Here is a 72,089-nt window from a genome sequence, read left to right on the forward strand (position 1 = left end):
ATCCCCCCAAGCACTACACTAGCCAGCACCTTGGTCTGTCCACTGATGGGTGGCTGTGTCCCCTTTGGGTACCTGGGGTCCCCCTTCATGTGACCCACCTGATCACATGCATAACACTTGCACGGGGCAGTCTCAGCAGGCTTCCCTTTCGAGACCCCTTTCTTCTTATCACCTGGGGCTGGGAACCTTTACCCTGGGTACTAGTTTGGGGCCCTTTCGAGAACTCCTGACTTTTACCCTTGTCCCCCTACTCTTCTGCTGGGGACCCTGACCACCTTTGGCTGAGTCTCCCCCAAACAGTTTCTTGTGGACCCTGATACTCACCCAGCGGTCCGCTTCCATTGTAAGCTTCCTGGGGTCAGTTAGCTTACTGTCCACTAGGTGCTGGCGCAGATCTGCAAAACATAGACTAGACAAGTGCTCCCATGAAATCAAATTGTAGAAACACTGAAAATCAGTTACATTACTGCCCTTCACCCAGCCATCCAGCGACCTACAGAACATATCCACACATTCCAACCAAGTGTTGGTCTCAGACTTGTTGCTGGACCTAAACTGATCCCTGTACTTTTCAGGAGTGAACCCATACCTGATGAGGAGAGCATCCTTCATGTCAGCATAGGTGAGGTTCTGCCACTTACCCAAAACTATCAGGGTATCCCTAGCTTCCTCAGGAAAGAGAGGCCACAACCCTGCTCCCTAGTTCCTCTCAGGGACCCCATTCACATGAATAGGTGACTCGTACCCTTGAAATCACCATTGAATGTCATCCCCCTTCTTGTACTCTTTACCTACATTCTTGGGGATGTGTACAATCCTGTATGTGTGTGCTGAAGAGTTGCTGCCACCATCTGAGCCATTTCTACTCTTTAGCTCAAGCTCCTTGATCATTCTCTCATGATCAAGTATCATCTTCCTTCCCTCCATGGCTATTCTTTTCTCTTCCCCCTCACATCCTATTCTGAGTTTCTCCAATTCAAACTTCCTTGCTTCATGCATGTCCTCCAGCTTCTCTGGGGACAAGCTACTACTGCCTGGCCTGAAGGTATCCCATCCTCCCAAAAGCACATCTTCCCTTTGGCCAAGCTCATCCACCTCTCCACTGAGGTTACCAGATTGCCCACTGGCATTTCTGGCTACTACCCAGGCCCTCAGTGCATTTTGTAGCTCATTCTTCCTGGTGAGGGCTCTGACCTGGACTTTCAGGTTCTTGCAAATTGATTTCAACTCTTTCACATTGTAGACTTCCAATTGATCCTTCTCAAAAGCAATGTCTACTGATGCAACAGATGATGCAGTGGATTCCGGCTTGTTGAAGTAGCAAGTTCAAAACTGGTAAGATCAAAAATAGGCCAAAAAGAAAAAGAACCTGTACGTGGTACATAATGGTCTGTGATGTGGTAGTAGTGCACACCAATCACTGTAAGTCAAGTGCAAACACAAGTCCTATCCTCACCGCTGACAACGAATGTTAACAATGGGATTTCGGGTTGTCTAAGGTTTGCACTGAAGTCAGGCCGGAACCACCACTCTAGTTAAGATAAGGGAGTTACACTCCTAAAATAAACCCTGATCACCCCCTTGGTAGCTTGGCATGAGCAGTCAGGCTTATCTTAGAGGCAGTGTCTAAAGTATTTGCACATAACCAACAGTAACACAGTGTAAGCACCACAAACGGACAACACACGAGTTTAGAAAAATATCCAATATTTTTATATACTCAAACAAGACCAATTACGATAAGAATCCACAGAACAGTACTTTTCAAAATAGTTGCATTGCAAGATGTCTTGAAAACACAGTTATTTGATGTTGATAGCTCCGTCCGGGCTATCTCGGTGTCGTGAACAAGCAAGTCCAAACAGTTCTGGCTGGCCGCGGCGTCGCAGGTCAGCTGCGGTGTTAAGAAGACCCGCCAAAAGTACCTTTCAGTGATGCAGCTCGTCAATGACCTCTCGTTGTAGCTCCCATTGCAGGTCATGCTCCTCCTCTCTGATGGAATCAGGAGCGCTGGCATTGGCAGGCATTGGGTGCTGCGGTGCAAAGTGCAGCGGTGCGGCGTGCGGTGCCTTCAGGTCACGGTGCGAGCAGTGGCTCGGTGGCGCCAACAGATGGCGTCGTCGGTGAGACCAGGGTCAAGTTTGAGATGAAGGCGGTGCTCTTCACGGTGCTGGCAGGTCACGGTGCAGCAGCGGCATCGCTGAAGCGCTGTCGTCGGCTGACAACTGGAGTCGGTGATACCGGCGCCGGTAGGCCAAGGCTGCGGTGTGGAATGAGGGCGGTGCGTCGTATAGCGTTATGAGCGGTGTCAGCATCACAGTGCAATCGGGGATACCAAGGCATCGTCGTGAAGAGAGACGGTACAGAGTGCGGTGCCCACATGTTGCGGTGCGAGTAGCAGTTCGGTGGCCGTGTTAACAGGTAACAGGTGTCGTCAGTGAGACCAGGGTCGTGGTGCAGCATTGCGGTGGTTCTCTCTGCGTTGCCTTCAGGACAAAGTGTCGGCAGCGGCGTCGCAGATGGCATCGGGCTTGAAGTCTTTGGTGTTCCTGAGACTTCGTGAACAGGGGTCAAGCTCTACCTCAAGCCATTGGAGATACTCAGTACACGTAGAGAAAGTTCAATCAAGTCCTTTCACTGCCCAAGGCAGAAGCAGCAACTGCAGGCCAACCCAACAAAGCAACAACTCAGCAAAGGGGCAGTATTCCTCCTGGCATCTCTTCCAGCTCTTCTTCTTGGCAGGCTCCTTGAGTTAGAAGTAATCTAAAGTCTTGGGGTCGGGCCCCAATATTTATACCAGCAAATCCTTTGTCCTCTGAAAGTAGAGGGGCCTGGACCTAGTTCAAACCAGTAAGGGGTGCATTCTGCCAGGGTGCACCTTCTTCCTTTGTCAATGTAGGCCAGGGTCCTCAGACGCACCACAGGAGGTGGAGCCAGTATTGTGAAAGGTGAGCTCAGCCCTATTCAGACCTAGGCGCTATTCCTCCCACCCATCTAGGTGTATGTTAATTTATGTTACCAGGTCTTGTATAGCGCGCAGCTGCCCCAGCAAAGGGGCGTCCCGGCGCTTCCAGCATCAGTAAAGCGGGCCAAACACCATAACAGAACAACACCAAAAGAATACCACAGAGAATAAGTTAATGGAAAGAGAAAGGTTTTGATGGCTTTCCTAAAGACCAACAGACACTCCATACTGCGCATCTGCACAGGCAGGGAGTTTCATAACTTAGCGGCCAGGCAGTGAAATGAACGGCCCACCGCGTGACAGAGCTTCACCCGGGGAACACTGACCAACGGAGCACAACTGGCGGAGGGGAACATAGAGGGTAAGCAAATTACCCAACAGGCTAGGCCTGGCAAGCTTCAGTATCTTAGAAGAAAGACACAACGTTTTAAATTGAATGCGCTTCTCCATAGGAAGCCAGTGAAGTTTCCGAATGACGCCAGCAACAGGGCAGAACCGCGGGAGCCCCACCAAGGCTCTGGTAGCAGGGTTTTGAACACACTGCAGCCTAATTATTTCAGCCCTATTTGCCCCCAGCAGGAGGGAACTGGCATAGTCCAGACGAGATAGGATAGTCGACTGAACAATCAACGGGCGTGTCGGTGGTTCAAAGAACTTCAAAAGGGGCTTAAGACCCCGCAGAAGGCCGAAACACGTTCCAGCAACTTTTCTGGTATGGACCTAAAACTAAGAGAGGAGTCCATCCATATCCCCAGATTTTTTATCACTTCCTTTGAATTAGGAGTCTTACCCAGTGCACTCGGCCACCAGCGCTCGCTCCACAAGCTCGCATTCTTCCCGACTAACAAAACCTCAGTTTTGTTGGCATTCAGCTGCAAACAATTGGTAGCCATCCATTCAGCCATGGCCACCAGCCCATCTCTAAACCTGGAGGCATTCGGAGAGGAACCTTCAGCCAAGGTCACCACAAGCTGCGTGTCATCCGCATACGAGAGTATAGTAAGATCCCACTGCCTGGCGAACGCTGCCAGAGGTTGAACATACAGATTGAATAACGAGGGACTCAACGCCAAGCCCTGGTGCACCGCCTGGTTGATGGAGTGGGCCTGAGACAGAAACGGGGGGCAGATACTCGGAAAGATCTTTCGGTCAGAAAGGATCTGCACTATTCCAGAGCCAAACCAGTCACCCCTGCCTCCTCTAGCCGCTGTAGCAGAATACCATGCAAGACCGTGTTAAAGGGGGCACTAAGATCCAACAGGATCAGTGCCACTGTCTGAACGGAATGGAGGATGGTCCGCAGATATTCATTCGTGACCAGGAGAGCAGTCTCAGTACTGTGGCCCTGGCGGAAACCGTTTTGTGATGGATCCAAGAGGCTATTGGAGTTCAAAAACAGTGTAAGTGCGTTATTAACATGCGCCTCTGCTATCTTGGTCACCTAGGGGAGAAGAGATATAGGTCTGAAGTTTTCAAGCTTGGCCGTGTCAAGCGATGGTTTCTTGAGAGTGGGAGATACCCATGCCTGTTTCCACAGCGCTGGAACAGTTGCTGTGGGGAAGGAGGAGTTAAATATCTGGCAAAGCGGGCCAAGAAAAGAGAGAGTGACTCCCTAAACTGAGCCTGCTTCAAAGGGTCAGATGGAGAGCCAGATTTAATATTCCTGCTCAGCCGAGTGAGCTCATCCTGTGAAATGCAAGGAATGGCTGTTAAAGTCGGCCGTGGCCAGACTCTAAGAGACGTAGTGGTAAGAGGAATGATCGCTTGTGGAAAGACTTATAAATAGCACAGACTTTCTCCACAAAAAAAGGTGGCTAGATCCTCACACTGCTGTGCGGATGAAATAACGGGAACCATGGTTTTCCTAGTTCTAAAATCTTCATGAATCTTAAAAATAAATTTGGCTGGATTAGGACTAATCTTGATTTCATTAGCATATCTGCACAAATTTTGCAGATGGCTCTATGATGATGTTTAATCTCGGCGTGTAGATGTGCCTATTCAGCCCGGCTGAATCACCCTGTCTCCCCCCACCTCCTGTCACTCACAAACCAGAGAGACAATACACACGCTAGCAGAGGCAGGCTGGATGGTTAGGTCAGAAAATACCTACTTTCTAAAAGTGGTATTTCCAAACACAGAACGTTAAAACTAACTTCACTAAAAGATTTCTACCATGTTCTCTGAGTCAGGATCATAGGACGTAATGACCGAACTGCCCATTCTGGCCTACGGAGAACAGGTAGCATTGCAATAGTGAAAAACAAAGTACGGTGTGATTCATTATCAGGACATGCCACACACATCAGGGCATGTCCTGCTTTTCACATACAATGCACCCTTCCCATGGGGGTACCTTGGGCCTACCTTAGGGGCAACTCACATGCAGCAAAGGGAAGGTTTAGGGACTTGCAAGTGTGTGCACTCGCCAAATCGGCAAAGCTGCCCTAGGCTGCACACAGGCTTTGCGATGGCAGGCCAGAGTTACACTTTACGGGCTGTTTACGTGGATGGCACAATCCAGTGCTGCAGCCCACCAACAGCATTCGATTTATAGGCCCTGGCACCCGCAGTGCACTTTAGTGGGGACTGACACATAAATCAAATATACCAATCATGGAAACACCAATCGATACCACATGTTATACAGGAGCACTTGCACTTTACCACTGGACCCTAGTGAGGAAAGTGCGCAGAATCATTACACCAGCAAAAACAGAGTCAAAACCGGGAGGTCAGAAAGCAAAAAGATGCCAAGTGTAACACCTCCCAAAATAAATCAAGGTTTTTGAGATGTAACCAGCAGTAATGAATGTGGCTGCTATTCAAATGCAGCGTGGCTTGTTGGGATTGCTGCTCATCACCAATTTCACCAATACCAGATCTTAGCAGAACAGAACCTGGCAGTCTCCAATGGGGATGCGCGGATGGGTTCTACCTGCTCTAAGTATCTTGTGTTTCCTCGACTAATAGGGAAGCTTCAACACAAGCAGCCAGGAAACCACTTTGTTGGTCATCATTTACACTCGTTCTGTTCCTGTCACTATGGGGTCCTCCAGAGACAGCATAATCTTAAAAAGGGAAAGCACACAAATTATATATGCACTTTCCGCCATTTCTTTCAAGAGCCTAACACTTCTCCATAGGGGTCTGGACTTTGGCCTCCAGTGAAACAATCAATGCGGTCATGACCTGACCCTTAACTGACATGGATTGAAAACATTCATATCTCTTTTCATTTCAGCAATGTTCTCTGATCGATGGGAGCGCAGCTCGGACATGCCTTCCTTCAGAGTTTTGTCTTGGGCTTTCTTAAGACCAGCTACATGTCTGCATGTCCTCTTTTTGGTTGGTATGTTGCCTTCACGCTGGCTACATGCCTGCCTTTCCATGGGCAGCTGGCTTCATCTTTACAAAGAAAAGGGGAATGGATTTTACTTTGTACATGAGGTTTAGTGGCTTGTGGCATGGATCAATACATTAGTGGGAACACAGCAGCTCGGCCCCCCATATATCCCTCCCTGTGACCACCAGCCTTCCTGTGCAGCCCTGTGTTGCAGGCCCTAGCCTCTGCCCTCCATCGTCTGTTTCACAGGTGGTCTTAGTCAGCTTCCCATTGAATTCCTTTTGCCTAGTGAATCATCAAGCTAGCATCCCCTTCTTTTTTTATTTATAAATTTTTTATTGAGCAGAGCAGAGAGCCAAAAAATAACATAGCATTGGTCATCAGGGAGGAATAATACTCACATTTCCACAAATAGCGCACATACATCATATATCATACATACATAACACCTATACCCGATGTACAGTTAAAAGCTGAGACCCGCCAAACCAAGATATATTACATCTTTAAAAGAAATGAAGAAATGAAGCGAAACAAAGAGTTATCAAAACAGCAATTAATTACCTCTTCACATCGAAAAACTACCTTAAGTGACTAGTGCCGGATAATCATCAAGAATACAAGTAAATCAGTTGTTCAATGGTTCCTTTTTCCATTTGACAGATCTTGGCATTATTACTACAGTACAAAACCTTTATTTGCAATTAAAAGTGCTGTGCATTAAAGTGCTTAATTTTCAAAAGTGCAAACGTGCTAAAGTGCTAAAGATCTTGTGGTACAGTCAAGTTGTCAAAAAACTTCCAAACCCCTGCAAACCTTTTTGTTGCCCCAACCTGTTTAGCATATGCTTCCTCAAATCTCCTTATTATTGCCATTTTATTTACCCATTTAAGATAAGATGGAGCCTCCCCCAACTTCCAATTTTGGAAGATTAATGAGTGTGCTACTGTAGAGCAAATTGATATATACATCTCTTCAGTTCTGGTCAGTTCTGACCTAGCTTTGGTAAGTCCAAACAGAGCCACCTCTGTTTCGGGGTTGATGTTTTTTTAAATTGACTGGCTCATTGCTAAAAAAATATTTTCCCAAAAGGTCTCAAGCTTCAGGCATGTAAAAAACGTATGGAGCCAATCTCCCTCACCTTGGGAGAGGCATCGAAAGCATTTATTGTCTACTTCTGGATAACATTTATTTAATTTTTCCGGAGTATAGTAAGCCAGCTATCACAACAGGAAGGCCATCCTTTTAAAATTAGCCGCTCTTAGGGCCTTACTTCCTAATTGGGCTATTGCCTGCCATTCCTGATGAGAGAAAACGCAATTTGTTTCCCGTGTTATTTTTCCCAAAAATTCATCCACCAAGGGAAGTGCCTTATGTTTCATAAGTAAAGAATACCAATTTCCCACTCCCTTCAAGTTTACTTTGAATAATGCATTAGCTATGGGAGTTGGAGCCCCACTTTCCGGGATTATATATTTTTTAATAAAATGTGTAATCTGTATATATTCAAAAACCCTGGATTCATTCGGCTCCCTACCCTACCTATTACTCCTTCCCAGGGGATCAATTTATTACCGATAATAAACTGGCCGAAATACTCAAGTCCAATATCTTTCCATATCTTAATTTTGGCTTGCATGAATATGCAGTCCAAACCCCTTACATTCATCTAATTTCAGAAAGGAAAGCCTGGAAACATTAGCTTGTGTAAGCAACAATTGAAGTCGATTAGAATAATCACGCACGGTCTTATAGCGCAACTTTTTCGGTAGTTTAGATGTTTTTAGAAACGCGGGTATCTTTGTGCCGGACTCAGCAATCATCTTCTTGAAAAAATATGTGTCCATCTGATCATTTGGTTCCAACAATCATGCGGTAAGATCTAATAACGCGGCTTCTTAGTATGTGTGGATGTTTGGTACGGCTAAACCCCCTGATTAGTCTCTAATTGTAGTATAGGCAGGTTGACCCTAGCCGTCTTTTTACTCCAGACAAATTCCCTGAACATAGTGTCAATTTCCTTAAAATATTTTGCATTAATTTTTAAGGGTAATAAACAAAAATATTAATAAAGGAAGTATTGACATTTTTAGGAGTGCAACACGCCCAATCAGTGTCAAGGGCAAAAGAGACCAAGGGCAATATGTATCAAGCAAATTTGCATTCGCAAAGGCGAATTTGCTCAATGGTATGTATGAATGCAAAAAGAATTGGATTTAAGGAATCGCAAAAAATGCGATTCCTTATCTTGCGAATTTGGCCAATCTGCGATTAATCTGCGAGTTCCTACATTTGCGAGTTTTCAGTTTGCGAAATTCGCAAACGGAAAATCGCTAATGTAGGGAATCGCTGATTAATCGCATATTGGCCAAATTCGCAAGATACGGAATCGCAATGATATGTATGAAAAAATCGTAATTAGCGAATTTCATAAATTCGCAATTTACAGAATCGCAATTACCACCAAGTAGGAGCAGGTGGTAACCAGGTGCAATCTATTTAAGCAGCAACTGAATTCCACAAACTGTTTACCACAATGGCGGGGCTTTACCTCATAGCTAGGAGGATGCATCTGAGAGCTGCTGCACAGAGGAGGCTACGCCAGGAGAGGATATTCCGTTTGCGCATCAGCATCTCCCAGCGCCTTGAGGAGGAGCTCTACACCCATTACATGCTTGAGGAAGATAGCATTAATGATTTAATTGCAGAACTCAGACCCTACCTTGAACACCCCACACGCAGGACAAATGCCATCTCCACTTAAATACAGGTCCTGTGTTCATTACACCTGTTGGGCTCTGGAATTTTTCAGGGGGTGATTGCTTCAGCAGGAGGGGTGTCACAAAGTGCCCTTTCGCTATTCTTCCATGCCTTCCTAGATGCCATGGTTCAGAGGATGTCACATCATATTTACTTCCTCAGCACACCACAGGCAATAGCACAGACAAAGCAGGACTTTTATCAAATCTCGCATTTCCCACACGTGATAGGATGCATAGATGGCACACATGTTGCTATATCCCCCCCTCAAGCAATGAATACATCTTTAGGAACCGGAAATGCTACCACACACTGAACATTCAGGTGGTGTGTGATGCCAAACACATCATTACTGACATTGTAGCAAAGTACCCTGGCAGCACACATGACGCATTCATCTTCCGTCACAGTGGGATATACCGTAGATTCTCAAGAGGGGAGTTTGGCGAGGGATACCTACTCGGTAAATACCTTCAGACAGAGGGATAATTTGTAACAATTACCATGTGCATTTCACTGATTAACCTTTTATTTCAAACCCACAGGTGACAGTGCTTATGCAGTACGGGATTTCATCTTGACTCCCTACCTCAATCCCACCAATGCTAGTGAATCTAGGTACAACAGGGCACACATTGCAACCAGAGGCACCATCGAACGGACATTTGGGATCCTTAAAAGCAGATTTCGGTGCCTCCATAAAAGTGGAGGTGCACTTCAATACAGCCCCAATACGTGTTGCAAAATAGTGGTGGCTTGTGCTATGCTGCATAATATTGCCACAAGAAAAGGGACACCAGTGGAGCTGAGTGACTCAGGATCCTCTGACGTTGAGGTGCCTGGACCTGGACGTATGGTAGGTGATAGAGCTGTTGCAGTGGCTGGCCACCAGAGGCGTGATGAGATTACGCGCAACTATTTCTAGGTAAAAAAAAAAGACACAATGCCAAATCATGTACTTGTGAATGTGGATTTTTAATCCTTACTTGCAGGATCAATATTAACAGAAAAACGTTCAGGCATAGCAGTCATACTACATATGTGTGGCACATATTTCAGTCACAGTGCTCAGATGAATAAAGGAGTGACTTAAGAGTGAGATGATGCACTGCCTGATGCTAATTTGAAGGAGAATGCCTATTGGTCCTGCCACTACGGCGCCTCTCTAAGGTGGGTGGTGGGGTGGTGCTGCTCCGACCTGACTGCATATCCTCTTCACTTGGAGTTAGTACTCCATGCCCTGTTGTGCATACTTGGCGCAACTCATTCATAGCAGTTGTTAATGCAAAGGTGCATTTGCAATGTCCTGTGCAGCATGTGTGAATTGCCGCTGCATCTCAATGCTGCGCCTGGCCTGGATGCTTGTTGTAGCCGCCAAGCCGTTGATGGCCCGGGTATACCTATCTTGGCGTTGCAAAGCTCTGCGCCTAGCAGAACCCTCTGTGCGCAATTCCTCACATACCGCCTGTAGGCCATCACTCAGGTCATTCCTAAGTCCCCTGAAGCCTTCCCTCACCTCCCTTTGTAATAATTTTATGTTTTTGGCTTGCAGGCGCTGCACCTGCAACATATTGAGTTCCAGGCCAGCAAAAACAAAATCCTCGCCTCGCCCTTCAACATTGTTGATCGTGCGCCGTCTGCACCTGGCTGCACTTCGTGGGACATGCTGGTCTGTTGCAGGTCCCTCTTGCTGTGGCTGTGTGTCCTCATTGGTAACATTTTCAACACTTGCATCTGCTTCATCCTGTATTGGTGCAAGTGGTCTTGCAATGTGTCTCCTCTTTTGCCTGTGTGTGGTCACAGGGCTGTCCTCCCCATCAGTGTTCACATCTTGGCCGGCATCTGCTGAGTCAAAACTCTCACCGACTGTCCCACTGCCTGATGGCTGTGTTGATGATGGTGCTGTGGACAGAACAGCACACATTAATTGACTGTACTAACTTGCACTGTATAAATACATTTTTCACACCTATTTAATTTACATTGGCGTATTGTTACCCTGTCATGACCTGCAGAATATATGTTGGACTATTTTAATACCAATTTTTGCACTTTGATTTACATGTGACTACATCTCCCATGAAGCATTGCTATGTCTGCCTGTGTGCTTGCTCTGGACTACCTATCTTGTTTCCTGATCCTTGGTCACTGCTGGGGGGTATGGGGGGGAGTAAGGGGTGTGAGGGCATGCTTCTTACCTTTTCCAGATTCCGGCTGATCAGAGCTGTCAAGATCAGCCACTCGTCCCACACTCTCTGGTTGCAGGGTCCCCTCCACCAGTTCCTGAAGGGGTGTGGAGTCAGAAACAGATGAGGTCCCACGACCTGTTATCCTGGACTGCTCCAGCCTGGCAGCAAGTTTTTCTTTGGAGCGCAGGCACAGGTCATACCAGCGCTTTCTGAGGTCCTCCACACTCCGGGGTGTCACACCCACAGCATTCACCTTATGCTGGATTTCTTCCCAAATTCTCCTTTTGCGGCTCTCTGGCACCTCCCTGGATTTTTTCCCAAATAATAATTCATGGTTTAACACCATTTCATGAATCAAAGCCTCCAGTTCTGCCTCAGAAAATGTTTGCTTTCTTTTCCTGGAGCTTTCACTATCCGGCTGCTGGGAATCCTGCCTGGGCGTGTCTCCACTTTCAGCCATGTTTCTCCAGGAACACAGTACACTCTCACAAACACACCTTCACTCTGCCTCTGAATCAGGAACTCAGGTGCAGCATGGGTAGTCAATCACTTCCTGGTTGTGATGTCATCATGCTGCACCAGAGTCCCTGATCGGCTTCATTGCGAAATTCGCAAAATTGCGATTTTTCGCAAAAATTTCGATTTTTCTGAGCCATTTTGCAATTTTGGCGATTCCTTAACGTTAAGGAATCGCACTAGGGAAAATCACAAATAAATAGCAATTTCTAAGGAATCGTTAAATATTTGCGATTTCTTTCATACATACCGATTTGCGAATCTGAATGTGCGATTCGGTAAAAATGGCAAAAAAAAAAATCGCAAATCGGTACTTTCATACATATGGCCCCAATTATCTAGTAAAGGTTTAATTTTAATTCGCCCAGCTGAATAGTTTAGGTTGAATATTTGGTCTATATGGCATGAGACATTAATGCCCAGGTATCTGATTGGCTCATCTTTCTGAGCCTGGGTTCTTAAAATCGTGGGAAGACAGTCACAATTTGAGTTAAGTACTAACACCTCCGTTTTCTTTTGGTTTATCTTGTAGCCTCCTATATGTTCAAATTTGCTAAATTCTAAAAGGGCTTCTTCCACGTTCTGTTTTTCCAGGGAGAGGTACAAGATTATATCGTCCGCAAATAATTTTACTTTTGATATCCCTTCGCATGGAGCTCTAATAAGGGCGTTTCCACAAATTCTTACCGCAAGGGGTTCAATGAAAAAAGTAAATAAAAGAGGGGACATCGGGCACCCTTGTCTAGTGCCGCGATTTATTTCCACGGTCCCTACTGAATCTCGATTGACTATTACCCGAGCTTGAACACCTTGATAGATATTTTTTAACATATTCAGCACTTCAGCCGGAAAACCAATTTTATCTAAACCAAAAAAAAGTGTTACCCAATTAACAAGGTTGAATGCTTTTTCAGCATCGACCATAGTAATGAGAATAGGTATTTTATTATTTGTTGCATAATCAAGTGCTTGAATTAAAAATCGAGTATTTGTAGACATGTACCTCCCTGCAACGAACCCAGTTTGATCACAGTGAATAAGCTCCTGGTCAATCGGCATAAAGCGTTGTGCCCAGATTTTCATTAATATTTTAAAATCAGCATTGAGGAGACTAATAGGCCTATATGAATTTACATCTTTTCCATTTTTACCCTTTCATACAAAATTAACCAATATAGATTCCATGAAGTTTGAGGGAACACATCCTCCTTGGGTGATGTCATTGAAAAGATAAACCAAGAACGGGGTCAGCTCTTTGGAGAAAGTTTTAAAAAACTCTATAGGAAAACCATTAGCTCTGCAGGCTTTTGCTCCAGAAATAGACTTAATAATCCTTAGAATCTCTTCTTCGGAGATATCTAGCAAAAGCTGTTCCGCCCTGGACCCAGAGAGAGAGGGAAGCTCGACTCCGTCGTAGTAATTGCTAATTTGGCTTGCTCCAGCCTTATATTTAGTTGTATATAGCTGGGAGTAATGATCTATGAAAACTTGAGCTATCTCCTCTTTACCTGTTACAGACACACTCGTTTTGGGATCTATAATTTCTATGATAGTGGATGCCTCCTGTTTAGTTTTCAGGGACCCGGCGAGCAGCTTACCAATCATCTGACTCTCCTCATATACCCGCTGTAGGAATTTTCTCGGGGTAGCAATCTCTTCCAGAGTAAAGAACTCTTTTAACTCAAGTTTGGCGCTGTCTAACTTTACTTTAGCATCCCCCCGACCTGCGGACTGTCTATATCTGTTTTTTGTTGCTTCTGCTAGGTCCTGCTGGAGTTAAAAAAAATCTCTTTTCTAATTTTACCGAGAGGCAGACAATGCAATCATTCGCCCACAAAGGGTAGCCTTGAACGCTCCACAAACAGAAAAAAATTCTGCCGTATTCAGATTAATCTTAAAATATTCAACGATCCATTCTTTGGTATCTTTCACCCATTGATGATCCTGTAGAAGGAGCCAATCCATCTGCCACCTGGATGTTGGCCTCTTGTTCTCCCCAATTTCTATACTAAGTTTCATAAGAGAATGGTCAGAAAATTGATTATTTTCCATTTTAGAGGTTGTACAACCCAAAGATTGTGAAAATAAAAGAAAATCAATTCGAGAGGCCGTATGAAACTGACTGCAGTAGCATGAGAATTCCGCTTTTCATGGGTTGGTGATTCGCATGGGGTCAATCAATATATGTTCCAATTTTAAGGCCTGAAACATCTTTTTAGTTTTTGGTTTAAGCTCTTTTTTACTTTTGTTCGAGGTATCTTTTTCAGGTCCTGAATAAAATTAAAGTCCCCTCCCATAATCAATTTCCCAGGTATCCCTCTTACTAATTCACTAATTTTACACAGGGCAGTCATGTCATCCACAATAGGGCCATAATAATTAATGAAATGCAGACTGGTACCATTCAATTTAGTCTCAACCCATATCCATCTCCCCTGAGGATCTCGCTTCACCTGACCAAACTCCCAAGGGAGATCCCTACAAAAATAAATCGCTACTCCTCGCTTTGTCAGACCCGCAGAAGTGAAGATAGCGTGAGAATACATTCTTGGAAGACATATTGTAGGAAAATTCGTTTTTAAGTGTGTCTCCTGTAAAAAACAGTACTTGAGGTGCAAACGAGGCTAGCCATCTGACAAGGGTTCCATATTTTTGTTTGTTCAAAATTCCATTCACGCTGAGTGAAAGATTATTACATGTACTCATCGTTGATAAACCTATTTCTATAAGCCCTGACAACTACAAAAGAACTTTGCTTGCTCCTGCCTCTTATTCCATTCCAAGCCCTGCTACTGCTCATTTTACAACTGCTTACTCCCCCTACACCCTTCCCACCCCAAAAAAGAAAAAACCTGCCCCCTGAAATGTGGAAAAAACCCTACAATCCACGCTATCCACTTTTCACCCCTCCCATCTATCTTCCTGGCTTGAATACTAATAAAGCATGCGAGCAAGCATATTTTGAAGGTGTGCAGTCCAAATTATAGTCAAATAACCAATTAACAAACATTGCTGCGAACGAAGCAAGACAAGGAAACTCTCCCACCTAACCCCCCAATTCATACCAAGGAAACAGACGATGACCAATACGGTATATCTGGCAAAATCCTTTCTAAGCCTTTGAACTCTGTGAGTCCTACCCCCACCCCACCAGCAATCCTCAATTTTGTTGAATATTGAAAAAGCATGCAAGTACACGTGCGTTCGTTCTAAGGGTATAGCCCCAATTATGATAGAATAGTAATTCAGCAAACAACTCGACTTTCCATAGAAAGAAGCAAGGGGACCGTCCAAATTATGAAATTATAACTATAACAGTGGCCAACATATTATCTAGAAACCAAAATACATTCTTCTAAGCCCCGGAGCCCCGCAAGATCTCTTTTAACAATTCCTGGACTTCATCCAGATCATAGAACATGAATAATATGCCCTTAACCAAGACTTTCAATTTAGACTGCTGGGCGATGGAAGCCTGCGCCCCATTAGCTTTGAACAAGTGGAGGATCTTCACAAATTCCTTTCTCTTTTGAGCCGTCACAGTAGTCATATCAGAAAAAATACGACATTTTACAGAGTCATTCACAACAAACTGTCTCTTTTGAATAGCTTTAGTCAGTATTCTCTATTTTACTTGGAAGTCGGCAAAATTTAACAAAATTGTTCATGGCAACGTAGAATTGGGAAACGGGCAAGCAGGAACACGATGAGCCCGTGTGATAGTAAGATCGCCCTCAAACTCTAGGATGACCCTTTGTTTAATGAATGAGTTGACCCATTGCAATGTCTGGGAGCCCTCGATACCTTCCGGAATTCCAACGATCCGGAGGTTAGATCTCCGGGAATTATTTTCTACTCCCTCCAGTTTACTCTTGAGGAGGTTCTTGCTTTTGGCCATCGCTCTAGAATCTTCCAGTACAGTCGTCATCTGGTCCTCCAGGACCGAGATCCTAGATTAAGCCTCATGGAGTCCGATTGGGAAGCTTGACATTGTCTCTTTGAATTGTCGTTGATTCAGAGCGGCAAGTTCAGCCTTCTGAGTTCTCTTCATCTCACAGACTTCCTCCAAGATTAGATTCAACATATCTTTAATATTCATCTGGAATTTACCAGTTGGCTCCCTATTTGGACTGGAGAAAACAAGGGGAATGTCCGCGGTGGGAGAGATATTCCCTGCCATAATCCCTTCAGGAGACCTCGGGCTGGTCAATGGAACCAATACTTGTGAGGGGTCCCGAAGCTGTGTCGAAGTCTCAGCTTGGGCCGAATCTCGGGAGGGATTGAGCCCGGGCATCGTCTTCCCCTCTGCCCATAGGAAGAATTAAAGTATGTGGGGTGCTACCAAGGCATGTACTTAAATTGAATTTGGCTCCTGCTGAACTTACAGACAAACTATTTCAAGATTTTGATGCATCGCTTCCTGATCTTCAATAGCTTCAGAGGCTTGTGACCCTGGTGGAGCCTGTCCTGACTCTAGCCTAATGGTGTTGGGGGTGTTGCGAGGTTTTTCAGCAGAGCCAGAGACTGATGAGGAGGATTGTGGGAGTAGAGTTTGCGAGACAGTCTTCTTTATAAACAATGGAAATTCCTTTATCCCTTTTAGTCTCTTACTCGGGACCTCTTGCAGGCCATCTTGCAGAGGGCTGGTCGGCGCAGTTGAAACAGCAACAGCATCTACTCGTTCTGATGTGGCCACAATCTAATCAGAATAGGGGGTGGTGATGAACAGAGTGCCTGAATTAAGCAGACCACTCTTACCCAGTCCAAAGATCAGGGCTTGATCCATCACCGTTTTTTAGCTCACTGCACCATCCCAGCTCAGAACTTGGCTATATGCAAATTAGTCTGTTCCTGTCCCAGTGCATGATGGGAACAGGGCAAACCAAACTACCAAGCCAATTCTTGTACTGGGAAGGAAACAAGCTTCCGGGGACCGGTTTCTGCCATTTCAGGCGTCGTCGGCCCGGCTTGCTTGAATCCTGATGGTGCAATGAGCAAGGGACTCACATCTGAGTATACCCTTCCACGCTTATGGTGGACAAAATGATTCAGAAAAGGGGGTGGTGATGAACAGAGTGCCTGAATTAAGCAGACCACTCTTACCCAGTCCAAAGATCAGGGCTTGATCCATCACCGTTTTTTAGCTCACTGCACAATCCCAGCTCAGAACTTGGCTATATGCAAATTAGTCTGTTCCTGTCCCAGTGCATGATGGGAACAGGGCAAACCAAACTACCAAGCCAATTCTTGTACTGGGAAGCAAACAAGCTTCCGGGGACCGGTTTCTGCCATTTCAGGCGTCGTCGGCCCAGCTTGCTTGAATCCTGATGGTGCAATGAGCAAGGGACTCACATCTGAGTATACCCTTCCACGCTTATGGTGGACAAAATGATTCAGAAAAGGGGGTGGTGATGAACAGAGTGCCTGAATTAAGCAGACCACTCTTACCCAGTCCAAAGATCAGGGCTTGATCCATCACCGTTTTTTAGCTCACTGCACCATCCCAGCTCAGAACTTGGCTATATGCAAATTAGTCTGTTCCTGTCCCAGTGCATGATGGGAACAGGGCAAACCAAACTACCAAGCCAATTCTTGTACTGGGAAGGAAACAAGCTTCCGGGGACCGGTTTCTGCCATTTCAGGCGTCGTCGGCCCGGCTTGCTTGAATCCTGATGGTGCAATGAGCAAGGGACTCACATCTGAGTATACCCTTCCACGCTTATGGTGGACAAAATGATTCAGAAAAGGGGGTGGTGATGAACAGAGTGCCTGAATTAAGCAGACCACTCTTACCCAGTCCAAAGATCAGGGCTTGATCCATCACCGTTTTTTAGCTCACGGCACCATCCCAGCTCAGAACTTGGCTATATGCAAATTAGTCTGTTCCTGTCCCAGTGCATGATGGGAACAGGGCAAACCAAACTACCAAGCCAATTCTTGTACTGGGAAGGAAACAAGCTTCCGGGGACCGGTTTCTGCCATATCAGGCGTCGTCGGCCCGGCTTGCTTGAATCCTGATGGTGCAATGAGCAAGGGACTCACATCTGAGTATACCCTTCCACGCTTATGGTGGACAAAATGATTCAGAAAAGGGGGTGGTGATGAACAGAGTGCCTGAATTAAGCAGACCACTCTTACCCAGTCCAAAGATCAGGGCTTGATCCATCCAGCCACCAACATTGCTGCCACCGATTGCCCCTCGCCCCGTGGAGAGATGGTGATGATGGCGGTAGGGGAGAGCACCTCGTCCTCTGAACTCTCAGAGGTGCTATTGTGGCCCGGGGAAGTAGAATTGGTTTCCTTATCCTTGTCCTTTTAGCCATGGCTTAGCGAATTTTTGCTTTAAGGCGAGCATAAACCTCTGCCTTACTGGGTTTGCTCGCAGTGTTTAAGTCTTTCTGGGGTTTTCCCATTTTTCCCCCTCTTCAATTTCAATCTCAATATATAGTGCAGCTTTCTCTCCACCACTTCACACTCCAATTTATATTCCAGCTCAGGCTTGTAGCTTATGAAAATAGCACCACCACAGTCTCAGACAATCACAATTCTCCTAGCTCCTCCTCACCTCCACTCCTGTCTCCTTTGCTCCGGCACTGACCCTTCTCAAAAGCAGCCTCACCTCCAGGTGGTCGCCCAGGTTTAAGGTCGAGGTCGCTGGAACTTAGGGACTGGCAGCGACCAACTTTTATACAGTCAAAAAAAAGGAGTCCCAGCTACTGCGACAGGTGGAAAAGAGCAGAGGGATCCAGACACAATGCTGCCCTAGGCGCAAACCGAAACACAGAAGCAGGAAGAGAGCGCCCGGCATAGAACGCCCTACACCTCCGGGCTAATCATGCCGATAAATAGGTGCGTAGTATTCTTCTCCCTCTATCGCCCGCTGTTTCCCGCTGTCTCCCGATGTCTCCGCTGTCTCCGCCAAAAGAACACCACTTAAACCTGTGGAAACGCCAAACGACGCGCTCGCAGCTACTGCCATTGCTGCGGGGTGGGATCACCCATCACCTGGCTACATGGAGTCATGGTTCTCCATAGCCTCAGGCCCAAAAAAGAAAACTCCTCCCAAGCTTCCCCTTCTTTTGGTGTGTCTTTGGGCCGGCAGCTGCCTCTATCATAATTCTTCATACTCAAGTTCCTTTCAAACAGTCCTGCATAGTCAGCTCCTCATTGCAGTATTGTGCTGTGTAGAAGTGCTGGTTACTTCCAGGCTAGGGCCAGTCTATCTCTCTGTCATGTGTGCCATCTACCTACTTCTACGTGTCTTTGCACTAACCTTTTCTCTTCATCATTATTTCCATACACCAGCATGGTATCTTCCTCCGTGGGCCTTCCCTGTGCTTCTGCCGTTCCCTTGGAGGCTGATGTGCTAATTGCTGTTTTCTATCAGTCTTTCTCCGAGCCTACTCACTGGATCCTTGCAGACTAGTCTTCCTTGATCCCAATCACCTGTTGTGAGCCTGCCACTCTGTGGTATCTTCCACTTTAGGGAGTAGCGCCTGTCACCAGAGCCACCCCGTTCCCTTCAACACCTTGGAACGCGCTGTGGTGACATCATTCAGAATGTCACCATGGACAGCGTTCTAAGGCGAGCGCCCGAGCGATAGCGCGGTGGCTGGGGTCGTTGTTATATTACTGCCAACCTTGTTCAATAAAGACTTTACACAAGATTACACAACCAGTGTCTCCCTCTAGTTATTGATTACTACACTGGCGACGAGGACCTAGGGAAAGGAAAACCCTGTGACCCCAACGCGCTAAAAGAGAAAGGACTGACAGAGTAAGTATGAAACCCCGGCATGGAAAGGAAAACAAAGCGTTAATTTAAGACACTCACCAGGTGAGGGAGGAAGAATGCCGGAGAGAGAAAATCGGCTGCGTGATAAGTGAAGCAGACATTTACAAAGCTGGGAGAAGGAGCTGCTTGCAGGCGAGGACACAGCATTCATTATTTCAAGCAACAACAGTGACGGACGGGTCATGGCAGGGTGAAGAGACAGGCAGAGCGCGCACTTCCTGGTGAGTGGGGCATAACGAGGTTAAGGCTGGATCTGCATCAGCGGACTGGAGTGCAGGGGAACATAGAAAGCAGCAAAAGTGAAAATACTCGAACAGGTGGCGGTGAGGTACTGAACCGGCAGTTTGGGTCACAGTGAGGAGCGTGACAGCGGAGGTTGGCTGCTGTGGTGTGCTAGCGAGAGTGAGGATACAGCTCTCGTCAGTTAGCGCCCGGAGGCATAGAGACTGTTGTGAGATCGGTGTACAGAGCTGAGTGGGCTCAGGTTAACAGGATGCCTGACGGTAGTCCTTAGAGAGCACCACTGATAGCAGGGAAGCGCAGTTGCCTCCAGCGGACCTGAGGAAGGTGAACAGTGCCCTCATCGCCTTCCAGTGGTCCCAGGCGCCTGACAGGAAAATAAACTGCAAAATAATAGAATACGTCAGTCACGGTGTGAAGGTACTCTTCTGGGAGAAACTGCGGTGTGAGACAGCGCCATCTAGTGGATTGCTAGGATAAAGCAAAACAGACTTTGAAAATTGCATCAGGAACTGCTCTTTCCGAGGGAAATCGTAGTGAGACCCTCACCCTGATCGGAAGCTAAAAACCTCACAAAGTTTTCTTCCCCAAATCTGTACTATTTTCTTTTATTTACACATCACATACTGTTTATAGTGACTGAGGAAGTAACTCTTAGTTCAAAAGTTGTCAAACATGCAAAATGTAACGCCCCCTCCTTTCTTTCTACCTAACCCAAGAGAACCTACCATTACGTGAAAAAAATGGAAGAAGGTTTTCTTGAATTATGCTACAGTGTGTGGGCCAAATTTAGGTCTGGAACGGAAAGTGGCACTGCTGTTGTACTACATGGGGGCAGAAGGTGAGGAAGTGTTAGAACATCTCCCAGAGCTAGGTGCACAGGAGGCAAGGGGATTGAATGAACTTGAGGTTATTTTAAAAAAGCTAGACCTACATTATTAACCCAAAACTAGCACCATCATGGAACGGTACCATTTTGGGAAAAGGGGGCAGAAGGAAGGGGAGTCATTGGAAGAGTTTGTCTCAGAACTTCGTAAACTAGCTGCCACGTGCAAGTTAGGAGGTGCGTGTGAGGAAAGGATCAGGGACCAGTTTGTGCTGACATGCAGAATGGAGCGGGTGCGTGAGGAGTTGTGGTTAAAAGATGACCCACCACTAAGGGAGGTGCTTATAGTGGCAAAGCAAGTAGAGCACATGATGCAGTGTGTTAACGAAATAAAACAAGACAGCGAAAGCAAGGTCAGCGAGAACGCGGTCAAAGTGAGTGAAGTGGCGGCGGAAGGAGTAAATGTGTTAGCAATTAAAGAGCAGAAGTATGAGCAGAAGGAACAGAAGGAGAGCAAAGGGGGATGGAGTTTTAAATGCAACTGCTATAGATGCGGGAAGCAAAGTCACATGGCGAGCGACAAAGACAGCCCTGCCATGAAATACACATGCAGTAAGTGTGGCAGGAAGGGACATTTTAGACAGTACTGCAGGAGCGGTCAAGGGTACAAGAAGCAGGGGAAGGTTAATGTTACACGTGTGTGTGACAAAATAGTCTTGCAGATGCAGAGCGGACAGATTAGCAATCCCAAAGACATAATAGAGATTGATGAGACAGGTCTGGAGGCCATGTTTGACTCTTGTTCTAAGATCACTATCATAAATGCCAAAGAATTTGAGAGGGTAGCAAAAGGTAAACTCAAATTGTACAAAATGGATGTCAGACCAGGGGGCTATGGTGGTCGACCCATCAACATGAAAGGTTACTTTTGGGGCACCAAAGGCTACAAGGACAGATGAATGGCATCTAAGGTTTATGTATCACTAGAAGGAGACAACATACTGGGATGGCAAGCACAAAAAGAACTGGGTGTATACCTAAACCCCAACAAAACCCCACAGATCTTAGTGCAAGAGGTGGGTGAGAATTGGGGAGGCATTGAAGAGAAGTTCAAGGAGGTGTTCAATGGGGAACTAGGGTGTCTAAGAAATTGCTCCCACAAAATAAAGTTGAAGGAGCACGCCGTGCCTGTTGCAGCAAAAGTGAGAAACCTCCCTATAGCCATACAAGGAGCTGTCAGAACAGAATTAGAAAAACTATGCAACCAGGGAGTGATTGAACCGGTGGAGGCAACTGAGTGGCTGCGCCAATCATCGCAGCAAGGAAGAAAGATGGTTCAGTCCGTCTATGCATCGACCTCAGAGCACTAGACAAAGAGGTCGTGGTGGACAAATTCCCGCTGCCAAACATCACTCAGATGATGAGTATGCTGGAAGGAGCTAAAGTATTCTCAGCCCTAGACTTAACCTCAGCCTACTTCCAAATCAGACTCCATGAAGATTCCCAGGAACTCACCGCTTTCATTACCCCTATGGGAGCTTACAAGTTCAAGAGGATGCCGTTCGGACTAGTCTCGGCCGCGGCGGTATTCCAGAGACTTATGGCCAGCATACTGAGAGGAATTCCTGGGGTATTATGTTATCAAGACGACGTACTAGTCTTCGGCGCAGACGACAGACAACACTATGCCAGATTGAGACAAGTGCTGAAAAGGTTCAAAGAGCAAGGACTAACGGTGAAGAGAGAAAAGTGCAGGATTGGATGCAAAGAACTAGACTTTTTGGGACATAAAGTAACACCGGAAGGAATTAGGCTCAAAGCGGAACTCCAAAACACCATCATGGATTTGGTTCTGCCAATAAGCAAAGAATAAATAAAATTGTTCATGGGAATGCTGGAATTTTACAGCAAGTTCGAGCAGAACTTCGCAGGGAGGACCTATGCCATACGCCAATTACTCAAAAAAGAAGTGGTGTTCCGTTGGGATGAAGAGTGCCAAAAAGAATTTGAAGACGTCAAGAAAGCATTAACAGTGGCCCCAAGCCTGAAATCCTTCATACCTAACAGGAAGACGGTAGTGACAATGGATGCGAGCTCGAAAGGGCTCGGGCGGTCCTCTCACAAATAGGCGAGAGTGGAGAAGAGACCATAGCCTTCGCGTCGAGATCCCTGAAAAAGTCAGAAGTCAATTACTCTGTAATAGAGAAGGAGGCCCTGGCGGCACACTGGGCCATGAACAAGTTCAGGGACTTCATCTGGGGAACTAAATTCAATCTGAGAACTGACCACAAGCCCCTGGTCGAGGTTTTCACCAAAAAAGGGCTCGACGCAATCTCCAGTAGAATCAGACGTTGGGTAGTTAATCTACAGGAGTATACGTTCAATGTTGAGTACGTACCCGGGATAAGAAATCTCGCAGCAGACTGCCTTTCGCGCCTTGTGGGAGTAACAGAAGGAGTCGAAGATGGTGAAGAGTTCGAAGACGAAAAGGACCAGTCGCAAGCAGAGAAGGTGTGCGTAATCACCCACGGGGCAGTTGGAGAAGAAAGTTGGAAAGAAGCCCTTAAAGCGGACAACCAGTTGAGAGCGGTGTGCGTGAGAGTAAAAACTAACTGGAAACATGAAGACAGACAGGAATGAACTATCTGTCGCTGAGGAATGTCTGTTCCACGGAACGAGGTTGGTCCCTCCCAGACACATTGAGGAATTACCTAATAGATCTGGCCCATGAAGGACACATGGGGATTACCAAGACTAAACAGAGGATGCGGGAAGACTACTGGTGGCCCGGTATGGACAACATGATCAAGAGAAATGTAAGAGACTGTATACCATGCGGCATCAGCGACAAGGCTTTGAAACAGCACACGCCTCCCATGCAATGTAGACTAACCCCGTCAGGGCCATGGGAAGAAGTGGTTCAAGACATAATAGGCCCACTGACAGGTGAAGTTCGCACTCCATACATTTTGGTGTTAGTAGACCTATATTCGAGGTGGCCAGAGGTGAAAATAGTATCAGAGATTACCACCAAAGTGGTCCTCGAGTTCCTGAAAGAACTATTCCTCAGGAAAGGTCTGCCGAGTAGCCTTAGACAATGGAGTACAACTATGCTCAAAAGAAATGGGAGACTTCCTCGAGAGCAATGAGATTGAGCACAAATGCTGGGCGTTGTACCACCCTGAGACCAACGGAATGGTTGAACGTTTCAACAAAACCATCAAGGAGAGCATCAAATTTGCAAATACTAATGGATTGAATTGGAAGGACGAAATAGGGAGAGGCCTGGAAGCCTACCGGTTGACCCCTCACCAGACTACGGGGGTCACCCCGTTTGAACTGCTCCAAGCCGGAAAGCCTAACACGAAGCTTTCACCGGGGTGGGTGGGATGGCAGAAAGGGTGGACAGGTCACATAAGGGAAGCGCAAGGGTTGGACAGGCAGCACAAGGCCATGATAGTGAGAAAGGACAGGTTTGACAAGCTACACTCTGTAAAAGAAGTAGGATTTAAGGTAGGAGACACAGTAAAAATAAGAGCGCCTACAGGAAAGGTGAGCTGGTCTGAGTTTACAAAACCCACGAGAATTGTCAAGTTGTTTAAGAATGCTGTGAAGACCCAGGAGGGAAAGATATGGAACCTGGGAAGAGTTGTAAGGTATCACTCTCCTCCTGAATGCAGAGTCAACAAGGCCAGGGGGGAAGAGTGGTCAGAGAGGTGGGGCGACCTGCATGCAAGGGAGCGCTCTAGAGAATACCAGGCTCCACGCAGAACTAGCCAAAGGGTTGTTAGTCGCCCAAAACACCTAGAGCAATATGTTACGGAGTAAAGTGCACCCTTTTTTTGTTCCCATGTTACTTGCTCATTTTTGGAATTCTGTAGAGAAGGGGGATGTGTGGTATCTTCCACTTTAGGGAGTAGCGCCTGTCACCAGAGCCACACCCGTTCCCTTCAACACCTTGGAACGCGCTGTGGTGACATTATTCAGAATGTCACCACGGACAGCGTTCTAAGGCGAGCGCCCGAGCGATAAGAGCGGTGGCTGGGGTCGTTGTTATATTACTGCCAATCTTGTTCAATAAAGACTTTACACAAGATTACACAACCAGTGTCTCCTCCTAGTTATTGATTACTACACACTCCTAAGTTCCTTGAGCCATCAGCTGGCAGGTCATCCCTCACCTCTCCTTTACACCCTGCTTCTTCCATCATGCCTGGTTGCCCAGCATTATTCTCTTCAGCCAGCCACCCAGTGCCACCATATCAGTCACTCTGCCTCAGGCCCACCTCTCCCTTCCCTGTCATGCATCCTTTCCCAATTTCCTTGGTGCTGTTGGTCCCAGACTAACAGAATAAACATTGAAAAGCATCTTAGAATCTTAGGATGCAGGCACTATGCAGGGAATTTGGAAGCAATCATTTCCATTTTTTGGTTGTCCACCTCGTGTATTCATACCTGGGGCGTTAATGTAGCCTCAGAGATTGAAGCACCATGAAACCTATTCACAAGCCCCTTGCGCCACTTTTGCGTCATTTTTAACATGGGAAAAATGACGTACGGTGGCGCAAGGGGCTTGTATATAAGCCCCAATGGGCCTCATTTATGAGGCCGCACGTCACTTATACGCTGCTGGTGCGTCACTTTTTGTGACGCACCAGCAGCGTAAAAAATGTGCCTTGTTGAACCATATTTACAAAGTGACGCATCTAGGTAGAGACGTCACTTTGTAAACCCCTGCGCTACATTATACATGTGCCAGGTGTAATGTATGCAGGGGGGCGTTCTGATGCAAGAAAAGGTCATAGAAGTGACGCAGTGAAATCTGCAAGATTTCACTGCGCCACTTCTAGGACGTAAATGCATCAATTTGTTACGCCTGCCTCACAGCAGGCGTAAGACTGACGCAGGCCCTTTCACATGGGGCTTGCCCCATGTGAAAGGACACATTGCTAGAGTTGCGTCACTTTTGTGACACACTCCAGCAATGCGTCACTTTTGCGCCATACAGATACATCAGAAATACTGACGTATCTGTAACTCCTTACGCAATGATGCGTCATACTGTAAATATGACGCATCATTGGTGTCGCAAGGAGGGCGCAATGAAAAGTGAAGCATCGCTGTTTTCACGCAGCGATGCGTCACTTTTTATAAATGAGACCCCATGTCTTTTCTACGAGTGATTTGATAAGCCAGACCGCCATTCGCCCTAAGCCGATAAGAGAGCGTGACTCAAATATACAGTCCGATGTATGTTTACATTTTAAAAAACAATACGTTTGCTGAGCTAAGAAGGTTATAGAAGCAGATATTTATTGAAAATGTCCTAAATGCATTTGAAAATCAGTAACTACCCAGAATAAATACAAAACGACACAATTACACAACCACATTGCAGTCTATTGAATAGAACCAACCCAGGGAGCATGCAATTAAGATTCACCTAATGTGAGAGCCACATAATAGGCAAAAACGTCATTAGGAACTACCTAAACGAGGTATGCCTAATTTGGGAATACATAGTTAAATCGCATCTAATCACAAAACGCATATTCGCTCATTAGGAGTTGTGGTATTCAGCCCAGAGCGATCACTACGGCTCATAGACTTCATCCCTGCAATGCCGGTTCAGTGTAGGCCGGGAACTCTCTGGACGCAATCTCTGGACTTGACAGTTCCTGGACGGGACATACCGAGGCTGTGTGCACTGCTGCAGGAGCGGGGATGTGGGGAGCACCTGTCAGGCCGCCACCAGACTCTTGTAGCAGTAAGGGGGGAGGATGGAGGAACAAGCCTGCCCTCTCCCCTATCCTGGAAAACTGCCCGGAAAAAGAAGCTGTATTGCATGGTCAGAGCAGTTATTCCGCATTCAGGGAGAAAATCTCTAAAAAATCACGGTTTAAACGACTGCACAAGTGTAACATTATATTCGTAAAATCAACTTTGTTCACCTTAGTGCGATCACAAGTGAATATTTACAATTACATTATAAGCAACAGTGATAACGTATTGATACAGATTGCAGTTCCCTTTAAGTTTCTTGAATCTGGTCATCTCCATTGTTCCTGCAAGGGAGAAAGCAGCAAAACCACATATATTGTGTGCCAGCATTGCTTTACCTTTTCATGCAGTGAGGATTTATCAAATCCGTGAGATAAAATTGCATCGATTGAAATAACACTTTGCAAAACCTGAAAGTGGAGAGCTGGCATCAACTTGTGGTAAATCACATTAGTCCTAACATAATTTACAGAGGATAAATTGCCAATAAGACATTCGCTTTCGGTAAATTGCGCGTACATCCGAGTTGTCGTTGTACTCTCATCTCCTCTAGATATTCTTATTTTTAAATCTGTACCTGCAGCACACGGTGAACGTGAAGAAGCTCTTGAAATAAAGGCCGGAATCAAGTTACGGCCGATTCATTATGGAGGGAGCCTCACGAACTGTTATTGGGTTTTATTGCATATTCTCTAACTGATCCGCACACTTCTCCCAAGAGTAGGGAACGGGCTGTGTATTTCACAGTGGCCTGCCAGACTGTGGGATCCAGTGTAATGTAGAGATGGTTTCAGTAAAGGGCTTTAGCCCAATTCCCAGGTTGAGGTTTGTTGCCATTTGACATTATTAGCGCATGGAATGCTCAGATTACTTACAGGTAATCTTCATTACTCCGATTCTTCCTTAGTAGCCCCATTCCTAACTCATGGAGTGAGTGTGCCCATTCACTCTCCAGAATTCACAACTGAAAAGCTATTTTCCCTTTCCATGAAAGGGGTGAAAGATGTTTATAATACTCGCACCTTCCTCCATCCATTCCTGTTTCCACATTAAGCCCAAAGAAAAGGGCTGATGAAAGAACTGGGTGGTACGGGACGGTCCGAAGGAAGGGGATGAGTAAGGAAGAAACGCAATAATGAAGGTTACCAGTAAGCTCTGAGAGCATTACTTTCTCTTCTTCTGTCCTCGTCCCATTCCCTACTGATGAAAGAATGCCAATGCAAACCTCTTTCAGCAGCCGCAAAAAAGAGTACACAAGAACACAAACGTATGGGAGAAATGTTAGTCATTCCTACCCAAATATGCTCACAAAATTCAAAATTGAAGTGCCCCTCTCAGCTCATGAAAAAATCCTTCAATGGTAATAACAGGTAATAGAAAAGGGACTGAAAGAAAGAAACACCACTCCGGTGAAAGAAAAACCAGGGAGATCAAGAAAAAAGTATGAGCTTAAACAAACAGAGAACCCCTATTATCTGTGAGCCAACACAACTCTGATCCTTGCGGAACATTCCAACTACAATGTGTGAGAAAAGTGAAAGAAGAGGATCACGTTGCGCCTTTGAAAATGTCCCGGATATGAACTCCAGCCCACGATGCTGCATCCCTGTGGTAGAGTAGGCTTGTAATCCCTCCGGTATATCTTTACCCACTGCCAAGTAAGCAGGAAAAATAACTGTCTTCGCCGATCTTGCTAGGATGAAGGTAGACGTTTTTCTCCTCTCTCCGCAGGGTAAAAATTCACAAACTATCATTATGACAAAAACTGGCTGATCAATAGAGGTAAATCCTAAGAGCTAGAACTATATTCATGAGCCTCAGTTGGGGCTCAGAGGCATCATCTATCTGCTGTAAAACAGGTAGAACTTTCTTCCGTTCCTTGTAAAAAGTAAATTGATCTTTGACAAGAACTTGAGATCCAAGGACAAAACTATCAAAACATCAAAAATTTGTAAATATGGGTGACGAGCAACTAGATTTTTAAGCTCTCTCAGGCGCCATGCTTTGGTAATCGCTACCAAGAACACTTTGGGGCATATTCTCAAGGATCTATCGCCGAGTTATCGGCACTTTATCGCAGCCAAAGTTGCGATAAATTTTACTCCCCGTTCACAAGCAGGTTCTAGCAGCTCACATCACCAGTGTACCTGCGATAGCAGCCGCAAAAAACATCGCCACAGATGACCCCGGAACCTATTGCTAATGAGATGCAGAGTAGGTATTCCCATGCCAAAAGCTGCGACAACACCACTCCGCAACATTCTCAACGACCAGCCAGATCGGCAATAAGAACCCAAAACAGGCGATAAGGCATTGTAGCAGTAGGAACTAACACCTGCTCTGACCTGGTCTAAAGTCGAACGGCAGCCTGCACCAGAAAAGGGAGCCCAGCCCACATCCACACCTGAAGGGCAACTGAGGCCATGGAGCCACTGATCTTGCAGGCCAGACACCCAAGACGGCCACAACACCCACTGCCACCAGCCCCAGGACTCCCCTGGACCTCCACTGCCCCCCTCAGACCAACACTGAGGCAGCACAGACAAGGACAGTGACCTCCTGAAAATGCACCAACCTCACACACCCAAAACCAGTGAATGTCATTGCCTACTACAGGCTCAAATAAACAACAATCCTCCTCATCCTGACCACCATTGCCCACAGGCTGACAGTACCAACACAGCGGACAACCAACATCCCACCTCAGACAAAGTTGCTGGCTGTGGTGCATGTGTTAGCCAGAGTCGGAGGAGTCTCACAGCATGCCCGATCCAAGTTCCTCACAACGGTCGTGGATGACATCATCACCTTGGTACCCCACTATCTATACTTTCCTCCACACTGCACTGGAACAGCTGCAGACCCAGCAAGACATCTACGCAATAGCTGACTTCCCACACGTGTTGGGGGCACTTGACTGCACACATTTCCTACTTGTGTCCCTTGGCAACACTGCACACAATAACTGCAACAAAAAGCACACATATTCCATCAATGTGCAGGCAATAGTGGACCACGGGGGAATCTCCACCAATGTCGACACCACCCACCCAGGTAGCGTGCATAAATCCTACATCTTCCGACAGTCCATCATCAACCAGCACTACCAGGATGGCACACATGGAAAAGCACTGCTTGTTGGCAATTTCCAAATGAACAAACCACACACCTCAACTCCACAATCATGTAACTCACAATGCTGGGAATGCACATGTGACAAACTCACATAAAACATGCCAAACAGAAATCTGGGCCAGCCATGCACATAAGCCCTCAACGGCATGGCACCTCAGCCACATGATGGCAGAGTGTGGGAAAAGGTGGGGGCCAGGCGTGTGCGAAGGAGGCAGGTGACCATTGAATGAGAATGTGCACAATGCCAAGTGTGGAGTGGAAGTGCTGGCCAGACTGCAGTATGCAGACCACACACATATCCAGGTCGACATACAGCGCTGGTGTTTGGAGTGTAGTAGACAGTGGACGCAACCATGTCACCCCCGCCAGTGGGAAAGATAGCGGAAATGTAGCTTGTTACGTCCTCCCTGTAAGAGTTTGTGAAGTGGGCTGGCCAGGCGTATCCCAGGCCAGGGTAGGGGTGTGAATAAAAAGCACCTAGCTCTGGGGGTGGTTCTCTTCCGGAATGGCCAATGTCTCTGCCATGGCAGCACCTCTCACCCACCACGAGGTCATTGCCATCACTGTGAGAAGTGTTGCCTACAATCCTGTGCGCCTGCTGCACCCCAGGCCGTTGGTCCCCGAACCAGTCTTGCCCGCCCCTGCGCACCCAGGCCTCAATGCTCAGCTGCCAACACCAGTGTGTGTCAAAGAGGGCCCACCACGTGCCGGTGCAAGCTCCAAGCCTGAGCCCCACGACCTTGGCAGCCTCCTAAGACCATCACAATCTCAGCACTCCTTTCTCATTGACGTACTCCACCGGCTTCCACAGTGGACTACTAGGTCACACATTTGGAACTGAGTCTTGATTTAGCAATGGCAGAGATCATTATTTATGGCAGATTTTATGTCACTATACTCCCTTCGATGTGGTGCCACTAAGTTTGTGCATAGCTTTCCAACCACATGTGTTTGTGCGCCCATGTGGACTACTGCTCTCGGGCCACACTGTGCTCATGTAGGTCACACATTTGGAACTGAGTCTTGATTTAGCAATGGCAGAGTTCACATCATTGTACCGGCCTCAGCGCAGACTGCATCCCCTCTCAACCCCAGTGCCACTAAGTCTGTTCCCCGACATTCATGGACACTCTCAGGTTGCACTTTGGTGGCATCTGAATCTATAGACTGGGGGTTGGCTTCATCCTCGTAGCTGATACCAACTTCATGGTAAAAATAAGGCTGTAGCCTTCCACTCCTCAATTTGCCGCTTCCGGATGGCTTCTGCCCTCTGCAACATGTCCTGGAGGACACCCTCCGCAGACCTCCGCCACATTCCCCTTGGGCATCAACGAGGACCCACTCAGTCCCCTTGGCCCTACCTCACTGCATCGCAAGTCACCGTCCCGTGGCGGTGTGCCTGTGCCGGCCACAGTGCATCCGGGGCCACTAACTCTGTGCAGCTGAAGTCAGGATTTCTGTCTTTTGAGATATTGGATGGCCTCTGAGATAATGGCCTCGGGTTCATCGAAGCCACGTGTATGTGGCCCTGTGCTGTCTGCTGCCTCCGGGCTACACTGCGGTCCACCAGGGCTCACACATCAAATCGAGTCTGGACCGGCCCGGACGTTGCATCACTGCAGGTGGCACACACCACCACCGCCAGGACCACCTCCAAATGCCAACTGCCAGAGTCAAAAGAGTCTTACTGCCAGTCTATCAGAGTTGCTCACACCTGTAGTGGATGCCCTCATCTGCCTGATACCCTGCTCAGCACTCCAGGTGCCACTAACTCAGTGCAGCACGACTCATCGTCCTTTTCTTATAGAGTTTTGTGATGTGGAGAGGTTACGCAGGAATGTCACCTCAGGCAGTGTGGGAGACCTGGGACGATGATGAGGAAGATGATGCAGGTGTAACACACCCCACTGCAGCTGCATCAGGAATATCCCAAAGGGACACACTGACACACTCTTAGACATTTTCTTCACATGAGCACATTCAGCTCGAGTTCCCCAACCTCAGTGCACTGCAACTCACTGAAACTTCTGTTTGCTCATTGGGTGACCTCTGTACTTGCACCGGCTACCACCATGATGCTCCAAACTTGTTGCCAGCACCTACCACTCCGTGATGGCAGGCTTGCACTCACCCCACACACATTCAGCTCAGGAGTCACTGTACATGTGACCCTGCCAAGAAAGGGATGGGGCTCACGTGCCTGAAGCCAGTCCCACAATCTATCTGTGTGTGTCTGTGAGGTCATAATGTATGCATGAGTGCCCTGGGTCCTACAACATCACATTGTGCTGTGTACAGCAAACGCAACTACGCCCCCGTTAGCAGCGGGTATGACCTTGGACATGTAGCTTTGTCGTCACCCACTCAATATGTAAGAGGAGTGGACTGGGCCGTTGTACCAGGTCCAGCGTGGGTGTGTGAATGGTCATTCCAGGGCTCTGGGTGTGGTTCAGTACAGGAAATGTGCAAATGCATGTGTCTCTGTTGCAGTGTGGGTCTTCTCTATTGGGTGTAGGTGGTCCCTGATGGGACCTAGGCACCTACGTATGTGATGTAGTTCAGCATCCATGTGCTCTGACCCCACCCGCAGCACCTGTTCTGCAGCCTCCTTTTGGCATTTAGACACTTGGCTTTTTGATGTGATGTGTGCCTCGGTAGAGTGTTGGGAGCCAGCTGTGGCAGTGGGGGCTTCCTGCTGTGTGGTCTGTGCAGGGGTTGGGGTCTCCTCTCTGTGGCATGGCTGCCCTGCTCCTGGGGGTGGGTTGCCTGAGATGTCCATGAGCTGTTGTAGGGCATTGGTGTTGAAGTTGTGGTGCTTCTCTCCAATATCACTGATGAGTTGTCTGGTCTGCTCTGTGGGAGGTGTTGTTTGTCCCTTTGCAATGTGAATAGGAGATGCATGTATACATTCTGTTGACATGTGTGTTGGCACATTGTTCTTGCTTACATGCAAACTGTATGTCAATGTACATTGTGACTGTTTGCTAGGTGCTGCAAATTTGATGCGGGGCAGTGGAATGTTGGGCGGCATGACGGATGTGAGGATGTACGCATACATATGAATCTCACAGATTCCTGCTATGATTGATGTGATTGGCCTGTTTCTGCGCATGAGCGGAACTAGTTGTGTCCTCTGTTCTGCAGTGTCGAGGTTGCACATTGTACCACATTGTCGTCAATGTGGAGGTGCTGTTATTGCTATGTGTGTGAGCTGCAGTGTGCCGTGGGGATCAGGGACATGATCCAGGGACATTGTGGGCGTGCAGTGTGCTACACATCATTGTGCATGTGTGCCATTGTGCCCATCTCCCTCTGACCCCCCAGTCCCTGGTCATTACTCAGCCAGTTGATGTTGTTTCAGGTCCTCTTGAGCTGTGTCCGGGCTCCCAACCTCCTGCTCCATCTCCAAACTGATGACGGTGGCCTCCATTTCCTCCAACTCATCCTGTGGTACAGGACTCCCACCTCCTGTCGCCGTTGCTGCTTTTCTGTTGGCAGTAGCATTGTGCTTGGTTTGCCTTTTCACATCATGCCAGCGTCTCTTGACCTCCTCGACACTCCTACTGTATTCACGTTAGTCTAATTGTGGGTCAGTTGATGGTAGTGTCACCTCCATGGCGCTGATCTGGTTTTTCTGCTGACTGCACCCCATCTTCCTCTCCCTCTTCTCCTTGGCCTTCCCCGACCCCGTTGTTCCTTGTAGGTGGTCTGTGGGGCTTGTGGGGTTCGCGTTGGCCTCTGCACTCGGTCCTGGGGCATCCATGGTGATACGCACTATTATTTGTTTTTGGTGTGTTCTTTTTGTAGCTTTTGTAGTGCATTTTCCCGCATGATGCGTGGAATTCGCTAACCTGTCACTGGTTTTCGCTGCATTTTGTATTGCGAGTGGCCTCATTGCAATGTTTTTTGTGTTCGTGTTTTGCATTTGTGCGGTGTCGCGTTGAGTTTTTCTCTGATATTTGACGCGTTGTTGTAGGCATATCGCATGGTACCACCGTGTTGTGAATACTTAGTTAAAACAGCATTATTTTCCCACGATAGACTGCGATATGGAGAGTTGTGCTAGGCTAACGTTGCAGTAATTATCACACGTTCTTGATAATATCCCCCTTTGAGTGTATGATATTCAGTGAAACCATCTCCAGTGGTTCATAAGGGTCCATTTGTAGTTGGGAAAGAACAAATGAGTGGTCCTAGCATGGACAGGAAGTACACACTTTGTTTAACTCTGAAAACCCTTAAAAAGCTTAGAAGCCATCTGTTCAATCAAAAACAAATTCTCACAAATGTGTTGATGGAGAACCACTGTTGGTTGAGGGTGGAAACTGAGAGGCCATTCTCAAACCCTGCCTGAAGAAACTGAAAATTCTGAACAGTTAGAGCAGTAATAGGCAACAGAGATTCTGAACTGCACCACCTATGAAAAGAATGTCAATGATGTTCATAGGCTCTGTTTGTGGAAGAGCATCTTGAAGACTGTAGGGAAAGGGAAACTGATCATGAGAGACCCTGTGTAGGAAAGCCTTCCTTTCAACCTCTAAATTGGTAGTTTTAACTTGCCCAACATTTGCACTGGAAGAACCAGATAGTTCAGTGGAGATCCGGTCAATGGTCCATGAGTCGTATGAGAGTACTTTCCCATGTCGAATCAACAAGTCCATAAGCTGACAGAAGAAAAGGGAAGAAGATGAGTGTTTATGCTTTAGGGGACCTAATGAAGAGGACCAGCCCACTGCCTGACCAAAATAAGGTTAGTTGCAGGCAGTGGAAAATACACAACTGAAAGTAGTAAAACAGTGGGTGGAACACAAACCTCTACCCAATAACTAGAAGCAGCAGATGAGCACCTTTCTAAATCCCACTTCAATACCTTGTTCATTACAATCATGGCACCTTACAGGCCAAAAACAACCATGCACAACTAATCCCAAAGAGACTAAAAACATGGTGCTGTGTTTTTCATTTATATTTTTACCATACGTTTGAAATATGGCGTCCAAGCAGCCAGTAATTTGAGAACCGGGCGCCATGACCAGAACATGAATGTGGTGCTCATGCATCCTCTAATAAAGGAAAAAGGACACGGCCCTTGGGCAACCCAATTTTGAGGTTTTGTAATTCTCGAGTCTGACTCCATTTTGTTCTGTTCCACCATTTTGTATTGCCCTCACGTAGGCCTGTAAAGGTAACCTGGCGAACGAAGTGGCCTGGCCTTCATAGTTCATGTATACATTAACTAGGTTTCTTTTTGACTCTGAAATTAACTGTAAGAAACTGACCTCTTCACCTGAAACTGACCTCGCAAAGCCAATTTCCCTGTTCGATCTTTATCTGAGATTACCAATCAATGTTCAGGACATCGTTAACTTTTTTACTTATGTTTCTTCATTACATGGGTTATGCTTTCAATTATAGGTTTGTCCGGCTTGTAGAGATTGAATTTAGGACATTCCTAATAATTAACTTTTAGGTTGGGAAACTGTAAATTGAGTTTTTGCTATATGATACTTTGTTTGAAAATGTATCTTATTGGCTAGAATTTTGTGCAGTGGGTGTACATTTATAATGTGAATATTGGGTATAAAAGGAGACGTCTCGCCTTAGTAAAATGAGCAGTCTCCTGAGAATTTACACCGTGATGTATTTCTAGGATCACTGTTACTAGCTGCAGCTAATAAACTTGGTCTCTGACGCCATCCAGAAGTATTCCGTGTCTTTGAATACCAAGACAGGTGAACTCGAAGATCTTAGGCATGTCCCTGATGCCGCTGGGTTAAACCCCGGTTCTTCAACTGGCGCCCAACTGGGGCGACTTCAGCGGTACTGGTCCAAGCCCGAAGATTGTGAGGAGCCCCGTGAGGAAAATCTGGAGGACGGCCGCCACTTCATTGACCCCTGCATGTCGACGTAGACCGAAGGTTTTTTCTGCAAGGCTTCCCCTTTCCGATGGCTGCGAAGGACTGCTGCCCTGACTGTCGCCCTGTCTTGGACCCTCTTGTGATGATTTATAAGGCGATACGTTAGACGGTCTTCTGGTGGCGTGACAGACATTTTGGTTAAGTATAAGTGGGTCGCTCCCACGACTTTGTTTTGTTTCTTGGTTTTGATTCGGTCATTGCAATAGTCGAAGCCGAGGGGTTCGTATATTTACGAGTGTATCATTTTTGATAACCCCTTGAAGTTTGAAGCAAGACTAGCCAGCTCAAGATGCCTGGTTTTGGCAAAATTAGGAAATGGTTTTGTTGTAGTTGTAATAAGGATTCCCGATTGGAGGACTCGTGTCCGATACCCCCGGTTGGGTCTCCAACCTATGAGCTCTATTCAAAGCATGGTGTGGGTCCCATTACCTATAATGAAGTATGGGTCCGTTATACAAGGAAAGATGGTGTTTTACGATGGCCCCAACATGGTAGTTTTGAATCAGATGTTTTAGATAACCTAAAAGTTGCGCTATTTAAGAAGAAAGCCCAGCCAGCGATGTTTGACTCTTTCAGCCTTTGGCGTAAGGAAGCCAAACAGCGAGAAATTAAGCAAGCTAAGAGAAATAGGAAGGAAAGGAATATGTCGGTAATGCAAGCTGCTAGGCAGTTTAAGGAAGATGAAAAAGATCGTGCGATTGAAGTGTCAGATAGACAGCATTGCATGGTAATTGACAAATGTTACCCGGCTTTGCCACCTCCCCTTTCAAATGTGACTGAAGACCCTGAAAAGGATCCCTTTGATGTCACATTTACTGAGATTACCACCCCCTTATGTGCAGGGTGCTACTTCACCTCCGTTACCTCCAGTTGTTGCACCCCTTGTTGTCGTTCAACCCCCTGTTGTTGTTCCGCCACCTGTTGCTTCACAGGCGGTTCTTCCTTCTGCGGCGCAGACCCCTCCAGGGCCGCCAGCGTTGTCACCAGCCTTGCCTCAAACTCCTTTGCCTTACACTCCTTTATCTTCGACTTCTCTTATTTCTGTCCCTACGTCTCTTTTGCCTCAAAACACTTTGTCTCCTGTCCTCATGTCAACTTCTTCTCCTTCTGCTCGGCAACGAATGACTGAGACTGTCACTAGTCTTTTGTCTCCTCTCTTTGGGTCACTAAATATGACCCCTGTTTCTGAACGTAAGCAGAGACTATGGGCTAGATGTAGGTAAATCTATTTTACCACTTCTTAAATACCGAATTTTACCGATTCGGTATTTAAGAAGTGGTAAAATAGAGGGGGGAGATGTAGGTAATTCCAGATGTGGAATTACCGAATCGGTAATATTCGGTATTTACCGATTCGGTAAATACCGAATCGGTATTTCCTATTGATTCCTATGGGCTGTGAAGCTGTAAATACCGATTTTAGCAAGGGTGCAGGGGGTGTCACTTTGACACCCTCTGGCACCCCAAAAATTGACATGTGCGCCATGTGGCATGTCTGCCTGTCACATGGCATAGGTGTGCATGCACACATGTGCATGCACACCTGAATTCGGTATTTTAACACCCAATTGGATTGGGTGGTATAATACCGAATTTGTAGGGCCTTTGGGACTCTGAAGAGTCCCACCTACATCTGAGATTTACCGAATCGGTAAAAATACCGATTCGGTATTTTACAGAATCGGTAAATTTACCGAATCGGTAAATTTACCGATTCTGTAAAAAAGTGCCCCTACATACCGAAAACCCATTTACCGGTCGGTAACGGCCGAAATCGGCCGTTACCAGTCGGTAAATGGCTCCTACATCTGGCCCTTTGTCAGCTTCCTGGTCCCGAAGAGCGGGCAGTGTTAGATCTCCTTGCTCGTAGATGGGTTTTGAATGCCTCCAAGTACGGTCCACAAGTGGTTATGGATATCTTCCTACAGTGGGAGGCACCAAAACAAAGGTATGTTTTTGATGTCATGTGTACCTTCCTTCGTCAGGAGTGGGAAGATAATGAGTTGGGTTCAATTCCATTGGAATTGATTAATGTTCAGTCTGAATTTGCTAAAGGAACAATAGTGGGTTCCGATGTTGAGGAAGCGGTAGAGACATTACTCACTTTTAGGTCTAGATTTCCACCTCAGTTATTGTTCGAACCTGACCCTTCTGTTAGGAGAAAAGTGAAGCAGTATCCTATGAGAGAGGTCCCCCCTGTATGGAGAGAGGCAGTTGTGGCTGATGCCGCTCATGGTATTGTGGCTGCACAGGCTCATTTTCAGCGAGTGTGGGTGCATGTCCCTTGGAAGAGAGCTGAGATCTTGGCTCTTAAGCAGACCATGCCTGACCCCCGTAAAAATCCTGCTGGTTATTACAAGGAGTTGTCTCAGACAGTTGATGCATGTGTTATGAATTTAGCAGACATAGATATGTTGATGGGTATTGTAGTTCCTCAACCATTGTGGGCGAAGATCCGTCATGAGGATCATGCGCCAGAGTTAGGAGATACATGGGTTAATATTACTGCTGCAGATGGTCGGCAGGTAGGAGGTGCCAAACCTGAACCCTTAGTTGCAGAAGGTAGAATTAATAATTTAATGAAAACTATGATGCCTCCTTTGCAGGTGAATTGGGACAGGTTAGCAGCATGCAAACAAAAGAAAGATGAGAGTGTGTCTGATTTCTTCACTAGGTTTGAGGAAACATTCATTGATCATAGTGGTCAGGACATGAGTACAGAAGGTGGTCAGAGGTTGTTTGTAGATAAGTTTGCTTTTAATTTACTTCCTGAACTTTCTAATAAGTTAAAGGACTCTGAGAGTTCATGGGCTGTTTCTTCTTCGGCCCAGATATTGGCTACTGCACAATACTATGAGAATAGAGATAAAGATGAGAAGGATAAAGTAGAGAAGAAGAATAGAGAATTAAAAACAAAAGTTCTTCTGCAGCAGGCTTGTCCGCCTCGCCCTAATCAGCGTCAGTTTTAGCAACCCCCACAGTTTCAGAAACTGTTGCAGAAGCCTGAGTCTTTTGCTTCGCGACTCCCGCTAGGCCCTAATCAGTGTGCTTATTGTAAAGAGGAAGGTCACTTCAAGAATAGTTGCCCGATCTTGCTACAGCGTGCGAATGGTATGTCTGGTCTGAGAGGTCGCGGTGGTTTCCAACAAGTACCTAGGGGTAGGAGACGTGGTACGTTTCCCCAGAATGAACGTTCCTTTTCCCCTCAGAATTCTATAAAATATTTTGACCAACAGAATGTTCCGACCGTTCAGTCCACTCAGTACTACACTGATGATTATTATGTTGGAAGTGAGAGTGCTGGTTTTAATGATAGTTAGGACAGCCATGGACAAAGGGAGGGAGTAGTGTCAGTTCCAGTAGACCAGAGTGGACCTTATGTTAAAGTGATTACATCAGGTGTGGCAGAACCTTTTCTTTTGGATACTGGTGCAGCAAAGAGTTCTATCATGCACTCTAAACTCCCTGGCGCACCCTTGTCTGGCTTGACTAATGTTTTGGTAGGATTTTCTGGCACCCCAGTTCGTAACCCGGTTTCTTGTCCTTTGCCCCTTTCTATTGGTCCTTGTGAATTGGAGGCTCCCCTTATTCTAACGACTGGCTGTGGCAAGAATTTGTTGGGTTTGGACTTATTGAAAAGATTGCATGCAACATTACATTGTTCTCCTTTGGGAGTACATCTTACAGTGGGTAAGAAAGTGATTTCCCCAATGTATCTGTCTAAGGATCGCCTTCCACTGGAACTACGTTCTCTCCCTGATACACTTTGGGCTACAGGTCTTAATGATGTTGGTCTCTTGCAGATTCCACCTTACTTTGTTACCCTTAAGTCGAATGCTAAATTACCTCGCATTCCTCAGTACAAAATTTCCAGTGATGGCGAAAGAGCTCTTTTAGCGATTATCTATGATTTGGTTGAGAAAGGTGTGGTTGAAGAAACGAGAGGCAATGTGTGTAATAGTCCTGTTCTGCATGTCCTTAAGCGTACTGACTCTTCTCAGCCACCTGTGTATCGGTTTGTGATTGACCTTCGCGAGGTCAATAAGATTGTTGTGCCACAGTTTCCTGTTGTCCCAGACATTACTGCTTTATTGACTATGATCCCTGCCTCAGCTGCTTGCTTTTCTGTTATTGATCTGAAGAACGCTTTCTTCAGTATTCCGATTGCTGAGGAAAGTAGGGATATTTTTGGCTTCTCTTTAGGAGGTCGCAGTTTCCGGTTTAAACACGCTCCTCAAGGTTATTGTGAGAGTCCCTCCATTTATAGTCAGGCTTTGAAAACTCAGCTTGATACTTTTGCATTGCCTTCTGGTGCTACTCTTATCCAGTATGTTGATGATCTGTTGGTTGCTGCTGATGATGAAGAGATTTGTAAAGAGGTTACTCTTTCTTTGTTGCGACACCTGTCTGACCTTCATCATAAAGTGTCACCTTCGAAGTTGCAATATTGCCGGCAAGAAGCGACCTACTTAGGTCATCTCTTGTCGAAGGAGGGAAGACGATTGACCCCAGAGCGTATTCAAGCGATTGCCCAAATGACTGTGCCATGCACACAGAGAGATGTGCCTTCTTAGGTATCACCTCGTATTGTAGACAGTGGATTCCGAATTTTTCTTTGTTAGCGAAACCTTTGCTGGCACTTACTCTTAAGGACACATGACGAATGTCAGAAGAGTTTTTCTGAATTGCGTGATGCATTGTGTTCTGCTCCGGTGTTGGGTACCCCCGACTATAGTAAACCTTTTACACTTTATGTACACGAGAGAGAAGGTTGTGCGTTATCAGTGTTGACGTAACAATTTGGTGACAAGCAGCGCCCATGTGCGTATTTTTCAGCCACTTTAGATCCGGTAGCAAGGGCATTGCCTAGTTGTCTAAGAGCTACAGCGGCAGCAGCTGTTTCTATTCGACAGTCTGCTGGTTTGGTATTGGATAATACATTGATTGTGATGGTTCCACATGCAGTGGATAACCTATTGAACGGAACAAAGACTCATCATCTTACCTGTGCACGTTTGTCAGGTTATGAGTTGACGCTTTTGGCTAGTCATGTGCACATCAAGCGGTGCAACACATTGAATCCAGCTACATTGTTGCCAATTTTTGTAGAGACAGATGTTCAGGAACAGCATGACTGTTTTCTCCGGACAGAGGAGGAAACGAAGGGCAGAGTTGATCTGAAAGATACTCCTCTTTCGAATCCTGATGGTACCCTATGGGTAGATGGTTCATGCTTTAAGCTTCCGAATGGAGAGACGACTGCAGCATATGCTGTCACAACTTTGCATACGATTGTTGAAACAGCACGTATTGCACAGAATTCAGCACTGGCAGCGGAGTTGATAGCATTGACTAGAGCGTGTGTGTTGTCAAAAGGAAAGAGAGTGAATGTGTTTACGGATAGCCAATACGCATTTGGCGTGGCTCACAATTTCGGTCGTTTGTGGAAAGAGAGAGATTTCTTACTTCGCATGGTACGAAAATTCAGCATGGACAATTAGTGAGTGAACTTCTTGAATCACTTACTTTGCCGACCCAAATTGCGATAGTAAAGTGTAGTGCGCATAAGAAGGTTACGGATGATGTGGGTCGAGGGAATGCGTTTGCAGATGAAGTAGCGAGAGAAACAGCGAAAGATGTGACGAGTCGGATGTATGTTGCAGGTCCTGCCAGATGGGTTGTGGAAGGAGGAATGTGTGAAGATACAACAGAAAGTGTGAAAATGATTCAGGCAGAAGCTACTGAGAAAAAATTGAGTATGTGGAGAGAGAGTACAGGAATGTTGGATTCAACATGCTGTTGGGTTGAGTTGTCAGAGCACCGGCGATGGTTGTTGCCGGATGCATATGTGCTCCCGGTGGTTACTATGGCTCATGGGCTGGCTCATATTAGTTCAAAAGGAATATGTAAGTTGTTGGCTCCGGTATGGCAGAATGGTGGAATTCCTAAGTGTGCTGAGAATTTGGTTAAACACTGCATGATTTGCTTGATGCATAATCCTGGAAAGGGAACCCCAACTCCAGCGGGTCATTTTGCTCCTCCAACGTATCCGTTCGAGGTGCTGCAGATAGACTACATTCATATGGAAAGATGCAATAACTTGAAGTATGTCCTTGTGGTTGTTTGTGCCTTTTCCAGATGGATAGAGGCCTACCCCCTAAAGGGTAATACTGCCTTGTCTACAGCCAAGGTTTTGCTCAAAGAATTTTTCCCCAGATATGGTTTGCCGAGGATAGTATGGAGTGACAATGGAAGTGAATTTGTGGGTCAGATTATGAAGAAAGTATGTGCGGGTCTGGGTACTAAACAGAAATTTCACGCTACAAATCACCCCCAGTCAGGAGGCCTGGTCGAGTGCTATAATGGCACTCTGAAGCTGAAGTTGGCCAAGGTGCAAGCGAGCTCTGGTCTTATATGGCCCGATGCCTTACCATTGGCACTTTTGTCCACGAGAACAACAGTACATTCTCGCGTGGGACTTAGCCCATACAAGATTGTTTTTGGACGCCCGGCGAATGTCTGGAGTGTGCCGAGGCCTAAGAAGTACAGTGATATCGAGTACCCTATGTTGGTTAACTACTTACATGATTTGACTGCTAAATTGCGTGTTCTTCACCAACAGGTCCATGACACTTTGCCTTCAGTTTCTGTAGACGCAGGCCACACGAATCAACCTGGCGACTGGATTCTAACCAGGAATTTCCAGAGGTCAAAGAACTTGGAACCAAGATGGACCGGTCCATACCAAGTCCTGTTATCAACTCGGACTGCTAGTGAGGTGTTCAGTAAGAAAAACTGGGTATAAGGTACCCATTGCAAGAAGATACCGTTCCCCTTACCGTACGATAAGTGGGTCCGGGTAGGTGTTGCCGATTCCAAAAGTGAAAGGGTTCCAAGAGTTGTTCCTTTTAGCGATGCACATCTGGAAGGACACAGTCAGAACGTGCGGATAATGAAGTCTTGCAAGAAGCTGTGCCGCCGTGTTTGAGACTTGATACTACGTATCCAGAGACACTCTTTTAGGATCAAACTGTACCTATTAAAGAACGCTACAACTTAAGTTCTAAAAAGGACAAATAAAATTTGATTTTTTTTGTGAATTACACAGACTATTTTTCTTTTTCTTTTTTGAACCACCACCCGGGTTCAGCTGCAGGGTCACGGTATAAGACTTAAGGGGTGGCCCGCGTATTGACGACAGGTCTGCGGATCTAGGGACGTCTAGGACACCTGGACGCACACTTGAGTGAAGAAGGAAAATTGCCGCAAGCAGCACGTTAGGGGATGGAGTCTCTTGTAACTGAAAGAGATGTTGAGAGAATAGATCTAAAGACAAGATTTTGTACATTGATATGTAGCAAAGGTTTTATAATATTGTGCTTTTTGATGTTTTTAAGTATCACATTAGCTTGTGTGGGTTGGATTGTCTATGTTACACAACAGCCATCTGCACCCACCTCCCAACCTATGCTTGTGCAGGCTTAATCTGACATTCCTTGGTATGACCTAATGAATATTGATATAGACCTAGATTCAGATTAACATGAGTCTTAGGTTATTGCCTACGTAATGAAAAAAGGAGGGTCTGAGGTTCTGTAATTCTCGAGTCTGACTCCATTTTGTTCTGTGCCACCATTTTGTATTGCCCTCATGTAGGCCTGTAAAGGTAACCTGGCGAACGAAGTGGCCTGGCCTTCATAGTTCATGTATACATTAACTAGGTTTCTTTTTGACTCTGAAATGAACTGTAAGAAACGGACCTCTTCACCTGAAATTGACCTCGCAAAGCCAATTTCCCTGTTCGATCTTTATCTGAGATTGCCAATCAATGTTCAGGACATCGTTAACTTTTTTTGTTTCCTTGCACGTGCTTTATCTTGTTCAGCATCTGTTACTGTTTCTTTTTTATGTTTCTTCATTACATGGGTTATGCTTTCAATTATAGGTTTGTCCGGCTTGTGGAGATTGAATTTGGGACACTCCTAATAATTAACTTTTGGGTTGGGAAATTGTAAATTGAGATTTTTGCTATGTGATACTTTGTTTGAAAATGTATCTTATTGGCTAGAATTTTATGCAGTGGGTGTACATTTATAATGTGAATATTGGGTATAAAAGGAGACGTCTCGCCTTAGTAAAATGAGCAGTCTCCTGAGAATTTACACCGTGATGTATTTCTAGGATCACTGTTACTAGCTGCAGCTAATAAACTTGGTCTCCGACGCCATCCAGAAGTATTCCGTGTCTTTGAATACCAAGACAGGTGAATTCGAAGATCTTAGGCTTGTCCCTGACGCTGCTGGGTTAAACCCCGGTTCTTCAATACAACAAGTACGTGACACCCAAACAGCCACCATAAATCAAGAAAATGTACCACCTGGGCAAGTGCATACCCAAGGTATGCAGCTCCAGAGGGGCCACAAACAGAAAACGGCACCCAGGCTGCAGCAAAGTGCAGATGAAAAAGAGCGCCTGGCCAGCGGACAATTTTTTTCAAACAAGACTTCCATGCTACTTAAATAAAGCTATGAAAAAACAACAAAAGAAAATCCACCTGCCACTGCTGTCTAAAAAGCTGAATATCTCACTCTTTAATGGGATGAGAAATGTAAGCGTATTGACCAAACCAAACAGGGAATACAGGAAATAGACCACTATTGCACAGTATTATATATTTAATATAAAATGTACATACTTAATATAATGTCATTTCACTAAATAGAACATAATCAAAAGTACATATTAGGTCAATAATATAAGCAAGAATCAGCACAAACATAAAGATAATTCTAATCCCCCGTTCGAAACACCATTCATACCTCATCAACCACCCCTACTCACAATCCAGTACACTTATGCCATACATACTCAATTCTCATCACTCACTCTCTCCATACTATCAATTTGCGTGTCTATAATATCGGTACAAAATCCAATGGTATATGACAGGAGCAGTACAAGAGGAAGTCATCCAAATATTATAATATAATAGGAACTCCAGCTGCAGACATATGTTTAACAGTACATACAGCAAATTTATGCTTAAAAATGCCGCTATGGAATGATATAATGTTCATAATTATCATCATTTGGAATAGGCTTCTAAATATGTTGTTGACATTCTAGTGCTCCTGTACTGTTATGCACCAACTCGCGTTTCGGTGACTCCCCAGGGTGGGGTTGCTCCTTCATCAGGGCGCTCAAATGGTATTTTTCAATAGTAGACAGTGGAATGTAGAGAGGGGGAGAAAAACCAAACGAGCAACAAAGCTTAAATATACAATTCTGGGGAGCACCGCAAGAATGTCAAACGACTAAGTGAGACATCTCCCTCGGGCAAATCTGTAGACAGGCACTAGAACTCGCAGAGCTCATGGGGAACCTATCAGGTTCCAGAAACATACAAAGAGCTCGCATATGATATGAATCTCGACTATGTGTGGTAATAAATTCTAGTAAATCCAGGTGTGTATCAAAAGAGATGAAAAGCCATAGGTCCATCGTTGCGCATAGTGCACCCTCCATAAGAACAAGGTCCGGATTGAATCACTTAAATACAGCTAAACATAAAGCTGCTACTCTAACAATAATGTGCGGTACTCAGACACCCAAGTATGAAAACATACAATGCCCCAGCAGTGGCAAAATATCACAAGGATAAAAGAAAAAACTAGGTTCCAGATTAAAGTCCTGGCGATAGCATGCTGGGCCACAAGGGCGCTGGAGGAAATTACTTAGTTACCTTGGTAGAGGGATCGCTCACCAGATTTATATATTACTGCCAAGCTGACAGACATTTATAAAGAACTAACAGGAACCACCGTTACAGAGGATCCTGTCACTGCATTTTCCTGTTTGGTCAGGGCTCAGGAATAAGGATGGAGCCCTGTACGAAACGGGTTCCTTTTTTATTTTCAAAAAGGAAATCACAGAATGGGATTTTCATTTTGAAAATAAAAAATACAATGCTCCTCTCAACATGAGATACCACACCCATGGTGAGGGGAGCATTCAGTAATTTGTACTGCCCCTTACTGCCAGTGTTTTCACAGTGGTGACAGGCAGTAAAATCTGCCCTGTCATTCCACCCATCTAAATTAGGAGGGCAGAATGACAGGTCAGCCTCCGAGGGCCCTAATTCCACAGGGCGGTCGAAGGGGATTAGTCATGGTGGAAACAGAGAATTCTCTGCCGTGATTAACCCTAAGGTTATCCGGCCTTTAAATTCGGTGGGCAGAGCACATTCTTGATGGTAAAGATACTCAGTCACTGTTGTGAAGGAGTATCCTTACCACCAAGAACTAAATTAGCCCCTAAATCATACCTGAGCATTCTCGAAGGCACCTCAGCAACTTCCAACAGCGCTTTCAGCTACAAGGCACACAAAAAACAAAACAGGAAAGTGTAGTGTCATGTGAGTTAGCAATTGCGGAATCCTTTTGGCTCCAGATGGACTCCGTAGAACTGGAAAATATGTGTTAGAGCATAGTAAAGAATGCAGGTTTAGAATGTCGAGTTTGCAGTTACAAGCAGAAGAACAAAGACATGTTATACTAACCTCAGTATATGGTATAGTCATTAGTGGGTACCCAGACTGGGGAGGAAGCTACAACTGGTGATGAGACAGGGGAAAAATACCCTGAAGATCAACAGTATTCTCCCAAAGAGTTTGCCGTGGTCCAGCAATTTCTTGTGAGTGCCACGTGTGCCTCAGTCGAAGTGCTAAATCAATGTTTGCCATATGTTAAGTCAAAGCGCAACTTCTACCTGTTTAAAGCAGTTGAAGATAACAGAAGCTTCACTGAGCAGTTTACACATCTTGTCAAGAACTTGCTGATAAGGCCGTAAACCGGGGTACTGCGCTACTACACACCCTAACGCAATACATCATATTGAGAGATAATGTTAAAGGTGGATAACACCATGTTTTTAAAGAGCAGCAAATAGCAACAGCAAACTACGAGATAACGCTCTGATCAGTAGCGCTGTGAGATAGAGATCTACCAGGTGTCAGACAGGACAAAGAGACTACTAAAGGCAAAGCAAGTCACATACAAGAAACAGCCATCTTTTTACCAGCACTGAATAAAGAGACTCAACATACCATGGCTTTGTGGGCAAGAGGCCCCAGAAGAAGTGCCCGGGGTTATGTCTACAGAGCTGTACATCCGCGAAGTGGCACATCACCAAAGCTGCTGAGTGAGGCTCAGAACAACTCCAGATGGCCTAGAGAATCAGAAAGCCAAGAGTGATGTTCGGAATAGTGAAATTTTGCTTTTCCAATGGAGACCAAGAAAGAGGCCATATTTTCTGTAACTATCCAAGCTGACCCAGAGGACAGCACATCCCAAGTCTTAAGAGATGGTTTGCATAAACAAGCTTACCAAGCAGCGTTGGAAAGAAAACTACTTTCCACATCAGTAAGTTCCACCAAAAGTAACTATGCCGCCGCCTTCTAGAAACCACCAAAACCATTCAATACCTTCAAAAAGCTGAATATTGGTCACAGATAGACTGTATGTATTGCAAATAAGAAAATTATCAAATACCTTAAGAATCTTGCTGGTGAAGGTGTTAAAGAAGCCATAAAGACAATTGCACGACCTGAAAAACTTACATACTGTCAAATTAAACTAGTCTTGTATTTCAAGTGCAATCAAATGCCAAATGTAGATACAAAAGATACATTTTCAGTCAAGGACCTCAGAAAATTTCTGAAACCATCAACAAATTTGTTGAGAGGCTGAATGCCTTCATCACTCACTGTTAGTTTAATAACATTAATTATGAGGAAGCTATACATCTCAGAGTTATTCAGAAGACGAATGCTGAGAGAAACCCTTAGTCTGGAGCAAGTTCTTATGGCTTCCAGAGCTTGAGAGCATGCTGAGCAACAAGCTGCTGACATGGAGGTGCCCAAAGTAAGTCAGTCATGAACATGAATAGTAAGCCAAAGCACAAGGCAGAGTGACATAAAGTGATGTCTCCATGGAAAAAGAAGTTGTGTTTCAGGTGTGGATTTTTGTTTCCACCCAAAGGTAAATATCCCACCATTGGGCATTTTTGCAAAAGCTGTGGGAAGGAGAAGAATTTTGTAATTGTTTGCAAGGCGAAGGAAAAAGTAAGTGTGTCATGGCGCAAAGACAAAATAGCCATCCGAACACTTCAAAAACATCATTCAACACATACCTACAAGGCCAACCAAACACACCAATTGAGGAAAGTCAACACCAAATGAAGTGGATCGCCATCTAACTACTAGTCATACAATTCTTCAGTGTCAATATCAAGTGAAGAAGACAGTTGTCCAATGTCAATGTTTACCTAAGAAAAATGTGTACATGTTGGACAGGCTGCATGTGAAGTGTAATGCAGTTCAAATAAAAGTCGACATGAAAAAGCACCAAAGATATTTAAACACTGTCCAAAGATTACACTAAAAGTAAATGGTTGCTCAATACATTTTATTGAAAGTGGTGTATAGGTATACATAATGTCTAAGGAGAAATACACTGAAATATCTCCATTTCCACGACTTACATCATCGAAAACTAAGGTGAATATATGGGCTGCATCAACACCATTAAAAAGTCAAGGTTCATTTGCAGCAATGATGAAACGAGAAATCAAAGCAGATGCACCCATTCATGTACTTCAATGATCGGACATCAAGTGCCTATATACTCAGCTTCAGCATAAGCTGCTGAAATGGAACTGATATGAGTGAACTATAACATGCATGCTAATCATAACATGGCAAGTCATTTCCCTTTGTTGGTTCATGGGCTGAAGGCATTCTGCCTCAGGCTCTCAAGAGTGGATCACTCTCACTATCCTTAATAAACTCCTCTCTCGAGGGTCCACCATCATCTTGCAATTCTCCCAAATCAGACAGATCTTGCAGGGGTGGAATCCCTACCTCAGAGGTCAGATCTTCCCCCTCAGTGTCAGATTCCTAGTGCACCTCTGGGGTTCTTTGGTTTGGCTCACCAGACCCTGTTCCCTTTCTCTTGTCCTTGGAGGTTTGGCCCATTGTTCAGGGGTCCAAGTGCCTAGCATTCCCCCTCTGTGCAGTTTGTGACTTGGTCCCAGCACATACCAAATCAGGGAGGTCCAACATCCTTGCATTGGCCGTCCTCTCCACCCCTGACCAGTCAGAAGCTTCAAGATAATTTCCCACTAGACATTCTACTGGGAGGGCAGGAGACACAACTACCATCTTAGAGCCTGTCACACCTCCCCATTCCAAACACACTATTGCCAGAGGAAGGAGTTTCACTCTGCTGTCCGCATAGGTTACCTGGTGATACATATCAGGTATGATCTGCTCTGGAGAAACCAGTTTCTCTATGACCATAGTCACACTGGCTCCTGTATCTCTCAGAGCAGCCACCTCAGTGCCATTGATTTAAGGCTGCTGCCTGTACTTCTCCATGGTGGAAGTTAAGGCTGCCAGGGCTGCAATTTCCACACCACCCAAGGAAACTAATGCAGTCTCTGTGAGCCCTTTCCCCATCTCTAGAACCACTTCCACCCCACGCCTACACTGACAATCCTTTGGGACTGCCCACCAGTGGGGGGCTTCATGGTGCAGGCAGCATTTCCTCTTTATTGTACTGGCTGGTTAAAGTCATAACATTTTTTCCACATTTAAGGGTCTTGGCAGGGTCAGAGGACTTGCCACGAAATCCCATCCCCTTGAAAGTGAACTGGTTCATGGATCCACCCTCCCTACTGTCCAGGTATTTGTGGATATTTTTATGGCTGTTTTTATCTTAGTTACCCTGGGCTTTCCCTGGGAGTGGACCTGTCATCCTTTCTTCTGATCACCCCCTGGTGTTTCTTGGAAACCCTGGTTCTTACCCACTCATTAGCTGCCTTCCTCAGTTCACAGGAACAAGAGTGCTTAGAGACAACTAGATACTGGTGCAATTTTTCTGAGGGGCAGTTAGTCAATATATGCTCCTTCATTTACAAACAGTACAGCTCCCCATAGATACTTCCCTTTTCACCTTGCATCCATCCCTCTAGTGCCTTTATTGGGAAGTCTACAAAGTCCACCTAGGACTACGTGACGACTTTCTGGGTGTCCCTAAACATCATCCTGTACTTTTCTGAGATGAGACCAAACTTCCTGGTCAGACACTGATTCATGTCAGAGTAACATTTTGCAGCGTTACTATCTAGGGTCAGGAGCCCAACCCTGCCAGCTACTGGGATCAAATCCCACAGAAGTGAACCCCAGTATAGAGAGCTAACCCTCCTCATATGGGCCCTCTCAAATGCTGTCAGACACTCATCAATATCATACCCCGCTTGGTATTTGGGAACAATCCTTTTAGGAAGTCTGGGATTAAACCCACCACCCCTGGATAGCTCAACATTGTCCTCCTCTTAGCTGCCACCATCTCTCTCCTGCCTTACCCCCTTCTTATTGGCCGGGCCCATTTCTTCTCTTCTATAGCTAAGTAAGCTAGATGAGCCTCCAGTTCTCACTCTCTTCTTCTGTGGGGGAGCCTCTCCTCACCTCATTGGCTACAAGTCTGGCCCTGCTGCTAGAAGTAGTGGGCATGAGGTCATCATCCTCCTCCCGAAGGTTTTTGGAGGGGTCATCTTCCCCTTCTATCCCCTGGATCTATCTCTGCCCAGGCCTCAAGGGACTTATTCAGCTCAGCTTTCCTAATAATTCAGTTAGCTGGTAGCCCCCTAGCCCTACAACAAATCCTACACTCAGCTACTTTGAGGTTAGGCAGGTTAGCCAGATCAAGCACTATGGTATTCCAAGTTTTGGGTCACAAAATTCTTTGCAAAATTGATAGTTTTTGTTCTAAAAAATATTGAATAGAGCAATCTAGAGAAATTAAAAATCAATTAATAAACTTTTGTCGATATTCAAAAAATCAAAAAAACAATTTTTGGTCTAGTTCATTTAATGGAATTTTAAAGATTTTCATTTGAATGCTGTATGGTGTGGTTAAACACAACAACTATTGTCAACGCTGATCATTTACATTTATAAAGCACACAGCTACCCAACAGAGTTTCCAGGTAGGTACCTACAGATAGTAATAACATCACAATCACATATAAGGTCCAGTCAAGTCACAATAAATTAATCCTTGCTCAACCCTTGATAACTTTGCTCAAAATAAAGTAAATAAGTAAGACACAACACACAATAAAAATCCAACACCAAGTTATAAAATTGGAAACATTTATATGATTGAAATGACACCAAAAAGACAAGAATCCAATGCATGGAACCAGAACTATGAATTTTCAAAGATTAAATACTTCCTAGTGCTTAAAAGCCAAAAGCACCAACGTGAAGCATCTGATCAAGCTTTATTGGGACAAGGTCATAGTTCAAGCAGACCACATTAGAGCACAGGTTGGATATGATTAGCGGTAGAACCGATTAAGTTGGTTACCGATGAGAAGGGTGGCAGCCTGAGCCTTTGGTTTCTTATTGTGAGGTGTGGGAAATGGGGGTCTCTAGTTGGCACAAACCTGTGTCCAAATCGGGGCCCTTGCTTCTAGTAAGGGTAGGGGGGTTACACTCCTAAAATAATGCCTGCTCACGCCCTTGGTAGCTTGGCACAAGCAGACAAGCTTATCTCAGAGGCACTGTGTAAAGCATTTATGTACACATACAGTAATACAGTTAAAACACCACAAAGGGACACCACACCAGTTTGGAAAATAAATAATCTTTATCTAAACCAAAACAAGACCAAACAACAAATATCCACAATACAGTTATCAAGATATCCTTAAAAATATGTTATTCACTCAAATAAAGCTTTTTATTTTTTTGTCCTCATTCGGCTCAAACCCGACTGGACAGGCAAGCTGTTCGTACCAATACCCAGTAATCTGGGAAAAGTAGCCTTAAGTTGGAATCTCGAGAACACCCGCCTACAAGTACTATAACAGACTTGAGTGTCTCCAAACCAGACAAGGGGGAGAGGTTACTCTTCAAAAGGTCCAAATGAACCTGATGACAATCGTCGTCGGCCAGTAAGATACCTGAGGGTGCCAGACGTAGTCCAAAGAGTGTCAAAGAGACATAATCATATGAACCACAGATTGTTTATGTGAATATTCATGACATTATATATCTTCCTATAGATTAAGCCCTGGCCCATTTTATCAGCCAATCCCGAAATGCAGTCTTTTATCTGCCACAAGCTCTAGACAAATCCATTTTTAGAAGTCTCAAAAAGTGAAGCCAGCCAGTCGGAATCTGTGGGGGGAGAGTGTTCTGTCCATCTTTACACATTTGCCTACTGTCTAATAGAATGGCATAAAATAAAAAGAGTTTGGCAGTTCCTGCAACTTGGTTAGAAGAGCCAAAGATAATCAAGGCCACGTTTATTTGAAATAAGGGACCCAAGATGTCTACCAAAGATTGCTCAACTCCTTCCTAAAAATATTCTATGGCTGGACAATCCTTAAAGATATGTACATCCGAAGCTTCGAGCAGGCCACACTTTACACAAGTGACTGGAGACCCCCTCAAGATTTTAGTCAACCTCAATGGAGAGAGATAGGCCCTGTTTGCAGTAAACAGGTGGTTTCTCTTCAGCCAGGCTGGTTTTACAATGTCAAAGAGGATCTTAAAAGAATTTTGCCACAACTGTTCTCACTGTTCGTTCGGTAGAGATTCCCCCACAATTCATTGCCCAGTTTAAAATCACCATCCATGGCCTCCTCCATGGCCCAGTACCAACAAGAAACCTTATTCCGTCCCGCTGGTCTGGCCACTAGCTGGTGTTCCAAGGTGTTACCACCGCCTATAGCAGAGATTGCTGGGTTTGGGCCCAACTCCGCAGCTGAATGTACTTAAACCTTGAAAGACCAGCTCCAACTCTTTCACTGAGTTTTGCCCATGACATAAGTGTACCCTCATAGGTCAGGTCACCCTAAACCATCAAACCAGCTTCTCTAAGAGGCAATGTCAGCCTGTCCCTCAAAGACTTTGGAGTACCCGGTGAGTGCCAGAGAGGGGCTAAACTTGAGAAGTAGTTAAGGCCAGCGAGTGACTTAAGACTGGCCCACGCTCTAACCATTGCCTGGAGAACTCTAAGCTTAACCTTTAAAAAAAAATGAGTTCCCCAAATTTGAACAGAAAACCCTCCTCAGGTAGGCTGCCACCTTTTAACATGGCCAAGAACACGCACACGCCCCGGTGCTAACTGGCATTTTTAATAACATCCGAGAATGTGAGAGCTGAAAGGCCCATGCATAATATTATAAGTCTGGCACAGCAAGACCCCCTTTCTCTCTCCTACGCCTCAGCTTTTTCCAGGCTATTCTGGTAGATCTATAAACCGAGATAAAATAGTTTATGGCCTGCTGGAGTTTATCTAGAGCTGGTTTGTCAAAGTGGAGAGGGATAGAATTAAAAAGAAGGCTAATCTTATGGAGTACCACCATCCTAAATAAATTAACCCTTCCAAAAATGGTTAAAGGAAGATGGGTTCATGATTTCATCTGTTTCTGACACTCCGTTGAAACAAGCGCTAAAATCCTGAAATATTCTAAACCCCAGATATCGCATATATAGACTAGCCTAATGCTGGCACCCCTCAAGATTCCGCGTCATGACCTCAGTCTTCCAGGCATTCACCTCATACCCGGAAACCTGCCCAAAGTCCTGTGGTAGTCCAATCACAGCGGGGAAAGGAGTTGCCAGTTCTGCAGAGAAAACCAAGATATCATCTGCATACATGGCCACCTTCCGCTACCAATCTCCGTGCCTAAATGGAACAATACTAAGTTCTTCCCTGAGCTGCTGAGCAAAGGGCTCAATGTACAGATCGAAAAGGTGAGGGGAGAGGGGGCAGCCCTGCCTGGTCCCTCTTGTAATCTTGAAAGGTTTGATCACGTTGCTGTTAACCAGAAGTCTTGTTGATGGCTCTTGGTTTATCAGCTGAATAGTTCGACAGAACTTCCTGCCCAAGTTGAATTTCCCCATGACTTCCGACATGTAAACCCCATTAACACTATCGAAATCCTTTATGGAATTGAGTGTTATGGCAGCAAGAGGGAGTGAGTAGTTAGAGGCAATCTATTGCCCCAATAAGATTGTAAGTAAGGTCCGAAAGGTGCCTTCCCTTAACAAACCCCTTCTGATAAGGGTATAGGAAATCACCAGCCACATCTTGGCAAAGAATTTATAGTCCACTATCAACAACAAGATGGGCCTATATGACCCACAACTCGCTGGATTTTTATCAGGTTTCAAATGTAAAGTAATTGTAGTGTCATTCCAGGATCCTGGTGGCTTAAGGCAGTCCGATAAGATCTCATTAAATAACTGTGTCAAAACTGGGGTTGTCACTTCGCCCAAAGACCTATAAAGCTCAGCTGGCAGCCCATCAGGCCCTGCAGCCTTCTCTCCCTTGCAGGCAGCAATGCCTTCCTCGCCTCTTCCTGTATGATGTCCTGCTAAATATCTTCTTGCTGCTTGGGACTCAGGCACATGAGTGTGGTCGTACCCAGCCAGTCCTTAGCCTTGAGCTTATCTACAGCTCAATCTTCCTGGTAGAGGTCTTGGAAGAAATCAAAGAAGGCATCTCAGATCTCTTCATCCGAAAGAGAAAATGCCTACCCCATCGCCTGAGACGATTTCTTTGATCGGATTATGAAGCCTGTCCGACTGAGCCTTCCATGCCCAAGAGTTTACCGGCCCCGTCCACATACTCAAAATGAGCGATCTTACTTGCCTCCCATCTATGCATAAGCCTTGTTTGAAGGATAGACTCCAACTGTTCCTTCAATTTGCTAAGTTTACCCAGGTTCTCTTGCTGCTTTCCCAAAACAACCCGACTATTAAGTTCTGACTCCACCACCTTCATTTCTGCCCCTATAGATGTAATCTCCCCTCTGTATTTTTTGTTGCTAAAACTCACCCTACTCGTGATTAGACCCCGAAGAAATGCCTTAAGGAGGTCCCAGACCACGGAGGTTACAACAGAGCCTAGGTTTGCACTCAAGAGACATTTGGTCTCCTGAGCCAAAAATGACATCTCTGCCTCCTCAAGAAGTAAGGTTCTATCAAAAGAACAATCTCTGTGCTTCTGGGCCTGCCACAAGTCTAGATCCAATATTATCCCAGAGTGGTCAGAAAGATGGGAAGTAAGGTATCCAATGTCCTTATTCTTACCTCTTAGAGATTGACTAACCAGAATATAGTCTATTCTTGATTTATGTTGATCCTTACTATTACAGAATGATACACCAAGCTGCTGACCAGATATTTCTCTCCCGATATTACAAAGGCCATTTTACACCATCATAGTCTGTAAATACATCTGTGACTTAGATGGAACAATGGCTCTACTACTTGCAGATTTATCAAGTTTAGGATTAAGAACAATATTAAAATCCCCAGCCATTATAGTCGGCACGGGAAATCTAGGAGATGAGAAAAGAATGTTTTAAGAAAAGAGGGGTCATCTTGGTCAGAGTGGAGAAGTGTGGCTCAATGGTTAGAGCAGGCAGACCTTGATGCAGAGCTCTGGCCAGGGACCAGGGTTCGATTCCCGCCTCGGCGGGTCTCCGGCTCATTAATTCCCCTGACTGGATATTCTCGCCTCAGTGTCTGTTCTGATCATGGGTCCCACGCTGCAACTCTGGGCAATAACTTGCTTAGTCTCCACAACGGTCCAAAAGCGCTGGGATGCCTGGCTGCACCTGGGGGGTGCCCAGGACTGGACATTTCCCAGGAAATCCAGGAAGGGTTCCTAAACGGTATACGGACAGCGCCGGGACACCTCCGGTGGAGGTAGCTGTGCGCTTTACAAATTCCGACATTTACATTTTTTTATTTTTTTATTTTATCTTGAATTAGACCGTAATATCCTACCAGAGTAAACAAAAGACCCCTTGTAATGACCTTCAAAATTACCCATCTGCCACATGGGTCAACCAGGTAATGCAAAATTCGGGCATTAGCTTGTTTTTTAAAGAGAACAGGAACCCCTCTAATATTAGCAGATTGGTTCGAACACATAAAGGAGTCTACACATTTTCTATTTTTAAGAATTCCAATAGTCTCTTCCTTAAGAAGATGTGTTTCCTGGAGGACAATGACCTGCGCGGGGGAATCTTTTAAATATTGCAAGATTTTAGCCCTTCTGGACCTCACGCGAAAGCCATTGAAGTTTCAGGGCAATATCTGAATTGTTTTCATGGAGGTTTAAATCCCAAAACTCCGGCCCACGCAGAAATAGGGAGAGACCAACACCAGACCAGTCAAAATCCAACAGTGACCATCTGAGCTAACTCTGAAGCGAATGAGGAATTTTTATGTTTAAATCCCCTGTGCTCCCCACTCCAGGTCCCTACCATCCCACCTCCCCCCTGGAGACCCCTCCCCCATTTGTCTGGACAGATGGAGTCCAGATGCTAGCACCCAGAGCAGCCAGTCCCGTCTCTCTATGTGTAAACTTTAAAAGAGTCATAAATGAAGAAATTTCAACCCCCAACTAAGGAAAGAGGAAAGTGAGTAAAAAAAAGTTTTACGTCATTGTTATTTCATCCTAAGTAAGAAACAGAGAAAAGGCAAGATCTAGGGCGAGGAGGCTAGGCCCAAACTTAACCTTGAGAGTATAATACTGCTATTAGAAAACCCCCTTCCCCATAGTTTCAAGCAACTCGTCGGCCTCCTTAGCTGATCTTATGTTGAGCATTTTGTTATTATACATGAGAGATGCTGTAAATTTCAACTGTTGCTAAAGACAGGGGTCCCTAGGCTATGTCAGGTAGAGAAAAGCTAATAAACATATGCTAAATAGACAATATGTTCTTTGTCCAGCCGGACAGCATTTATTTCAGAAAATACGTTTTATAAACGAAATTAGTAACAAATACAAGTAGGGCGCAACCTACGACCCACATGAACAAAACAAAACAAGGTATGGGGGTAGGGGAATCATCTACAGGACAGTAAAGATAAAACGTGCCTGTTTACAAACATATTTTCGTGAAGCACCACAGCCGGAATCGCTGGCAGTGAATGCTCCTCCCTCCCCTCCCGGATCAGAACCCCCTCCGTTCTGAATCTGCTAGATTCCTCCGGATATCTGCAGGCCCCCAGGACTCCCCCTGGATGACAAACTGTTTGTAAACAGGCACGTTTTATCTTTACTGTCCTGAAGATGATCACATTTATCTAAGCCCAGGGATCGAAATGTCGACACCAAGCGTACCATATGACATAGAATGACTTGTATATAATGCAGAGTGGTACTTATATGAGAATCAAGTCTTTCCAAAACATACCTGAATACAGACTTCTTCCCTTTGCCTGAACCCCTTCCCCATACCTTGTTTTGTTTTGTTCATGTGGGTCGCAGGTTGCGCCCTACTTGTATTTGTTACTAATTTAGTTTATAAAACGTGTTTTCTGAAATAAATGCTGTCCTGCTGGACAAAGAACATATTGTCTATTTAGCATATGTTTATTAGCTGTTCTCTACCTGACATAGCCTAGGGACCCCTGGCTTTAGCAACAAATTGTCTCACCCAAGGACCCTAGTAATATTACCTTTGGGTTCCCTTGTTTCTTTCAAATAGTGAATTTCAACTGAGCAACGGAACCAAGTTTTTTAAAATCATCCAACTTCCTCCCCAACTCGCCAGTAACCATGGCAAGGTCGGAGCAGATTTCAAAGGAAAAATCGCTGGCTTTCAATGATTTAGCCTTTAAAGCCATGTTGAGGATCTTGTCCTTTAAAGAGAAGGTAAGGAAGTTGATGAGAATTTTCCTAGGCTTGGCTCGATTGGAACTCCTATGAAACGGGTCCCTATGTATTCTCTATGTCGTTACTCAGTGTCCCCTCTGATTCAGTAAGCTGCAGAGAGGCTTTAGGCAGAGAAATAATATACGGCTTAAGGTCAGCTCCTTCACTTCCCTCCGGAATATTCAAAAGGTGAAGATTATTCCTGCGGGAGTTATTCTCCAACGTCTCCATTCTGCCATGCAGGGCCTCTTACTCCTTTTTAAGTACCTGAATGTCAGCCTTGGCCACTCCAAGCTGTTTAGTTAATTCTCCAACAGTATTCTCTAAGGTCTCAGTCCCGGAGTTTAAAAGATCCACCTTTCTCCCCAACGACTCACAAACATTTCTGATCTCACCCTGATTAGCGGCAGATACCGCAAAACCCTTATTTATGTCCCTGATAATGTGGAGAAAAAAGGCATTCAAAGAAGCTACTGAGGGACCACTCATTTCCTGATCCTTGGAGCCTTTCTCTGTCCCTTCCTCACCAGAAAGATTACTTTTAAGCTTCCCATGATTAATGCTCCTGCCTTTGGCCTGATATGTTTGAAAGGCCGAAAAACCAGTAAATATTTCTGCAATAGGGGGACCACCCAAAGCCTGACTTTTACCCAGGCCGTCTCTTCCCTGCTTTTCTGGGGGCTGTTTTTTACTATTTGCACCCAATTTGAATTTAGACACTCCTTGGGTCGCCCGTGTTGGTTTCATTTTTTGTCCTACCCTTTAGTTTGAATAACAAAAGCTGATCTCACCTGAGGTGTGGGACAAACCTGGGGACAAACCTGGGCCTCCTGAGCTCCCAGTACCTGTTGCTCGATCAGAAGCTGCACCGGCGACTACCCAGATGACACAGATGGTTCAGACGGTTCAGTCAGTTTCAGAATGCCCGCTTTTACTGGAGCCGGCACCTGCAGTTCCCTCTGCTTGTCCGTGTCATTTTTCAGTGGGTCAGGGCACCAGCAGGTGCTGACGCTGCCCCCCTGTGCCCCGGAGAAGCCCGTGAGCAACTGCTCTGCAGCCCCTCCTAAGCTCCTGGGCAGTCCCGGACCGAGGGGATGGGGCGGAGAAATGGCGATCCGCCTGTCCCCCCACGCACATCTCAACAGTCCAAGCGCAACAGGCCCAGAGGAGAGCCCAGAAAAACGGCCCAGCAACTCCATGATGATGAGGCGGTAAGGCGGAGGACGGGAGCCAAGTGCGCCTGTTGCTTGCAGCAGCTCAGCTAGCAGCCACTAGGAGCCACCATGTTCTTCCTGACACAGTATGCCACCATAAATCCCAAATAAAGCTTGTAGCAACACATAGCTCCACCTGGAGTTATAACAATGTCGTGCTAGATGAAAATCCCATAGTACAGCGCCGACTGCAAGGTGCGCGGAGTCGGGCCCAGAAAGAACCGTACCTTGGAAACGATGAAAGAAAAGACGGTGCACGGCGTTGGGGAGGTGATGCTTCGTTGGCGCCAAGCGGTATTGGTTCCTTATGACCCCATGGGGGTAAAGCCTCTGTTCCTTACTGCAGCGTAGGGGTCATGAGGCATCTGTTCCTTACTGCGTCAGGGTGGTGATGTCACAAAGGTGGTGAGGCATCTGTTCCTTACGACGGTGCAATGTCGATGGACTCGGGAGTCACCCACGTCAAGGATTGGCTCCACGTTGCTGAAGCACTTGCGTCAGTGAGGTCGGGGGTACGGCGTGGGTCGGGACATTATGAGCAGCGTCCTTGGCTCCGGTGTAGGCAGTGGCCTCGATGTCGGCTTTGGAGTCGATTCGGCATGGTGTCAGGCCTACGGTGCAAGTCTGGGCAATGTGTGGCGCCCTTCACGAGTAGTGCCCATGGCTTCAGTGCAGGTTACGGTGTTGCTCGCCGGCGTCGGTTTTTCTATTTCCTTCTGTGGCAGCTGAAACAGCTGTTGCAGGTGCAGAGAGACAGAAGGAGTAAAGTATTTGTGTCCCTGAGACATTAGAACAGGAGGCAAGTTCAGTTTCAAGCACTTGGAGACTTTTTCCTCAAGCAGGTGACAAAGCAAACAGCAACGTCCTTTTTCTCTTTTCCTTGACAGCAAGTAGCCACTGCAGGCCAACCCCAGCCAGCAAACAGCACAGGAGCAGTATTCCTCCTCAGCTTCTCTGGCTCTTCTCCTTGGCAAAGATACCTCTTGTTTTCCCAGAAGTGATCTAAATGTCTGGGGTCTGGGCCCCTTTTTTATCCACCAAAATCTTTTGTTCTCTGAAGGCAGAGAGTGTCTGTACCTGGCCAAAACCAGTTCTGTGCTCACTGGTGCAGCTTCCTGGCAGGAGGTGAACACAGCATTGTTGAAGGCAGACCAGGCCCATTCAGGTGAAAAGGGAATATCCTCCCCTACTCTAAATGCAGCCCAGGTACATTAAGCCCAGCCCTGACTCATCAGACTTCTGGAGCCACAGCCCCTGTCACCCAAAAGCCAGACATACAATACACAAACCTAGCAGAGGCACACTGTTTAGTTTTGTTTATTTGTTTAGCACAGTTAATTAAAACCATTGCTGTGAAATATCCATATTAGCAAACAAAACTGAAGAAATACACTGTCGTTTTTAAAAAATCTATACATTTAAAAACAATTTTAAAACTACCAGTGTTAAGTTACTATTGAAGTCCAAAAATGAAAAGATTAGAACAAGAGGTGCTAGACAAGGGGACGAAAAAAGTCAGTAATAAGTTTTTTTTTTTGGGGGGGGAAGCGTAGGATCCGAGAAGGGTGAAAAGAAATTTGCCAAGAGTCTCACAAACTTTCTAACCCTGGCAAGCGCTTGAATATCTGTGGAGGTAAAACACAGAGCCGTCGCCTCCCAGCATGACCTAGTGCCCCATTTTAAAAATAAAGGTTTTAATAAATGCCTTCTGGGGCCATCCATAGCGGGGCAACAACACAGTAGGTGCGGCCATGATTCTTTGTGGTATGAGCACAGTCTGCAGGGCCCCCCTCCTTTGAAGGAGCCCATCTGTAGGAGGCCGTAGAGCACAGGCGTAGAAGGCGCATAGACAATATGTTCTTCCATGCCACTGCGTTCAGGTTTTCCAGTAGATAGAATTGCGGTACCCCAGGCTGGTATGAGACATTCAAGGGAAGCAAGACAGTTGGTGTGTTTAAAGCCTGAAGGTCCATCCAATGGGAAATTAGTTTTGCCTGCTTATTGATGACTTTTTTCCACACAGAGTATGGAATTGTGTCTGAGATTAGCAGGGAGCTGTCAATCTCTAATGATTTAATGGCCTTTGTCATTTGACGGTTCCATGGGTTTCCAGGGCTGGTAAAGATCTCTTTTAGGCAGGATTTTAGAGTGGTATCTGCTGCTTTTGATGACCTTATAAAATATTTCAAAGTATCTGCCTCGCAGTAGATGGACTGCCTTTGTAATCCCAGCTCCAGACGTAGTCTTGTTCTCTGAATGAATTTCGGGAGATGAAAACATTTTTTGTAAATGGAAACTTGGGCATGGTCAAGGCTGACACAGCATGCACCGGGAAAGGCCTGATGCCCATAGTTTAAGGCGGGGATTAGTGTCGCTTTGATCACTTTCAAGATAGGTTCTGCAGAGGGGCTGCTCAGAGACTGATTCAGATGAGTCAGGGAGTATGTTATTGCACCTGCTCTTTTTTTCATGATATCTAAATGAGCTGTTGATCTTGAGATCTCGCAGAACCATACTCCTAAGTAATTGTATTTTGCTGTTGAGTTGATCGTTGCGGGCCCAATGTGCCAACTTAAACTTCTCTTGTTCTTACAACGGCCGAATATCATCACCTTGGTCTTTTTTTGGTTGATTTTTAGCACGTTGGCCGTATTATATGTATTAAGCTTACTTAATGCTCGTTGGAGCCCCGTTATTGTCTGGTCCATTATGACAATATCGTCAGCATATTGTAAAATATGCAGATCCCGTTTTGCAGGACCCAGCTTTGGCGGGAGTAAATTGCTTTTCTTCAGATATGTTCCCAGATCGGCAGTATAGAGATTGAACAAAAGCGGGGCGAGAACACAGCCCTGCTTCAAACCGTCTCCGATGGCAATTTTTCTGGAGACTGTCTTGGGGCCAGTTTTAATTCGCACCCAGGTGTTCTTGCGCAGGGAGATAAGGGCTCCTAGCAGGTTCTGTGGAATCCGCGATTTGTCCAGTTTCCTCCATAGAATGTCGCGAGACACTTTATCGAAGGCTGCGCTGTAGTCAATAAAGCAGCAATATAGTGGAAGATTATTTTTTTGTGCCGTCTGCTGACTCAGGAAAGCCAAAGTTGTGATGTTGTCTATGGTGGATGCTGAGGAGCTCAACCCTGTTTGAAAGTAAGGTAGAATATTGTTTTCTGCTACCCAATCTTCTAAGAGCTTAAGAAGACACCGGGCATATGCCTTCGCCTCAAGATCTAGTAGGGCAATAAGTCGGTAGTTTTCTGGGAGCATGGGCTTTCCTTTCCTAAAAATGGGGCATAAAATCGAGCCAAGCCAAGAGTCTGGTAGCTGGTGGGTCATAAACACGTTGTTAAATAATGAGGCAAGAAGTTCGGCCCACTCTGCCAACGCACATTTAAAAACCCCTGCTGAAAGGCCATTAGGCCCGGGGGCCCCGTTGTTTTTCATTGCCTTCAGAAATTTGGAGACTTCGGCTGCAGAGGTCAGCTCATGGGGTTCAGTCAGCGTTGGATCGACATTATCTCTTAAATCGGTCGCCACGGAGTCCGACGTGTCACTGTCGTAGAGTTGAATTACATGCTGGGCCCAGACTTCTTCACAGACTGCGTTCCCTCTGTTGTTATTCGACGAGGGGAGCTTGTTCATATAATTCCAGAACTGGGATAGGTTCTTGCCCTGTAACAGTGCGAATATTTTTATCCACTCTTTTTGTTCTTTTAATCTCTTCACAGCCCATACTGATTTTCTGAAGGACTTGTGCAGTAATGCCATATTGTAGGCCGAGCGAGCCGTGCCATTCAATTTGTGCAGACGCGCAGCCCTCCTAAGGGCTTTTCTTTTGGTGGTTAGCTCTGGGTCATAGATCCGCTTCCGGCGTAGCTCGTAAGACTTTTGTTGGGCCTTGGTTCCCGTTAAGAGATTTTGCAATTTTCTGATTGCGCTGTCCCACCGAAGATGTAAGTCCATTGAAGAGCTGTGCCTAAAATTGGGAGTCTCTCCTGTAAGCCAAGTGCTTACCTTGGTAGAACCTAATGAATCCCATTTGATTTTCCTCACTAAAGTGTGGAATTCAGCTTGCGTTGTGTGCCCCGCAGCTGTTATTTCTGCGTCGGCTGGCACTAACAATTCAATTGTTACCGTTAAGGGGTTGTGGTCACTCTCGTGATGGTAAGGGATTTCCATCCTAGTTAGTTTGTTTCCTAAAAACGGTGAGAGGAAATTGTAGTCAATTGTAGAGATGTTTTTGAAGGTTGGAGGAAAATAAGTCCCGGGATTCTGTTCTAGTCTAATTTGTTTTGCGACGCTTAGATTGTAATTGGTTAGGAATGTAATCATGGCTTCTTGTTCTTTACTTCTGATGGCCGGACCCACATTGGTAACCAGACCGTTGATGTTAAAATCCCCTGTTAGCAGAACTTCTGCTGATGCAAATTCCAGTAACAGATCTGCCAAATGCTTAATCAATCGCTCTGTAGCGGTTGTTTTTGTAGTTTTCTTTGAGTTATGATAGCAGTTGATTAGAAGCATGGGTAAGACCCTGCCTGAAGATGATAGGCCGTTAATTAATACTGTCTGCTCTGTCATTGAGTTCCGAAGAATAGGGGTCACCTTTATCTTGCATCTGTGCTTAATGTAAATAGAGAGGCCCCCTGAGGGTCTTCCGTGGGTTTTGGCCTGAGAAGCTGGTTGAAAGAGTTCATAATAGCCGAAAAAAGGTGTTGGAGCTAGGGACCAAGTCTTCTGTAAGCAGATGATATCACTTTTATTCAGGTATTCCACGGCTTATTTGGAGGCAAAAGTTGACTTTAGCCCAGCCACATTCCAGGACGTGATAGTCAGATTATGATTCGACCAGTTGACTTCCCTGTTAGGAGGAACACTGCCGGGCAGATGTGCTTGCAGGCTCTGGGTGAGGGGGCCCGTGATATTCAACGAAAGCGCGGGCACAGCGACTCATTTTGCAGCTCACCATGCGATGATTCCTGTTGCATGAGATGTTTATAAAGTTGTCCGCTTTCGTCGCTTCTGGGAGCCAGGCATGGGTTGCACCCCGGGACCCCGTTAGGACGCTAATATACTTCCTTGCAGGGAGCGATGGAAGGAGGACGTGAGGATATTTTTGTTCTGTTGGCACCCATAATTCAATCCCCCAATTTTCAAATGTGCCTGCTTCACCTAGGATTGCATCCCTTATGGACTCCCGGGACCACGTTGTCACGGTTGCCTCTGAGCCCCCTTTGCCTGGTATTGAGGAGAACCTGACTAAAGTAAGGTCCGAAGAATTGACCCCAGACAGTGCTGGAATGTTATTGAGTAGCCGAAGAAGATTATTTCTATTAAGGATGTCGTGTGGGCCCTTATGGGCATAATGGGGAAAAAAGACAAGTTCAACATCATTTTCAGGGCTTTGATGATTCAGACTCCTGACCAGTTTGCTTGAAGATACAAGCACCTCCAGTTGTTGAGGTTGTGCTCCTGATGAATGATTATTCCCCTCCTGAGGATTTTGTGCTCCCGGGGCATAGATAAATTGGGGCTGATGGGGCCTCTGCATTTGTATAGAAGAGTCCCCGCAGACATTGGTTGAAGCCTCAGGTAGGTGGCACATGGGGCAGCCCTTCACTGCTCCCTCTGATGCAGTTTGAGGATCTCCTGTCGAAGCTGTTACCAGATCCTGGCCATTAGTTTGGCTGTTGCGAGCTTCTTGCATAACTGCCGCTGGCTGTGCAGTGTTGTTCATGCTCCCAAGGCCTAGGTCATAGGAAGGTATTCCGTTGATTTTGTTTGGCAGGGAACCGAACTTTGCCCTTGTAATATGAAGTTCGGTCGCTCCCAAAGCCAAAGGTATTCCCACGGGTGGATCCTGTATCGGTGGTCCAGTTTTTTCTATGGTATCCTTGTTGCACACCTGAGTCGTGCTTGTCCCAATGGTTTTCATCTTCGGTCTTGAAGCCAAGTTGAAAGTTGGGAAATAAGGAAGGTCTTTAGGTTTAATATCTGGGATACCAGGAGCTACTGGCCCCTCGAAACCCACTCTCCTTTTTGCTAAACGTTGTTTCTTGGATTGTTTTTTCAATTTCTTTCTCTCTCTCCTTGACAAAGGAGGTTTCATTGGAAGCCGTATTTTTCTGGATTGTATTAGTGAAAGTATGCTGCTGCATCGCTGATTTCATAAGTGGGGGGCTGCTCAAGTCGAGTCGTTCCGAGCCCGCTTGGAGATTGCTTGGGCTGATCCCCAGAGAGGAGCAAGCCAAGCTATTAGGATCTGATTAAAGATGCGACGAGGTCCTCTTTCTCCCAGATGGAGAGCCAACCAATGTATCAGCGTCTAAGGACTCCTCGAGAAAGATTGAAGTTTGGAGTTCTTGAGGGAGATTCACTAATTTGTTTCCGTCGATGTTATTTTTCAAGCTGTCCAATAATGCTCCCAAGATTTCTGGGAGGGCGGAAAGTTTATTTATTATTGGAGAGCAGGGACAGGTGTTCTTGTTATCCTGTAGCCCTGCAGACCTTTCAAGAGAGCTTAATCTGGAGCCCAGGTCAGACAGTGTTGAAGCCAAAGTTTGAATTAGGTCAACCTGCAGTTCCATTTTCTGAGATTGCCAAAGCATAGCTGTAGCAATTGCGTCTTGCTTTACGTGGAGTGATGTCAGCGAGACCGAAATAGAGTTTATAGATCCCTGGGAGACAAACACCGGTAGTTCTTGATCATCTTGCGTAATACTAGGGGAGTTGGGATGCGAGCCAAAGCCCGGTGTATGAGCAAGGGAGTCCTCGGTACGTGCTTCTAAAGAGGCCAAGAATCGCTTAGATGACAGGGGGCTTTCAAACTTTAAGCTCTTTTTTAACGATTGAAAGTCCTTCTGGATGAGTTGGAGATGATCCGGACCTGGGCTGCATTGTGATGAGGGCTTAGGAATAATATCTACCGCATTGCGGTTATCATCAGATTTTGGAGGGGTAGATGGCACTCTGCCGTGAACTTGTGCTTGGACTTGTAGCTTGGCCGCGGTGTTTATTATAGTGGTGTTTGTGGTGAGAGTAGTAGAGTCTGAGTGCAAGGATAAGTCTGTTAGGCTTCCCAGGCCAGTAGGAGATACACTCGGTAAAACAGTGGTGGTGACCTGTGTCATTATTGCAGCTTCCTGGGAGAGCAGACTTAACTGGTGGTGCTCAAATGATTCCGGAGCTTTAGGCGATGATGAATGAAAATTATCCGAAAGTGAACTTTTGGGGTGAACAGGACTGGAGTCAGAGTGTTTGTCATGGCCCAGGGTGTCCGCATTTGTTTCCATACCATGCTGGGATGTTGCGGTGGAGGGTGAGCCTGTTTGAGAGCTTGTTTGAGGAGCAGTGTCGAAGAAGTCACTAATCCGACGTTGCGACAATGAGCCACCGGTTTGAGGGGATTTTACCTAGTGTGGCGGCAACTGCTGCTGGTTGGCCTCAGGGGAGACAACCCGTAAGACTGTGCCCTTTCTCTTGGGTAGTTTCCTAAGCGGCTTGGAGTTCTCCATTGCAATCCCGCGAGTATTACTACTCCCAGGTGCCCTCCTAGTGCTCTCCGGGGACTTTGGCTCAAAAGTGAGGAGACCAGAGCTGCAGGCGTCACAATCCACCACAAGCCACCAGATGATAGGCCTGCAACAACCCAGGAATAGCACGTCAGAGTTGCCAGCAACAGTGCAAAGCAAGACCTCCAGTGGCCTCACCACTCAGGGCCTCCGGGCTCGCGGCCGATCCTGACCAGGACTTGGACGCGGTAGAACACGACTGAGCACACACCCTGGCTTGAGATCCGCCGCCAACGGACTACAGCCCATGTCCTGCAACACACAGCTAGAGCCAGAGCCAAAGAGCCAAGTCACCTGGCGTTCAGCTCTCTAATGCCCTCTGCTGCTCCAAAGTGTTCGTGGTCGCTCCAATCGATCAATCAAACCATTGCTGGTATTCTTAGAAAAGAAAAGATCCTGTTTCTCTGTATTTTTTCCAAACCAGAACCAGAACCGCAGTCTTGCCGTGTCCCGCAGCCTCAGCCCTGAGAGCAGATAGAGTCTTTCATCGGGTTGCCTCCGGGTCACCTCTGGGTCCCCACCACAGCCGGGCCGTGCCGTGGTCGATGGCAGTCCCCTGCACTCTGCACTCTGCACACGGACCTCCGCGGCCCTTCACAGTTTTTCCCGACTCACAGGGGCCCACAGGAGAGCCCACAGGGGAGCACACAGGGGCTCACAGGGGCTCAGGGTTAATCCACCACCGCACGCCGCACACCCCGGACTCCTTACCTCCTCCTCGTCCTCCTCAGGTGGGGGGGTTTCAGCGCTTGGTCTGGCGTGGCGTGGCGTGCTGCCGTGAAGCTTGGTGCCTATGGCGCTTGCTGCCGTTCTCCGCTCGCAAACTGGCTCTCTGGCGTACGGCATTCGGCTCTTTGCTGCCCTCTTGCTGCTACCGGTGGTTGGGGTGCCTCTGACAGGGGCCGAGCCGGGCAGCCGACCCAGCCGCTCCCAACGCCGGAACAGGAGCAGGGCAGAGCAGGGCGTCCCAAAATGCCGGTACGCAGGTAATGCCTGGCTGGTGAAACACGGGTGCTTCTCTCCGATGGCTCTCGGCAATTTGCGGGTTCTGCGAGTTGTGGCTCGCGGTTGTCGGCTGTCGTGCCTCCCCGTGGCTGACACTCTCCCACCACGCTCCAGCCACCGCCTCTCTCTCCTGCTTCGGACTGCAGAGGCACACTGGATGGTTAGGCAAGAAAGTGGTATTTTCAAACACAGAATGTAAAATCACCCTCACTAAAAGATGCATTTTAACATTCTGAGTTCAGGCATACAGAACTTTATTTTTCTACCTTGTTCCTTGGGCCAGTTATGTTTCTAAGATGTTATAAACAAACTCCCCATTCTGTCAAATGGTAACAGGTAGTCTTGCAATAGTGAAAAACAAAGTTGGCAGTAATTCATTATCAGGCCATGCCACACACACAAGAGCATGTCCTGCCTTTCAAATACAATGCACCCTGCCCACAGGGGTACCTTGGGCCTATCTTACGTGCGACTAATATGTTGAAAAGGCAAGGGTTAGGGACTGACAAGTGTGTGCACTTGCCAAGTAGCCATGGCAGTCCCAGACTGCACACAGGCTATGCAATGGCAGGCCAGCGTTAGATTGTACAGGAGGCTTCTGTGGGTGGCACAATCAGTGCTGCAGCCCACTAGCAGCATTTGATTTACAGGTCCTGGGCACACATAGTGCACTGTACTGGGGTGTGGCAAGTAAATCAAATATGCCAATCATGGAACCACTAATTCATAAGAACAATTTACAAAGTGAGCACTTTCACTTTGGCACTGAGCAGCAGTAGCCAAGTGCCTAAAGCATCCAGACCAGCAAAACGGAGTCCAACACACAGCAAAAACCCTGGAGGCAACTGCAAAAAAATTGGATGGGAGGCCCAAGCCAATGGTACCAAGTCTAACATGAAGAAGATCCATTTGAGAGTGGATCTTCGAATGCCAATCTTGTGGAGTCTTCTCTAGAGGGTGTTGTGGGAGTTAGTATTGGAGGGCACTGAGCGGTCAAGCAGGGTAAGGGTCGCTGTCACTCCTCAGTCCAGGATGTTTTGAATTTTGTCTGTAGTGCGATGTTCGCTGATTTGGTGCTCTGGTTCTTTCTGAAACTTCTATGCAAAGTCTCACATGGATCATCCCATAGCCCCACCCTTTTCAACATATATATGACACTGCTTGCCAAAAATCATCCGTTCATAAGACATCACTGTCATTTCATATGCCGAAGACACCCAACTCATATTTCCTTGAAAGAAAGACAACCACAAGCAGAACCAAACTTCACCAAATGCATGACACCAGTATCAGACTGAATGCAAACCACCTCCTTAAAGCCCAACTCCAACAACACAGAAGTACTGCTGTTCAGCATCTAAGATAGCCCCTTAGGACTCCACCTGCTGGCTGTCGGAACTAGAACCAACACCCACAGATCATGCCAGCAATCTAGGGATCATCCTAGATGACAATCTCAATATGATGGCTCAAGTAAGTAAGCTCCTGCTGCCACATTCTATGCATGCAGCGAAAGACCTTCAAATGGTTGACTTCAAGCTCCAGACTGGCAGTCATGCAAGAATCATCACCAGAAGTCACATTGTCTACACAAGAATCTTCAAACAACTCCTACAAAGACTCCATACCATTCACAACACAGCCGCAAAACTCATACACAACCTCCCATGCCGCAACCATATCACACCACATCTCTGGAAACTGCACTGGTTCATGATTCATAAGCAGAGCCAATTCAAACTTTTCACGGCCCTTCCAAAGCCCTACACAACACAGGACCAGAATACTTGAACAGCCGAATACACTTTCATCAACCCACCAGACACCTATGTTCTGCCTCACTCTCAAGTGCACACACTCCCACATCCACAAAATCAAAACTGAAGGACACACTTTCTCCTATAACATACCCAAGTCATGTACCTACCCCCCTCAACATATTATAACCTTCTCTTCTAGGGTTCAACAAAAAAACAACAATCTGGCTCTTTTCATAAGCACCTTGGGGTCCACACACCTACATACCTGCCCAAACAGCTGCATACCTTCTCAGGCAATTACTGTGCTATACAAATCAACATAGCATGACTTAACATAAAAGCTTACAGCTAGGTGCTTTGTCTTCAGCTGAAATACTTGACCTCCATATTAAACCTTCCCTCTATGGACGCAGTAATATCCCTCCTGGTTCCTCCACCAACTTTGTTCACTCTTTGATAGAAGCAATCCCTCCCCACCCCATTCTGTCTCATTCCCGATTTTTTGTTCTAAGCGATTTTGATATTTTGGTTGACAATTCCTCTGATTCTACCACCAGAGACCTTATTAGCTCCATGAAGGCAGTTGGATTTCACAGCTGTTTAAGGCACCTACCAATAAGGATGGGCACACTATTTACCTATTTTTGCCCCTTGGCAAGTTGATAACATTGTCCAAATTCTTCTCAGACCTGAACCAATCATTTTCTGACTGTTTTTCATATCCAGTCCTCTGATGCTGCGGGACTGAACTATCCCCATGGTCCAGTCACCATCAAAGTCTTCCTTTTTTTTTTTTTTTTTAAATCTGTTTATTAGCATAGTAATTGGAGCAGTTACATACATACTCGGGCATAGCAATAATCAGTACGTCATAATCATATGCCTGCTCAACATTCACAAGCGTGTAGTAACCTTGATTTTCCATTTTCGTCTGAAATCACAGCAACTGAACAGTCCCCTAACATACCCACTCCCTCCCCCACCCGCTAAAATCCCTCCCGGCACTCCCCTCATATGCGAGTAAATGTGACATTTACATCCTGGTCACCTGTTGCTCCGTAAAGTACAGTAATTCTGACTATTCCTCCTTTCGCCCCACACACAGTGGCCAGCGGCCATAGCATTGTCAATGGTACAGGGTTCCCGGTACCCCAGCATAGTGCACCTCACTTCATGAATGTCCCACGGGGCCGGACCCTAACATCCCGCTTGTATCGAGTCATCTGTGTCCTCCCCTTCCTCCACCCCCCCAGTTTCGAAGGCCCCCAGCACCGTGTACCAGTCCAGGGAGATCAGTGTTTTCCTGAGACCTCTGTGTTCTTCTCGTTGTAAAGCCTCGCCCTCTGCCTTGCCCCATCTAATCACCTCTGTTTTCCATAAATCCGGGTCAGGGGGTCTGGGGGACGTCCACCTCATCGTGATTGCTCGTTTTGCTAGCAGTAAGGCCAGGTCTGTGAAACGAGCCGCCACGGTCCTTGTGCGTGTCGACGGACCCAACCCCAGTAGTGTGTGTTCTATAGTGAGCGATCGGGACAGTGTTCCGCCACTCTCAAGCGAGTCAGCTATGGTGGCCCAGTAATGACCCAACTTGGGGCATTGCCAGAGCATGTGTATTAGTGATGCATCGTCAGCGTCGCATCGGGGGCAGTTGCTGCTTGTGTCGGGGAACATCATATGCAGGCGATGTGGGGTCAGGTAGGCCCTATGTAGCAGCATCAGCTGAATAAACTTGTATTTGGGGTTTCTGGCTACCTTCTTGGGGAACTGGAGGATGCGTTCCCATTCTTTGTCCCTCAGTGGCCTACCTATGTCGCCTTCCCATGCTGACCTGAGAGTTGTTAGAGGGACCGCCCTCCCTGCCTTTATGCTAGCAGTGAGCCATTTGGTTAGGTGGCTGCCCGTGCCCATGAGGTAATGCATCGTTATCAGGGGGTTGGTAGCTGGCTCCCGTCCCTCAGGCGCCCAGGTGCGTGTTATATAGTGTCTAAGGCCTGCATGTAATAGGAATGAGCCTCTGGGGACGTTATGCACAGCCCTGTAGTCTGTAAAGGACAGTAGGCGTCCCTCTGCGAACAGGTCTCCCACATGGGTCACCCCCGCGTCCTGCCATTGCGTCAGTCTGTTTGTTGTCAGTGTACCCGAGCCCAGTGGAATGCCCAGAAGCGGGATCGTGGGGGCATAAGATGTTTTGGGGGAAGTGTATTTCACTGCCTTCCGCCAGTATGACACCGCTAGCCGGAGGAGTGGCGGGGCATGTCTCGGTATGTCCGAATGGGGTAGGAGCAACTTGTGTATGTCCCCCCTTGCATGTTCCCTCTCTGACATATTGAGCTCGTGGAGGTTGCGGCCCGCCACCCAGTAGGCCAGCCATTGTAGTTGGCGCGCATAGTTATACGCCCTAAAGTCTGGGAGGCCCATACCACCGGAAGTTGAGGGGAGCTGCAGTTTGGCTAGACCTATACGTCTGCGCCCGTGTCCCCACACAAGTTCCGTGAGCAGTGTGTCGAGATGTTGAAACGTCGCGGCGGGGATCAGGAATGGCAGGTTGGTGAAGTGGTAAACTAGGCGAGGGAGCATTACCATCTTGGAGATGGCCACTCTGCCAGCAACAGAGAGGGGCAGTGTCAGCCAGAACTGAATTTGCGCTTTCAGTGCTCTCATGGCTCTGCCAAGGTTGCCGTCAATCATCATGTCAGCTTCCCTGTAGATGTGTATCCCTAGATATCGGAAGGTGGTACCCGATATCTGGAATTCGTGTGGAGCGAAGGGTAGGGGAGTGGAAGAGTCTGTATTCCTGAAAGTGTACCCATATGACTTGGGTTCACTTATAGCAAGGCCTGAGATCTCCTTGAAGTCCTCAAACAATTGGGGTATAGGGCCCATATCTCCCCGTATGTCTCGAAGGTACAGTATGATGTCGTCGGCATAGGCGGACACAATGTGCGTCGTCCCATGTCTCTGGATGCCATAGCGGGGGGCCTTCGCCCTGAGGCTGCACAGCAAAGGTTCGAGGGCAAGGATAAATAGGAGAGGGGAAAGCGGGCAGCCCTGTCGGGTGCCCCTTGCTATAGCTATAGGACCCGAAATATGTATAGAAGTGCGCACTCTCGCTGTAGGGAGAGTGTACAGAAGCCTGACCCAGGCAACGAATTCGGGCGGTATCCCGAATCTCAAGAGTGTGGCAAAAATGTAGTACCATCTAAGGGAGTCGAACGCCTGTCTCAGGTCTAGTGTGATGCAGCCCTCCTGGCTCGCCCCCCCCGTGTCTCCCAACATCAGTTGGGCCAAGCGTCTGAGATTCATGGCCGTGCTCCGGC

This window comes from Lissotriton helveticus, chromosome 3_1 (assembly GCF_964261635.1).
Source record: "Lissotriton helveticus chromosome 3_1, aLisHel1.1, whole genome shotgun sequence".
Lineage (NCBI taxonomy): Eukaryota > Metazoa > Chordata > Amphibia > Caudata > Salamandridae > Lissotriton > Lissotriton helveticus.